Raw genomic sequence first — 72089 nt, 5'->3', positions numbered from 1 at the left:
GACCAGCACCAGCAGTGGGGAGTAAGAGCAGTTAGTCACCACCATTTGTCCCTCTCTTGTCTATATTTCCCATTCCTTCAGGGTTTTGCCACTCACATCTCCCCTGGGGACATCAAGGCAGCCCTCCTTGCATCCCAGAAGTAGAGAGCTGAACCTTCCCTGCAGGAGAAATTTCCATCCCCCGGCACCAGGCATGCTCTGGCAGCTATGGCTCCATTCCTGGGGACTGGCTTGTGGTGCCCTGTGGAAGAGACTGCTGCACAGGATCCCCGAAGCAAAGATTAATTAATGAGTGTTTGCACAGCACTTTAAAGGTGTGAAGAGCCATATAGATGCTGCTAAGTATCATTGTTAATTATGATTAGGTGTAATATTGTAATATATAAATATTGCACGGTAAATAGCATGAAGAGCATGAGAGAGGATTTCTCAGCAGTCATGGACATTTTGCCTTTATAGCTGGAGACACATCTACCCATTGGACACACACCTGGTCTGGGAATTTGAAGGGTGCCAGTAGTGAGAGGAGAATAGGCAAAAAGCTATTTTGGTGGTAGACTGTGTGGGATTTTTGTAGGGGGTGGGGAGAAGACAGAAAAAAGTGGCATTTTAAAACAAAACAATGGAAAAACTGACTATTGAATGAACATCATTTCTTCAGCCCATTTTAAAGAAACTCAAACCTCACCAGCAGCAATGTTTTTGCCAAGATGTGTTTTGTCCAAAGGCAGCTTTCTGCTGCTGAACGCTGAGAGGGGTGACTGCAGCCCGGGGACTGTCCCTGGAGTGATCCAAACAGCCACCTAGAACTTTTCCTTCCATGTTATAGGAGCTCCGGTGGTTGCTGGAGGAGTTTCATCTGCACCCGTTGGTGTCTGTGCCAAATGTTCAGGGCTCTAGGTGGGTAGGGAGATGATGCCTGTCCTCAGCTCTGTGGACTTCTCTGTGAGCATCAGCATCTGCGTGTCCACTCTCTGGTCACCCAGAGGGACTAAGGTGGTGTCATGGGTTAGCAGCATAGTCCCGGAAGTGATGGTCTTGCAAAAAGGTGCTTACAGCTACTCTATGACCTGACAGAACCTATCAGCTGGCCAGTTTGAATATTGACAATTTTTTAAGCCACTTAAAATTTTGACCACCTCTGTGGTCCACATTTAAGAATGGACAAAGCCTGGGGGAGCTCTGTCTCGTTTCTGGCGCTGGGACAGGTGGCTGCAGGACCCGTACGGGGCACGGCGGGCCCAGCCCAGGTCCTGCTCGGGCCGGGCCGGACCGGGCCACGGCCATCCTGGATCCATGCAGCCCTATTCCACCTGCAGCCCCCCCAGCTCTGCTACGTGCAGACGGCACGGCCCCCCCTCTCCAGTGAGGCCGAAGAATTCAGCTGAAGCTGCTCTGATGCCCGGCAAAGATCGTGTGAACAACAGCGATAAGCGACATTCCAGCTGCAAGGCCCGGGTGAGATTAACCCTTTCAGTGCTGTGAAGAGCTGAAAACCTGAGGGAGGAGAAAGAGGAGATGCTTAAAGCTGAAATTGCGTTGTAAAGCTATGGTGGTGATGGACTATGATATATCAGAGTACCCGTTGTAATTTCATGAAAGCATGGGGGGTGGAAAATTCAAAGTGTAGTTGTGAGCAAAAGCACCTGCGCTGGAATAAGCAAATGCTGAAGGAGCTGTAATTTGATGAGAAGTTTGAACAGGGAGAGATGGAAGTGATGAGGACTCTTGCTCCAAATCAGAAGGAGGAGACCTCTGTTTCTAGAGATACTCCCAGAGATAATCCTAGAGATGAAGATGAGGGGGACCCTTTGCTCCCAGGGAAGGAGAAGGGCCTCTGTTCTTGGAGATGAAAATACTCCCAGAGATGGGTGAAGAGAACTTTTGTTTCTGAACTGCTCAACCTTAAAATTGTACCCCAGTAGCTCAAGACTGGACCCTCGAAAACAGTTGTGGGAAAAGCTGCAAGTCGGGGGAAGGAACTCCCACATGATGCGAGCAGAGAACCAACCCAGGCAGCTGTCTCGTTGTGCTAATGTCTCCATAGCATGAGCAAGAGAGACTCTTCTTCCTAAATGAACTGAACAAGGTTATTATGGAAGTGGTAAACAGACTGAACATCTCAAGGGTTGTCTTTTTACAATGTCAGTGGGAGAAGGGAGAAAGGTGAGGGGAGGAGAAGTATTCTGAAGGTGTGGTATGATTTTTTTTTTCCCTCTTTTAGGTCTATTAATAAACTTCTTTATATTCTTTCAAGTTTTGTGCCTGCTTTGCGTTTCTCCTAATTCTTATCTCACAGAAGGTAAACCGTAATGAATATTTTGGACCAAACCACTACAGGTGGACAAAAACTGCCCTCCACATTGCCTCTGTGCTCAGACTGAGCAAAAGGGCTGTAAATCTGAGGGTTAAGCTCTTAAGCCAACACACCTGACAGACTTGCAGTTTTAAGTGAAATTCTGTTAAAGTCAAACACCTGTGTATCCCAGAGCCTGGGGCCCTAATTTCTCAGATTCTCACTTTCCTCACCTGTAATACTGAGGACAATAATTCCCTTTATGAAACAGGAGGAGATGTATGGCCAAAGGGCCTGAAGACAAGGAGAGTTAACTTTTATTAAGTGGATTCTGAAGGCCAGAAGGACCGCTTTGATCGATAGGTCTTGTCCGCATAACCTTCCTCTGCACATTCTTTGTACCAATCCTTTAGCCTCTATGTTAGCGCTGGTGTCTTGTTATTCTGTGCCTTAACTCACTCCTGAGACCTCCATCTGCCTCCCCCAGTACCACCCCAGAGAACAGATCTGGTACCTGGTGCCTTTGATACGAGGGTTGCTGTGAGGATGAAATTGCTCATATTTGTTAAAGGCTATAATTTGATGGCTGAGGGGCAGGTATATTAATCAGGGGCATATGAATGCTATTGAAACTCTAATTTGCCAGAAAGAAAGGAGAAGAAGTGAGTAGAGCAGGGAATTAGCACATGATAAATCTACTTAATATACAGAAAGAGAAACTTATAGGGAGCAAGCTGCTCTGTTTTCTCTCCTTTCTGTCATTCATGCCTTATTAATAATGCTTGTGATGTTAATTTTCATCTCACACAAATGACAAATAAAAAGGCCTGATTTATATTGTTCTTGAAATACAAAGATTCATACACAGCCTTGGAGGGAAACTCTGATCACTCATTCCCCCTGGTAAACATAAATATTCAATAATTAATATTGAATTTTCGGAAGGCTGATCTGTTCTCTTGATCTCTACAGCAACCTGTTGACCCTGTCGTGTTACAGGCAGCACCAGATTGAAAATTGAGCCTCATCTGTATCTGCATGTACCAAGTGAATCCCAGTTGAAAGCTGCTGTATTAACTGGTTTTGACCTGCCACGACTGTGTTACTGTCTTGCTGAAGAAGTAGCACCCTGAGTGCACCTTTCCTGCAAAGCTTTGGAAATTGTTATCCTGTACTCGCTCAAGGGAGTCCTTGATATCCCCCATTCCAGCTTGCAGAGAGAGCTCTGCTGCACAACAGATGGCAGGAGAGCCTGGTTTTCCCAGGATGTGCCCACTCTTACCCCAGGTGTCCTTTGAGGTGCACTGCAACCCTCTATCTTAAATTTTCTTCTATATACCATGTCAGGGAGACCTGTCTTTCTCCATCCCTCTACAGAGCACCCAGCTGTGGAGGGAAGGATATGCCTGAAGGAGAAAGAGAGGAAGCAAATGGTTCAGTCCTGCATGGAATTTGGACCTGGCTCCTTCCTTGGTGCTGGTGTATAGAGACCACCAGGAAAGAGAGCAGCGAGTCAGAATTTTTGGCTGGTAACCACTGCTTCTTTCATCTATGAAGACAGCAGTGAGGAAAAGCCTGCCCATAAATTCTCCCAGCTCAGGACAGCTCATTGCTTCTGTAATTGTAACTTTTTAGACCAGCTTTTAGACAGCACAGACCATTCTTGACAGCAGGGTACCAGCTCTTCTCGAGGCTGAGTCCACAGAGGACCATCTCTGTCAACTCCCCAAGAGCCACCGACACAGAAACCTCACGTGACCTGTTGTGTCATCTCTGAGAAGAGTCTTCAGCACTCATTCTTTTCTAGAGCATCACTGCCAAAACAGCCACAAAGGAAGAACATGGAGAAATTGAAGGAAGGAATAACTTTCAAGACATTTTATTTTGTAAATGAGCATTAAACTAAAAAAAAACCAAAAAAACAACCCAAAACCACAAAACCCAAACAACTCCAAGAACACCCTCAGCACAACAAATTCCTCTCTGGACTCCCTAGTGGTTTTATCAGAATATCTTCCTCCTTGCTTGATCTCTCACAACACCCTTGAACTATAAATAAATTTGTGATAGTTATGACACAAGCCAGGCCGCCAAAGCAGGCATGGAAAGTGGATGGAGATGCTACGAATGATCTCTACCATTTGAAGTGTTACCTTAGTGTATTTCTTCCCAGTGACCAAGGCAAGAGAAAGAAGAAAGAAAAAGAGTTGAAAAATGTTTTCTCATCTTGCACTTTCAAAATCATTCGTTTTTAAAAAAACTGCTTATAAATGTATAGGTGGATTTTTGCCCGTAAATAAATGGCTCTTTTGTGCAATAAACATGTAAATTGGACTATGAAGCATTTCAAATACACTGTGTTCCATTTTGGGTATCATAAATATCACAGTGTAACCTCTGCCTCTGTTAGTTTCTGTTTCAAGACATAGGAAGAATCATTCTCACAAAAATACCTTACTCCCTGGAATGGCTTGTTGTAGGTTACCAATGAGTCCCTTAGGAGTCCGTAGGCAGACCCTTTCTGGCTATAAATTGGTGGCACTCCAGTAAAGCCAATGGAGATTATATAAATTGAGGGTCTGAGTCTGTGTGTGTGTCTCCCACTCCCTTATTCATGGCGTGTTTTAATCAGCTGAAGCAGAGAGTTTGCCATATAACCTATTTGAGGAAGGAGAAAAAAAATAGCATTAGAGAAGTGATTTTCTTTATCTAGGGCATGGCTTTTCTGTTTGAAGCTTGGGCTTGTGGTGATAGCTGGGAAAAACCTTGTTGGTGAGAGTTTGCAGGTCTGTAGTGACTGAGAAGAGCACTATTCTTTTAAATATTCTAAAAAATTTTTCAGGAGTTTCTTGTTCATGAAGTGCACTTCTGCCAGTGGCACCTCTGACCACAGCAACATTACTTGTCTGAGGCTGCGCTCTTGAGTTCTGTTTGCTGACCCATTACTGCATCAAAACCAGAGAGATTGAATTTAGCTCCAATAAAATTGCATTAAGTTTCCAATAGACATCTTTTATTTCCAATTGGATATGGCATCTCCCTTTGAGAAAGAACCAAGTGCGGTGTTTCCAACAAAAACCTCTGCAGGTCTTATCTGTGACCTTCTCTCCAGAACTTTTAGCAAAGTCCTGCTGGATTAGGTACTTACTTTGTTAGAAAACATACCTTTGAACTGGTATTGATAAATATTTCTGGGTTGACAACACTTGAAAACTTACATTTGCCATGTAACTCATAGGACTGTCTAGAACACTCCAAGATGATCTCTTTTTGTGGAGTAAGGAGATGATGTACTGTAGAGTGGGGCATGTTTCTCTATTTCCATAAATATCTATGGAAAAGAGGGAAATTTTGAACACCATCTTGCTTTTGGCTAGACATAAACGAAATGTCTTCATGAGTATTTGCTACTCAGCACTCAATAAGTTTTTCAGACAACAATTGCCAGGTGTTTGCTTTTTAAACTGTTCATTCTGCACATCCACTACTTCCACTGGGTGACTGGCTCCCATCTGATTAAAAGTATACTCCGAAGATAATAGGATACCGAATTGTGCTTTATTGAATTCTGAGTATTATTCAGTCTGGCACAAATTTGGAAACATTCTGGGCATTGTGTTTGGTTTTTTTTGAATGCCCAAAGTCCTAGCTCTACTTGTTTACGAAGAACAAGCAAAGCAATTCCACAAAATACCAGGAATCAAATTCAAGCTGTTTTGTTTATACTCATTTACCAAATCTGTTTCCATTCTCTGACTAGCTCTCATTGTAACTAGAGTTTATCAACATTTTTCTAATGCCAACATTTCAGTGAAACAGATTTTTTTGGGGGGAGGAAGAGGAAATGCTCACTTCATTCCAAAAAAAGAAGACTACTCATGAGTCAAATTGTTCAATTTGATTTTTAAAAAGCCCTATTTTCAATTATCATTCCATGCATCTTGCAAGTTTCTCATCTGAATTAGAAAGTTTTCAAGATATTTCCAAAAGACCCCTAAAAAAGCTGCTGAATGACAATTGCAAATTTCCCTTGTTTCTACTCAGTGAGACTGATGTTTCTGAGTACCTCTATGTAGCACAAGTACTTCATTTCTTTTCCCATCTCTGGCGCTTCAAAGTTTAATTATTATAAATTATGAAATTATCTAGAGCTGCAAGTGTACATAGACACCCTGAGGGCTTTAGAGAAACAATACAGAAGGAACCAGAGCTAAGGGGGACTAAATCAATATGTTCTTGTCATTGCTTAGAAGGTGATACATCACGTTATTGGCTTCACCTCTTCTCCTGACCTGTTTCCCTACCTGATTGCAATCCCTGATATACATACTGTGAATAATCTGTGGCATAGACTTGTCTATAATTTCTCATTCTTACTTGAAACAGAAACCCCCAAAGATTGTGCACTGGCCTCAGTGAAGTGGTGCTTGAGTTAGGGCTGTGCTTACAGCAGAACTGAACCTGACATTTACGGCTGGGAGTGCTGATCTCTAACATTACTGATTACTTAATATCAAATGTTTTGTGTCTGAAATAAGTTTCCTGGTAGTTTGACTTAACAAGTACGGTTTGTACAGCCCACATACTTTTAAAATAATTATTTTCCTCCCACAGCTATTAGTGAAAGCTGTGACATCTTCCCCTTCTTCGCAGTGATATGTCATCTCTGCTTCAGCACCAGATGGTCCAGGAAAATGAGCAGGAGAAATAAGCGTGTCTATTTTCCCCTTCCTTAACATGGCAAGAAAATTAATGTGAAATAAAGAAAGTGTTACCTGTGCTAGGATAAAGCATCTGGATGTGATGGCTCTCTCTGCCAATTTCCTCCTTTGCTCTTTCCTCCCTGCCCCCTCCACCAGTGCAGTCATGGCTGGTAACTGGACATTATGGATAGACTGGTCCTTCCCTCAGACCACCCTCCTGGATCTTCAGGTGCAGGAAACACCTCAGACATCTTTTTTTGTCAAGACCTGTTGTACATCATGTATCACACCTGGCTCATCTCGTGATTAAGGCTCTCTGTTGGGATTAGGAGAACTAATGTTTGTTTCTGACTCTGCCATGGGGACCTCCAATGACCTTAAACGTCATTCATGCTTCAGGTTTCCTCAGTTGTCAGGAGGAGACAGTGACTATTGCTTTTTCTCCTCCATATTTATGGACAGGTCTTGTCTGTGGCTCCTGAGTCAGGCAATCAGAGTAGGGATTCACTCCCATGTCTAGAAAGGTGGGTCTTACTCACACCTGTGAAGTAAAACTCAGAAATGTGAACTGAGTATTATGGAGAAAAAGAATATCTATACACGTGTAGAGGCAACTGACACAATAGTTTGGAAGAACATGACAAGGGAATCATAGTCCCACTGCCAGACTCCAAAGCCACAGTGCCAAGCCATCCATGCCTTAGCTTTGACTGGAAACTGAAGATGGCAGTAAGTGCCAGCAAATATACTCTGGTTACTGGACTAATAAGAGAGGATCTTTTATTGACCCTCAGGGCCTTGCCTTGTCCAGCACTTTTGGACAAGTGTTCTCCAGGCTGGTGTCCAAGCTGTCTAAGACGGATCCCCTCTTGTGATATTCCCAATAATTTACCTTTATTCAGTCTCAGTGTTCAGAGACAAGGGAGAAAGAAAGAGGAATCAAGGATGGCCTTTCCAGTCCTCCTGCAGCCAGATTTCCTCATACACTGAGGCTGTTTCACACACATCTGTCCTACAGGTCCTTCACAGAATCACAGAATCACAAAATGGGTGAGGTTGGAAGGGACCACAGCGAGTCATCTGGTCCAACATTCCTGCTCAGTCAGGCTCTTCCTGGAGCACATTGCACAGGATTGTATCCAGACAGTTCTAGAATATCTCCAGTGAGGGAGATTCCACAATCACTCTGGGCAATCTGCTCCAGTGCACAGTCACCTGCACAGTGAAGAAGTTCTTCCTCTTCACTCAGGCTGCAGTAAGAGCAAAGGGAAGGTAATTTGGACCTAGCACTAGTCAGCATGTAGAGCTTTATCTTCCCTTTTATTTTGTGCTGGAGCTGCCAAACCAGCTTGAAATTCAAACTGTCCTACCACTGCTGCCTTTAACTGCAATGTCAGACCAGCAATCCATGCAAGGGACAGACCTTTTGCACTGGAGGCACGTTCTCCCTGCCCTATTGGAGGATCCAGTCTCACAGTCTAATCTGCTTGCATGGGAGGTACAGCGTTCATGAGAGTGTGACCATGAAATTCAGCTGTGAAATGTCTGTCCCCTCGTTTTATTTTGCTGTCTGCTCATCAAACTGTTTGTTAATCTTCAACTTCCCTTCAACTTCTGCTCCAGTGAATACATGTTTCGGAGTTTCTTAATACATGTTTCTTGTCCTTTTTCTTGAAAGCCCTGTCATTTATCAGATAATAGAAACAGTATGACTGAGATCTACCACAACCCAATAAGGATATAAAATATTCTGGGTGAGCATCTTATGAAGAAAAAGGTCTTGAACTTCCTTCTGCAATACCTTGACAAAAGCAGGAATAAAGGGTATCTTTGCAAAAGCATAGATTGGGTCATAAGTATTTTCTGGCCCAAATTACAGCTGTTTATCTCTTCTTATAGGCATCCATCAGAAATGGTTTGAGCAGTCACCCATAGTTTTCATTCTTGGCAAAATGCCATGCTTCCATTTTCTTTTCATTACTGGCTTACAATAAATTGCACTCATGTCCCAAAAGCAAAAGTCTCTCCAGTCCATTATCATTCCCCAGGGTCATTCTTTCAAATGTAGTTAAACTTGGATCTCTCTTGCCTCTGAGGCATCTCTTGTTTTTAGACCCTTTTCCATTTAGCCTGACTAAAGTTCTGAAAGGTTAAATGACTTGATCAGGGTCATACAGTGAGTCTGTGGCTGGGCAAGAGAGAGAGACCCTGCACATGACAATAACCAGCCAAGCCCCCAAGCCCCAAGCCCTCAAGCAGTATAAAAGGATTTTATAGGCAAACCAGCTCAGAAAATTGCAGACTCTTAAATAGTTGAGTTTATAATGGAAATACTAAGAGAAAACTGACTGTAGCACTGGAATAGTAGTAATGCATTACTTATTCCATTAATGGCTGTGTTCCTAATAGAAACAGGTTCATTACATGGTAAGAAGCAAAGTTTGCATTAAATAGAAACATCATTTGGTGTTTTATTGGTTAAAAGGAGATAAGATTTCCATGATGTTCTTTAGCAAATAGGATGCCTCGGAGGAAATGTATATATTTATATTATAAGCAAGAGGGTTTTATTACAGCATAATGGAAAGAAAATGTATCTCATAATGATGCTTTATATCACACAAGGGATCTGATAACTAAAAGTTTAACTCCTAACCTAGCAGTGAAGTCCAGAAAGCTGTATTCATGTATTACTGCAAAACTAACATTTTCCATTTGGAAAGTCTATTGTTCCATGCTGCAGGTGACATTGAGGTTAGAACCCTCTCTTCTCAACCAGAAGATCAAATCAAACCTGTCCCTGTGGACTACATGGTGAGGGCAAATTATTACACTGAAATCTCAGCATCAGCAGAAACATAATCATCTCCAATCAGCAAATATATGGCCCACCCTTGTTTCACTTCTCCCTGGATCCTTAATGGTATAAATATCAGCAATGCTAATTACCCACCAATGATTTCATTGCTCTCTTTCAGACACCTGTGGCTGTGAAGGTGTGCTTGTTCTAAGCTTCAGGACTGTGGGTGATGGGCTGAAATTCAGCCGTGCGAGAGCCACCTTTCCATTTACCCCACTGTTGCAGAGGAGCTGATCCCTGCTATCCCAAAATCACTACAGAAACTTTTGTTAGCAGACCAGAAATTTGTGTTAGACCAGAACCACATCAGCTCAAATAGGCGAACATCCTGATGAAGGGCAGGGTGGACTAAGGCACCTTGCAGACTGCTCTGACTTACACCTTGAACCATCCTCTGAATGCTCTGATGCATACTCCCAAGGATTGCCCTGGATTCAGGCTGATGGATTTAAAAACTAAATCTTTAAAACATGGTGTGCTGATATGAGTGTGGGGGATGTGTAGGCTGACTTAGAAGCAAGCACCTCCGTGCCCTAGTGTGTATTTCCAGTTCAAGCACAGAAGAAACATGACAAGTGAGCACTTTGTCAGGGGGAGATGAGATTTTACTGAGCACCTCAAAGTGGATGGGTTGTTTCAAATACTTCCTCAGTATGTAGCCTCTCTGAGACAATGTCCCTGGAGCAGATGTTGCCATTCATGGATCTATGGCTTGAAAAGAAACCCATCACTTTTCTATCTGCCAGGAGTCAAATCCATCAAGTCAGTCAAGAGTTAATTGAAAGGCTCCCATTAACTTCAATGGGGCCAGACTTTGCTCCTAAATAATTCTGAGGAGTTCAATTAATGTTAATGGACACCTAATGCCGGTAACTAACAATCTCCCTTTAACAACCTAATTATTTCTTGACAGATGTTGGACTAGTAAATAATCTAGTGGTCTTTGGTGGTAGCTGTTACACAGCTTTGGAAAAATGCCTCTCAAGGCAAAGTAAAAATGGTTTTCCACCAACTACCCTGCAGATGGTCAGATTTTACAACTTGGCTGTGTTTTGATGACCCTTTTTTTTTTTTTTTTTTTTTTACTATGGCTGAAATATGTATGATAGAAAGGAAATACTGTAAATGTAGCTTGGTTGACTTTACTGTTCTGCCAGAGCACAGGATTATAGTTCCTAAGTGCTTACTGGCAAGTATGACCTGATCATTTGTAGTGTAAATTTCTGTAAAATAAAATACCTGTTTCTAAACATCTGTGAAATGGGGTTGAGGACTGATGTGCCTGACTATGAGCTTTACCCAGGGAGCAGCAACAGCTCTAACCACCCTTTCACCATGTGCTGCATGTAAGGATGCAGTTGTTCAGAGATACAGCAGGTCAGGGTTTCCAGATGGGTGCTAGGGGTGAGGTGGGAAGGAAGACCATTTTAGAGGTCTCTCAAAACTTTTATTACTCAACATGACAAGCACTCTTGCTTTCAAATAGCCAAACACAAAAAAGATACTGGCAGAAGAGTAAAAACTGGAGAGACCTGTGGAAATTAATTCATCCACTGCCCTCTAAGGCCTGAGTTCCTGTTGTGTTGTCCTTTATGCTGCAAACAAGGGTTCCCAAAAGATAGCTGACATTTGTCTCACAGGATGTAATCCAGCTGGTCTGTAGGTAATGATGATAGTGATAGGAGCATGGAATAAATCAATGACAGCTTCAGGAAACACTGCAGCACCTCTAGATGAAAAACAACAAATTTCTGAAGAATTTGTGGAATATCTAAATTTCTGTTGAAAAATAAAAACTCTTCTGTAAGTGAGGATAGGGAGGCATAATTAGAGTTGAAAATTAATGTGATTCCACTCATTTTAAATAAAGAGCCATTGAGTTTGCCCCTGTAGCTCACCCAAGCTGTGAGATCAGTGCAGCATTCAGCCTCCCCTTGCATCTGCCTGCCTTTCATGTGCAACCTGTATGAAAACCTCCTTCATTCACAGAAGCCTTTTTCACCAGACTCAGAGGCCAGATCTAGAAAAGACTGTTTCTGTAACCATGTCCACCTCCTGCCTGGCAGCCTGCCTGGTGCTGCCTGGCACCAGCTTTGCCTCCTAGGCAAACAACAAAGCTCTCAATACTTATTGTTTTTATAGGAATGAGACATAACAATGATATTTATATAGTCCAGCATGTGTCTGATCAGATTAAACTGTGTGAGGACCATTTTTAAGGATATAGTTTCCTTTTGGATGGTACTGAAAGTCTTCTCAGTGTGTTTAATGGTGCTAGACCTGGACAGGAAAAAGATAAATTCGATACATCTGTGAATTCTGTGTGTTCAAGAGCCTGCTGGGGAAATGCCAAATAATTTCCCAACACAGTCCTACCTGCAGATAAAATACTAGGGTGTTTGTTACAGAGCATGCTTGAAGGCACCAATCCCATATTTCAGGGAATTTGCCTGGCCTGGGTGTTGGCACGATGGTCAGAGCAGAGACAGAGATGGGCACTGAAGGTGCCACAAATGGCTTCTTTTACAGCCAATGTAGAAATAGGTGTGATTATGTGACCCTAGAGCTGCGTGGTTTAGGATGAGGTGAACTGCACAACACAAGTGTCTGCTTCTCTGCATGGATACAGAGTCAGGTGGTTCAGCTCCAGTGGAGACATTCACAGTGCCAGTGCAAGCACTGGGTCAGCTGAATCTCTCCCACCAGGCTTTGGACACGGATCTCTCAGATGGTTCTGAAGTGATGACTGGAGCAAACAGTGTTAGCCCAGGCCAAAGGTGAAGTAAATCATCGTGATGATGTAAAAAGATGATGTAAAAGATGATGATTTGTTGCTCACTTCCTTGAGAACTGTGATCACATACTGATCTGATTCCTGTGAGTTAACTCTTTTATTTGTTGACTTCTGTACTTCAGTAACGTGCTAATAATGTGCTACTTTTGCTTCCTGTATTTCGAGGCAACATCAAGTGTGACTTGTCTCAGTGTAAGGCATTGCTGGGATCTGTGTGAATGAGGAATTTTGGATGGAATTGGTTAAGATGCAGAGAAGCAAAAAACATGGTGACTAAAGATATAATGCTTACATCTGTGCTTATAAATAAAATAGGCCAGGGCCTGTGCTCTGGTGCTAGAGCCACTGGCATCTCACAGCTCATGTCCATGCATCGGAACTCTCTTACACTCATAATTACACTAAGAAGTGCCCCAGACTAGGCTGAATGATCTACAGGCCTTGGTTTTTGATTTTTTTTGGAGATCAGGGGTGGATGTTGATCATAGGATTTACATGTGGGCATAAAGCAAACATGGAGATGTGATCTGTGAAAGTCAGGAGGAGGTAGTGGGAGGCAGGAAGGCTGTACCTCTCTTGTCGAACAGGGGAGGCTCTGCATCATTGGTGGCAGAGGAGGGACAGGAGGCCTTATGAGGTTTTGGGCATGCTGTTATCTGATTGTCCAGGCTTATGACCTGGGTGAACCTGCCACTGCTTTATCCAGGCTTTTCTTAGTAGTCATGAGCACTGGAGACTCCTCCAGGTGACAATTTTGCTGTTCTGCAAGAGTGCAGAACTTCATGGAGCTGAAATATTGTGCCAGTCTACCTCTGTGAAGCTTCACATCTGGTCACTGGCTGATAGTTTGAAAAAGATAATTTTATGGTCATGTTTATTGCTCTGCGTGGTTGTAAATGAGGATTAGTCTATTTCCAAAGTAAGAACAACACTTAAGATGATAAGCAGACATCAGAGAAGAGTATGGGGGCACCTGGAACTTGTCAGCGCTGAAAAAAGTAAGGAGAGATTGTTTGAAGAAGTGAGATTTAAAGACAGATTTGGATGTGTGAAGATAGAGGCCCAGATTCTCAACTGTTCCCAGCTGCTCTCGAAATACAACACAGCAATAAAATTAGGATTTGAAGCTCTGGGTGGCACAGAACTGGCAGATCCCTGGGGGTTTTTTGTACCATTCATTTCAGGAATTAAAATTAGGAAATCCTGCTTGTTGGAACTTTTTCTTAGGATCACATGTGTAAGTCAGAGAAACTCTACTTTTGATGGATTTGAGTTGTAGATTGAGTAACTCAAAGTCATTTATAATCTCCTCTGGTCATCCACTAGAAGTATTTCAATGAATACCAGAAGAATATGGCCCAGGGAACATCCTCTCAAAGAAGGTTGGATTCTGGAGCAAAACAAAAACAAGAATGGGAAAATGTAGCGATAGAACCAAGAAGACAAAAATAATTATGGAATAGTGTGTGAAAGGGAAAGATGAGGTCAGAGACATTACAGGAAGAACAAACTGTATTTTCCCTGTCCTCTTGAAGCATCTGCTAGCTAACACATTCTCTCTCTCCTTTTCTCACTTTCATTTTCTGCACAACTCAAAGATGAAACTGCTCATGGCTTTATTTTTGGCTTTTCAATATCTGTGTCCATATGAATTTTGCTCATCTGTATATCTCAAATAAATGAGATATGAAATGTAATTAAGCAAGTAAATTAAATTAGCATGATTTGTCCTGTCCTTGTTCCTTGCCTCAAGTCCATCTCTTACATGTTTCCATGATTTATCATTTCTGTGGGGAAGGAGATTGGAGGCCTAAAAAGAATGATGTATTGAAATTAGCATGGTGCTGATGGGGTCCTTGATTTAGTCTCGTTGTACATTAACAACATTAAAAGGTCAAGATCCATCCCCTCACACCCTTTGAGCAGTGACTGTTTCTGGGCTGTATTTACTTATGAAGCAAAGCAAATGAGGAAAGATGAAGGTACACAGTGTATCTACTCATGCTGCCACAACAGAAGCTCTCACAGTTCATCCCTGTGCTGTAACCATCAGGTGAATAATCAGGTTGAGTGTGTAAAGCAGAGGAATGCTGACCTGTGTCAAGAGACCCTGTGGGTTTTGAAGTGAGGAAAAGGAGCCTTGTGTGAATTTCACATTTTCATCACACTCTAAATAGCTTAGGTGGAAATTTTCCCTTTCATTTTCCCCCAGTACTTGGAGCTGGTGAGATGATTGCTTTATATTTTGTATTTTCCTTTATTTTAGTGTTTGTTTTCTTTGTGGAAATGCATATTGCAAATGTCAAGAGCCTCCTGTTCCCGTATCTATTTCATCTTGACATCATGCACTTCTTTGGGCTGACAGATGACTTGTCTCAGTGCTGTAACGCTGCAGCATTATGAAAACATGAACCCATAGACCAGATCTGCTTTCCAGGCTTCTTCTTAAAAGTGACACTGGGCATCTGGTTCATGGCCCCTTGTGCCTATCCCCAATGGCACTGTCTTCTCTTTTGTTATTGGGGTTTACAATGCACCATGGGGAAATTATGGTGAAGAGAGGCTCTACCAGCCTAGGACAGCAGCCAGTGGCCATCACCAGGGGATAGCTGAAGAGCCCTGTGGCAGCCAGAAGATGACTTTTCTCCTATCATGTTCACACCTCAGTTTCCTTGGTTAGACATTGCCAAGTGTCCTGACAGGTTTGTCTTTCCATTCTGCTGCACTCAGTTCCAAAATCTGTGCCTTAATTAAGTCTATGGCACATCTGGATAGTCTGAGGTCTGTTTAAATGGCTTTTCCCTTTTCTGCATCCTTCCAAGCTCTCAGCCTGGGTCAAGATGCCATCATTTCCTTGGTGCAGCACTGCTGGATTACACACGGTGCCAAGTACCATTCTCCTGCCGAATTTTGAATTTATCCTGTGAGCTATGTGATATCTGTTAAAAGTTGTGCAGCACTTGCCAACCTGCTACTGTTAAGGGAATAGTGTTACCTTAACCTAGACTGTCCAAAAGAGGAATGGAGGAGCTGTTTCTGGTTCTCCAACTCCTCCTCCTCCCAGAGCTGATTTTTATCTTTTACCCCCCCCCATTTTCCTGTTCTTTGGGGCTTGTTTTCTTCATTCCAGATGCTTTGGAAGAGACCACTCGAGCACCAATGTGAGTGGCTTGATCTTGCAGAGGGAGGTGTAACATCTTCTGGGGTTTTTCTCCTACTTTTTCCCCTGAGCATTAGGGACAATTATTTCAATGATCTAGCTTGCCTCCGGCTTATGAGATGTAATTTTCCCTTTCATCCTGCCTGCTCTCAGTGCTCCTGGCCCTGGGGCAGAGAGAGGCTTGAGGGTGCTGGAGAAGAGGACTGTTTGCTTGGCTCTAGCCACTTCTGGTAGTGGTAACTCAATGCACTGCTGCCTTTGACAAGCTCATTAACCACTTTGCATATTGGCTCATACCTCCTCCTGAAGAACTTCCCTCTAGGGCTCTCGCTGTGCATTAGCTGGAGTGCTGCTTTTGTGATGGAAATAAAGTGGCTCAGACAGAAACATGAAGTGTCCTCCTGGGGAATGCTTTAAACAAGACACAAAACCCCAGTTGTGGTTGAGATGTGGTTCCCCTTTTGTCTGACACCAGAGGGGGACAGGAGGAACGGGATAATGGCCACCATGAACACAGCCCAGGCAGTGGAGAGGGATTGACTTGCATGATTAAAGATGCACTTGGTCAAGTTGTTTGTTAAGATATGGGCAATGCCAGAACAGAGAGAAGACTCTTCCCAGCATTCTGAGCACGGTGTTATGGGGGAAACATGAGCAGGATCATTCAATACTCTGTGCAGGCAACCCCATCCTCTCCTTCATCATCCTGCCAACAGCAATGAAACCCCAGAGAACTTACCCTGGGATCTCTTGGTCGGTGCTTGTGGTCTTTGCCCACATGGTACATGTATAACTGTGGTTCAATGATGACACAGAATGCAGGGCTCTTCTCTTAGAAACACAGCCAGCAAAACTCCTTCTCAGAGGAAAATAGGACCAAGTGCCACAGAACTGGCTCCCTCAAAGCTCTGGGAGGCACTGGTGCAAGTCACCCTCTCTGCAGTGCTTTCATTGGACACAACAGCAGCAAGAAGAACCAGTCAAGTCCCCCGACAGTGAGGTTTTCCCATCTTGCCAAGGACACAGCAGTCCATTCTCTTCTCATCCCAGCTGCCTGTCAAGACTATTCACTGAGGTGGGACTGTTGTGTTACCCCATACCAGAAGGATCTGCAGGTTGGCTTTCCACCCCAAAGGAGCACAGCAGACCTTTTGTGCTGTGCTTCCACCTCCATAGCAGTTTCTCTCCTTCAACTAAATACAACAGGACTGCCTGGCTTTATGCACATGAAGCAATGAGCAGAGTAGAACTTAAGGAACACAGAGTCAAAATCTTGTCTGGATCCTTGGATGTGTCCCTGTGAGCATCCAAGATCCATATCTGGAGGGTATTCATTTACACTGCTACCAGGGAAGCCCCTACAATCCCCTGTCCAAGGACTATGCCTTGCATGAGTTGGTGCTAATGGCTGGGCAGGTTCTGGTCTCTGAGTCAATCCCAGTACAGACCTGAAAGCGGCCTCAATTCTGCGCCATCGCCAAACTGGAACCACTGGACTGAAAATTTATAATACTGGGATAGGCTGAATGCAGGAGAGACAGGACTCACCACAGAGATCTTTTATAAGAGAACACAATGTGCACAAACCTGGCCCAGGGCGCTTTGACTCCCAGTGGTCTGAGCAGGTTTGATAGTACACATAATCTGGCCCAGACACTTTACTGGAAAAAGTTGTGTCAGAGCAGCAAACTCCAGCTTGGCTTGCTTTGTGAAATGTGGATGCCTTTAAACCATGTGCTTTACAGGTCTCTCATCTCTGCATATCTCTGCTCATGGTATATGAGAGGACTGGGTTCACTCGTGAGCCTTCATTAATTGCAGATAGCACCACTGTTAAGGGAGTGGTAGATTTTGGTTTCTGGGGAGAAGTTGTGCCTTGTTTTTCACCTTCACACCACATCAATTTATCCCAATGTTCTCCTGATATCCCCCCCCTACTCCGCCTCGCTAAAATTGTTGCACAATAATTGTAAATTTTACAGCGCTCAAATTAGATTATTTCCCTTGACACAGAAACAAACAGACTGCTAGGAAATGACCATTTCAGATTACTGGAAGAGTCACACAATGCTGCCGAGCCCAGGCCAATTGCTGTTCTTGGTTGCACATGTGCAATCCCAGGGATATCATTTAGGGCTGTGCACATGAAAAGAGAGTGTACATTGTGCCCCAACACGCATAAATAGCCACGGACCCCATCCTGTGTACTACTGTCATCAAGTCCAGACCGCTGTGCTCATAAACCAAACACAGTAAATTTAATTAAAGGATGATCCCACAATGCTAATCAGATACATGTGCAGATTCCAACCGTGGGATCAGGCCCAGAGCTCTTGAGGGCTGAGCCCCATCCACTGCTGTGGACTTATTTAATGATTTGGGGGCTGATGAACCACAGGATTGGGCTTTGGGTTGTTTTGCTGATGAACCAAAGCACATGCCAAGAAATGCACCCAGAGGTTTTTGCTTCCTTCTCCATGATGTCCCTGTGGCTGGCAGAAGCAAACAAGCAGAGCTCCCTCCACCATGCAGGCAGGCAGGTTGCCCAGATCAGTGCCAGGAACAGGCTGCTTTGATCCAGCACCAGGCTATGCCCGCTGTGAATTCAGCTCAGCCCAGCTCTGGATTCACCAGGCCACACAGCAGTGAGGCTCTGTTCAGCTTCCAGCAGCTGCCAACACTTCAAAAGGAGTATCACCGTGGCATTAAACCTGCTAGATGCTGTACAGGGACATCACTGTTGTGGCTATGCTGTACCCTGAAGCCTGTAGGCACTTGGGTCTTGGCTCAGAAACTATGAAAATAAGAGCAAGTGGAGAAATTTTACCATTATTGGTTGTTAAGCATCATCCGTACAGCAACTGTGGCAGCAGGAAGGCAACATTTGCTTGTGTGTGGAGACCACAGGATCCTTTGCATGGGTTAGAAGGTGTAGGAGATGCTTGCATGGCTTTTATCTGTGCGGGGTTTGGGCTACAACCTCTGAGCTGAGAGCCTCAGCTGAAGCCCACGCTTCTCCTCTTATCCCAGTGATCTGCTCTTTGGTGGAGGAGGAAAGGAGTTCAGTCTGCTTTATTCAGCACCTTTCCTCCTCTGACAGGAGAATGAAAGGCCCTGCCCTGAGTCTCTGTTGTGCAAACAGGAGCGGGAAACCCCATTTTCCACGAGCTGCTCACCGCAATGCTGCTGTCGGCTGCTGAGAGGAGGAATCCAAGCTAATGATAGCAGTTATTCCAACAATGTTAATGATTTGTAGAAAGATGAATTAAGCAAAGAGAGAGAGCTGCACAAGTCTATTATTACCCTGTGCCTAACTCTATTAAAAAGAGCTGAGCTGTTCATCCATTTATGAGCCATTGACAGGGAGGCATATATCTCCATGAAAAAGGTCAGATTGCTCCAAAATGGTCATGGGCACATTTCTTTTCAAGGAGGAACTCTCTGTGACAGAAAGTCTGTGTTTAGCAGAGGGTTTGCAGATGCAAGGCTGTCTGAAAGACTTCTTTCCTGCCTGCTGTGTGCACAAGGACTTACCTTCAGCTTTTGAGGTGCTGATCAAGGGGACAAGAAACAAAATTCTGCCTTGACCACTTGCTTGTGCCTTGCAAATGGCAAAGGCTACAGCCCTGTGGCAGAGGAAAACTCTTCATTTCTGGGGCTGGGACAGGGACAGGTCAGCCTTGAGGAAAGTTTAATGTTTTGGATGGGTGTCATTCCTCTGCCCCACTCCAGTCTAACCCATGGGGCTTTCCCTGACTATCTGTCATGGAGTATTTTAGGAACCTGTCATTGTGGTATTGAAGTGCCACTTGTTTAGTGCAGTTGGGATGAGACGGAGCTGAAGTTCACTATTGATCTGCAGAAGAAAAATAGCCTCAGCAGCAGGGGGGATGCTATTGCTGGCAGAAGCACAGGCTGCCTGGGAGGAGGTGGGGATGCTGGGAACCTGGCTCCTCACCGCTGTGGGTACACACACATCAGACAGGACCTGGGCAAAGGGCAGGACAGATTTGAAAGAGGAATTACTGAGCTCTAAGTCTGTTTTTGTGTAGCTCTTGGTAGCACCAAGAGCAGATTAGCCATCACCACCTCAGTATGGATGCACCAGGGTCTGTAAGTCCTGCCATGCCATTCTCCCTCAGCCATCAAGCCTCTCTGGTGGTGGCAAAGTCTATTGTTGTTCAATTCACAATGGAAGTCGAGTGACAATGGCTCTTACCTACTCAGCTGGAAATGATGACCTAGAAATAAAGCTTCATATTTCCTTCTGTCTAACAACCTGATGTCTGGTGCTGTTCTCTTCCTCAGAGCAGTTTAACGATGAAGGCAAAACCCAGCCAAGCTGCAGGTTCAGCTGGTTCACCTGTTGGAAGCTGTAAAACTCCTGCAAAGTGTGATGTCCTTCGCAGGGTCTACTCCTGTCTCTCCCTGCCAACTGCAAAGAGGTTCAGGAGTGGATATGTGTATGCCTGGAATTTTTGTCATGTCTTGGTTTCAGCATGTTGTGTCACTTCTGTTAGGTCGGGCCATGGTGTATCATCCCTGATGCCATGATATTATTTGCTGACATCTAAGGAAATAAGATGGAAGCAGGGTTTCAGCTGTCAGTGCTGCTAAATATTTGCACTGTGGTCATGTCTAGACAGCTAAAGTGAGACAAGGCTCTGCAGTGATGGCAGCACAGTAAAAACAAGGTAAGAAGTAGACCATTGCCTGATGTGCTTTAAGGCGAACATGAAAGGAAGGCATTGGAGGAGGGAAATATCATGTCTGTGTTTTGCATGGCAGCCACGGAGAAAATATGTCACTGATCAAGAGCACAGAAGCCCTCAGCAGGGGAGTGCAATGGACCCTGCTCTGCCTGATCCCACTCCCACACTTTGTTAGATCTGACCATCCTTGTCTGCCATTAAAAACAGAGGCTGTACGAAAAAGGAAATCCAACACCGCACTTTACCCTCCAAACCTTTAAGAGCAGTCTGCTGTCTGGACAAGGTGCACAGTCCTGAATATTTCCTGATATTTCTTCTTATTGATAATGATGTGCAACACAAGATAAGCCCCTGCCGAAGATCAAGTGTTTTTTGTGACATGCAATCCAATTTTCCCACCTCCTGCTGCCATCCAGAGCCACGCCATTGCAGCTACTTCATGCAGGACAGGAAAGATGCTTGTGAAGCTCCTTTCAAGGGACGTTGCTTCCAAACCAAACCCAGCATGTAGGTTATGGAAGGTCGTTCCCCGAGACCAGTGATGGGTGAACAGGTTTGCATAAAATAAAAGATAGCCCCAAGTGTCTGGGGATGTTCTGACCTTTTTCTCCAGGCTTGGAAAAACTCTATTCAAAAGTTTGCACAGAAATTGTTGTTAGCCAGTGTTTTTTTAGGGTTTTTCTGGATGGGTGGGAAGGACATATCTCTCCATTGTGTTGGCTCCATCGTGTTCACTTAACAGGCTTGAAAAAGTCCTGTTAAAACCCAGCACAGCTGTGGGGAAGAGCCTAGGTTATATCCTCTAACTCCAGATCTTATCGTGGCCTTTCAGCCCTCATCAATTACTGCAATTCAGACGAATGTCTTTTTTACTAATTCAAACCAAATGACCTAGAAGACATTCAATTGACATCCTAAATAACACATGTCGTCTGTCCATTATTCAGGCAGAGTGTGGCTGTAGCTCCCCAAAATCGATGTCCCTCTGCCCCAGTGCTGCTAAAGGACTCAATTCTACCTCCACACATTTCCGAGTCTCCTTACTAAAATCACTGTGCTAGATCTCTGGAGACAACAGTGAAGGTTATGTTAACAAAAATAAAAGGCTTTAAGCAGAGATGCTTGGTGCTTTTAGTATCCAGACCTATTTCCCCTAGTTCTGTGAGCAGAAGTTCACAAAGCAGTTAAATAAAACAAAGCAACAGGTTAAGCAAAGCAACAGGCTCCCAGTTTGAGTAAAGAGTTTGCTGTGGCCTGAAAAATCCTTTGTAAAAAAAAACCAACTGGAACTGAAAACTCCTTGGACAAGTTGAAGTCCTTAAGGAAGAAAATGAGGACTGCAAGCAATATAGTGGATAGTAGGGCCACTATTTTCTTTCAGAACAGATTATAGATAAGAACCAAAAGGCACCAAGCAAATTGATTTCTGTAGCAATTAAACGTACTCACCTTTGAGAAGTTTGTTACGACCTCAGAAAAGAGGAGATAAATGCTTGGAAAAGCTGCAGAAGAAGTAATAGAGCATTGTGCACCACAGCCAAGCAATTTGGTCATCTCCTTTGAGTTTCATAGGCTGAGGAGATGATGTAGCTGAATATGTGGCAGAGCTGGAGGGGCTAATTGAATGTTGTTTGATTAGCAACCTCCTGAGGGATCTGCTGTGAGACAGATGGAATTTCATCATTACAAGTGCCATAAACCATCGCTGATTGCTGGTGGAGAAGATCTTCACCTGGCCCAGAACAGTGCTGTCAGCAGCAGCAATGGAAGAAAATGAAAGGCTGAAAAGACGAGTATTTATAAATACCCGAATCAACTGAGCTGACCAACCATAAAATGGAAAAACTCAATGAAAGAGCAGCTTGTTTTGTAGCAAAATTTGCATATGAGCTAGCTCAGAGTCATTTATGCCTCAAGATGGGATGTGCAGACAAAAAAAGCAATGGCAGCTTTCAAAAACAGCCTCTGAAATCCACTATTTCATCCAGAGGTAAAGGAAGGCAGCAGAGGGAGGGTTTTATTTTGAGGAGGCAGAAGATGCAAGAAATATCTGCTTTCTAAACGGCAGTGATGGACTTTATGGTGTAAAAGTAGAGTTGAACTGCCTGTCAGTTTCCACAGAAGCACATCCAACACCCATCAATGAATTTATACCCCAAATGGCAAAAGAGGACTGAACCCACTGCTGAGTGCCACACTGATATGTGGGCTTGCTTTGAAGGACTTCTTCTGGTGACAGACTCATGGTTTGTTTCTCCAAAACTCAAATGCAGAGATAAAATATGGATTTGTCCTAAATACCTAGGCCAAATCCAAAACCTGTCAGACAGATATTGTTTGCAAGAATTAAAAGGGGAATGTCAAATAGAGCCTGCAGATACACTATCTCTCTGTGAAAATACATGCAGGTGCAAATAAAGGGTTAGGACATCTAGAAGGGAGAATAACGGGGATTTATGGAGAGGATGGGCTCATGCCGAAATAGCTGCTGGTAGGGTTAGCTCCCCATGCCCTTGGAGGGAGGATTGAGGAGGGGTGGTGAAGGAGGGCATCATTCACAGCTGTTCTTATCTGCCTCCATTGCACTTTGAGTCTCTGTGTTTGAATCAGGAAAAAAAAAGTTTCCTCCACAGCAACTGAGCACGAAGCCACATGGGATCAAGTCTCTGGAGGAAACAAGCATCCCGTCCCTCGGACATGGGCTGTCAGGGCAGGGCAAGGGGATGGAAAGCTTAGTGGAGTGGGTGCACAGCAGCAATCTCTGCAGACAGTGATAGATGAACACGGTGAGGATCTGATTACCAGGAGAACAAAATAGGCAATGAGAAGCCTCAGAGACCATCGAAGAGCAAAAGAAGTTTCACTGAAAGGGAGCCTGTATTTTACAGCAAGGATAGGTGGTGGCCTCAAGTGCAAGAGAAGTTATCTCAGTAACTGGGGGCAGCATGACTTCATAACCAAGTGTCTGTTCTCTTGTAAAACCAGAAGTGTTGTAAGGTCCAAGGGTAGTACCTGGAGCACCTGGAGGGCAGGGAGAGGATTTACCTTGTTGTAGCGGGTTCGGTTTGTAACCGGGCAGAAACACCAATTTAGTGTAGTGGTTTGGTCCGAAATACTCATTACTGTTTATCTTCTGTGAGATAAGAATTAGGAGAAATGCAAAGCAGGCACAAAACTTGAAAGAATATAAAGAAGTTTATTAACAGACCTAAAAGAGGGGGAAAAAAATTATACCACCTTCAGAACTCTCCTCCTTCCCCCACCTTCCTCCCTTCTCCCACTGACAATGTAAAGACAACCCTTAAGATGTTCAGTCTGTTTACCACTTCCATAATAACCTTGTTCAGTCCATTTAGAAAGAGAAGTCTCTTCTTGCTTGTGCTATGAAAACATTATCACAGCAAGACAGCCACCCACTTCCAAATATTGTTCAGTCCATTTAGGAAGAGGAGTCTCTCTGCTTGCAATGTGAGTCCCTTCCCCCGACTTGCAGCTTTTCCCACAACTGCTTTCGAGGGTCCACTCTTGAAGTTTTTTTGGGGTACAATTTTAAGGCTGAGCCGTTCAGAAACAAAAAAACAGAGGCCCTTCTCCTTCCCTGGGAGCAAAGGGTCTTCCTCATCTTCATCATTAGGACTATCTCTGGGAGCATCTCTAGGAACTGAGGTTCTCTCCTTTCCCATTTGGAGCAAAAGTCCTCATCTGGTTCATCTGGTTCATCTCTCTCTCTGTCCAAACTTCTCATGAAATTACAGCTGCATCAGCATCTGCCTATCTCAGCGCAGGTGCTTCTGCTTACGAGTTGAACACTCCACCCCCCAGATCTTCATGAAATTACAACGGGATACTCTGATATATCATAGCTTCACAACAGAATTTCAGCTTTAAGCATCTCCTCTCTCTCTTCCCTCAGGTTTTCAGCTCTTCACAGCAATAAAAGGGTTAATCTCACCTCGGCATTGCAGCTTTGCAGCTGGAATGTTGAATTTTTCTTATCGCAGTGGAGATGGGGGAGAGCCGAGCCGCTCCGGCTGCCCACAGCAAGGCTGTTGGGGGGGGGTTCCACAGCTGGAATGGGGCCCACCGGCTCCAGGATGGCCGTGGCCCGGCTCGGCCTGGCCCAAGCAGGGCCTGGCTGGGCCCGCTGGCCCCCGCACGGGGCCTGCAGCCACCTGTGCCAGCGCCAGAAACGAGAGAGAGCTTGGGGGGGAGTTTGTCTATTCTTAAGTGTGGATCACAGAGGCGGTCACAACTTTAAGTGGCTTAAAGAATTGTCCATATTCAAACTGGCCAGCTGATAGGTTTGGTCAGGTCATGGGGGGAAGCTGTAAGAAGAACATCACTTCCGAGACTCAGCTTGCTAACCTATGACACTTATGGTGTTCACTTGTGGCCTTTAAATCGGCCAGCCACCTCAGAGGCAACTAACTTATGAAACACAGTTAAAAAAATGATTATGATAGTTGCTCTCAAATATTTAAATTCCTTTAGAGTCATCACATGAAAACTTGAGGTGATTTGGTACCAGTGGGAAAAGTCAGAGAGGATCATGAGAAATCTAAAAAGCCATGAGGTCATGGCAAGTGCTTTCCATTTGGACCATCTTAAAGATCATCACTGCCACATCCTGTGACATTTTGGTACATAATGTGAAGGTGACTGGAGGGTGGACAGATGGCTTCATCTTCAGGTCAGTGACTAGGGCAGAAAAGACTAAATTAGCTGATAAAAGAAAGCTAAGTTGTTGTGCTGGGAATAAAACATCTTCATCTCTGTCTAGATGGGGAGTACTTTATTTTTCTGGCAGATCATAACCTACTGAAAGGATCCTTCCATGGATAAAAGGCAGGCTGGCCAGTGCACCCCAAAAAGGAAATAGTCTGTAAGGTGAAGGCTAATGTAGACATCCTCCTTCTGCCAACAACTGCAGAGATGGAGTCACTCAAAAAAGAGAGGACATGTCCTACCCCAGCCCAGGGAAGGGGTAGCTTGGACACATCACATGCTCTGTGCACAGTGCACACTGTTTTACACTCAGAGACCAAGAATTGTATCAAATGCATTGAGTATTTTTGTCTCAAATGTTTTCAAAGCTGGTGAGGACCTGAGAAGTTCATCAGCATGGTTTCTTGCAAGGAACTTTCTCCTCCTGTCCCTCCCCAGCACCACTGGGATGCTCAGAATGTAGGATTGATCTCTTGTGATTTAAAAATTTGTGCTGTGGGACATACACACCCATAGAACAAGGATGTTCATGGTGACCTCAGTGGTCTCCACTGCTAGTGGAGTTCAGAGAGAGCAAACCAGTTGCAGCTACACAGAAACAACCAGCAGGGATTACGGAGGTTGAAAAGTAATGATTGTGGACATATTGAAGACTTTCTGAGCAAGGCCAGGTTGGTTGGGGCTTGGAGCAACCTGGTCTAGTGGAAGATGTCCCTGCCCATGGCAGGGGCTTGGAATGAGATGATCTTTTAGGTGCCTTCCAACCCAAACCATCTGATGATTCTGATTCCAAGTGGTGTCTGAGCCATATCACAACAGTGTGTCTGCCAGGTGATGTTTAAATAGTGGAGCTTTGGCCCCTCTTCCATGAAGGAGCTGAGGCCACAAGATACATGTGCACCACTTGGGCCCATAGTAAGGAACCTTCTCAATTCCTTGGCTATTAAAGGGGGACACCTCTGCCATGTGAAGGAGAGGCCATGGGGAATAGGTATGAAATAAATGACATGAAAGAGCCTCTGTTTTTTAATGCAGTGCATATGAACCCTAGTTAATCATCTTGGTTGTTATTGCAATGGAGAGATAGATGTCACACAAGTGTTAATATCTTAACCCAGGGCATTACGGAATGCAACACCCTCATTGTCTCTTTTCTGCAGCTCTGTGATAAATAAGGCAGCAGGTTCCCACCTGCAGTGCTGTGAGGAGTGTTTGGTTTTCTTCAACCAAACAGTCTCTTTGCTCAGGGAATCATTTTTTCCCCCTCCTTCATTGAAGCCTTGAAGAGCCTGATCCTTTTTGGGTAAACTTGTTCCTGGTTATATGAAGTTATTTCCTTTTACTCCCTCTTCTTTGTTTCAAGGAGAGCATATGAGAAAAGCTGGGCTAGTCTGGAAGACTTTCATCAGCTCCCTGGAGGCACATCAGTCAACAAATGTTTGCGATTGTGTGGGTGCCAGATACGTGCCTTAACCCGATCAGCCCAGGTTTGGAGCCTACAAGTGCTCTTAGAGAAGGATACAAGGACCCATGAAAGGAAAAGCTGAACTAATCTGCTGATGGAGATGGGGAGTGTAGTCTCTTCTTCCTTTCCTTCCCATGTCCACACCAGCTCCTACTGCAGAGCAGACAGGTCAGGAAGGTCATGCAGTGGAAGAGCCCAAAAGCAAACCTACATTGAACTAGTTTGTGTCTGCAGAAAAGAAATAAATAAACCCCCGTCCCAGTCGGCTGCTCAGCCGTGAGCGTGCAGCGAGGTGTGTGCCGTGCGTGGGACCGCAGACTCCTTGCCAGCACCTCTCAAAACTGAGCACAAAAGAGCATGGTTTGGCTTAGCAGCTGCTTTTTGGAGTTGTCTCTGGCTGTCATTTTTGGGAAGGGGTGGGGGCAGGGAAATTGGGTTGGGTGGCAGATGGTGTTAAACAGGAAAGGAGGCAGTGTTTGTTTGCAAACATGGCGAGGTGTCGTTCCATTATTGCCCGGCTCTCTTGACAAAATCAGTGTGGGAGCTTCCTGCCAGCTACCGCAGCCCCGCGACGCTGCGCGGCAGATGAATCGACGCCAACCCGGGAGCAGGTCCCTGCCCCAAAAGTCCCCGCTGCGAGCGCGACGAGCAGGGGCAAAAGCGGCAGAGATTCGCTGCCAGGCACGAACGAGGACGGCGGTGCCCCGCATTTCAAGGCTAGCACGGGGCACTTCAGCGTACCTTCAGCCAGCCTGCATCTCTAGCTGTTTGTTTCTCCCCCTCACCGTCCTCGGAGATGGAGAGATATCTGCAGGGAGAGGGAAGTGCCGCCCGCCGACGTTCTGGGAGGCGGCGAGCTCGTCTCGCCGTGCCCACGCGGCGGGATCCAGGCGTTTGGGACCAGCGCTCAGCCACGGTGATGCTTTCACTTCATTCCTGTGGCAGGGAACAGGGCTGGGGGAGGGTGTCACAGCCCTTCAGTGGTGGCACGAAAAGGGGCAGGCTCATGTCTGCAGCCATGGCAGGGCCCTTCCAGGAGGGAGCCCTGCTGTGGGTGCTGATAGAGACCCCGCCTGCGTGGAGAGCATCCTGCGCCCTCAGCACCTCTCTGGGCATGCAGCAGGGAAGCCTCTGCACCTTTTGCACATCGGATATAGCTGCTGACAGCTCCTACAGACCAAGGCGGGAGTCGCAGGAGTTTGGCATGTTTAGGAAAGTCAGCTATGCCATGATGGCAAGTTTACTGGTGATGGGGTTGGGAGTGGAGTCAGGGATTTTAGCCTTCCCTATAAGGCCCCGGGTCACAGTCAGCCTGGCAGGGTTTTGAGTGGCCGTCCCTGGTGCCAGATGTGGGCAGCACGAGGGACCCGGCAGTGCCCTGCTCAGCCTGCTGTAGCAGACATCTCCCTGCCTGCAGGCCCATGGCAGGGACGTGCTGGGGAGTCAATACCCTGCTAATCCTGGGGCTGCAGCCAAGGCTGCCTCCATGGGCACTGAGGGGGTTAAGGACTGAGGAAGAGATTTTATGAGAATTCCCCTAAGCCACTCCAGGCTCTCTTTTTTCTTTCATTTTTCTGGAAACATGGTGTTTTAGGACACTGCTGCTTGTGCATCTCCTTTCCTCTCCTGCTGGGAGAGCCAGGATTGATGACTCAGAAATTGCTAAAAACATCACGCTCAGCACTGCCACGATCAGGAGTCTGGCTTAAAAATCATAAGATTTCTACCAAACAGAAATCAATTCTTCTCCCTTGTCCTCTAGTGTTTTTGACGTAGAGGTCATGCTTTAGTCCTCAACTCTGAGGAATGCACTATTTTATTTGGTTTGTTTTTAAATGGAAAATAGGTGTTCCCATCTTGTGTCTGGGAGGGCTTGAGCACAGTACCAAGTTATGTGCCTGTCCCGTGAAAAATGGGAGTGCTGCCCACATTCAAGTGTAGGAAACACCAGGAAGGACAAATGCAAACACCCAATTCTGCACCATTAGCTTCGATATGAATATTAATGGCCAAGGCACCACTGCAGTGAGTCAAGATCTGGGGAGGCAGGTTGTCTCCAGATCCTGTGACCACTTGCCAACAGGAAAAATGAGTGAACTTTCACTGGCTGTTTTTCAGGGCTGGATATTCTACTTTAACGAACAATCAGAAGGCAACTAGCTGGAAAATAACAGGACCTTTAACAGCCTTGGTGCTTAATTTACCATGTACTTTTTCTTACATTCTCCCTCTCATTGCTGATATTATATCAGCATGACCGCCTCCCTGACATCAGTTTTATTCAGATACTGCTGTTTCATCTCGCCTCTGCTCCTCAGTCTGCTTCCCTGGGCCATTTCACCAGGTCTGCCTCACCTGTCAGTGCAACCCATCACTGTCTCCTCAACCACAGCCCGTTAGGAAAGGCTGCACCCTGGAAACCTCCATCTCCATGGTCCAAACACCAGCTTCTCCGTTGGATTCAGGGCTGGTTTCAGGGGTGCTGAGCTCATCCTGTTGGCGGAGGGGGCCCTGTGTGGCGGCTCTTTGGATAGAGTCATTTGAACCCGGGATTTATGTGTTCTCCACGCTTTAATTGCATCAAGGAATCTCTCATTCTGGCAGTGTGTAATCTCTCGACATTTCACATGCTCTGCCCGCGCGGTGTCAGAAGATGAATGGCCCATTCAGATGGGGAGTGCTTCACATCCAGATACACTGACTTACAATGCTGATAGACTGGAGCAAGAGATGAAGGATAGCAGCAGGGACGGGTAACTTGTTGTGCCTACCAAACCTCGTGGATTCAAAAATAAAATGCACTCTCTCTTTATCTGTAAATGATGGCATTTTCACTCGCCTGGCTTTTCCCTTGCATCTTCCAGCAGATCTCCTCCCTATTTGCTAGTCTCTAAACTATCTGCAGAGCGTATCTTTGCCCTCAGGGTTTGCAGGGTGGTGCTCCAGAGCCAGCCTTGGTAGAAAAGGCTATTGAGGAAACCTGAAAGCTCTCTTTAGAATATGTATGTGAGTATTGTTACTATTTGGCACTGAATCTGTCACCTGAAATGACTGATATTTTCTTAATGGTGAACGCACATTTGGCTGGCTCCTTTTCTCTGCTCTCCTTAAAATACTTTTGTTATTAAATACTGTGGAGCAGAAGTCCTAAATTTAATTTTTTGGCATGGTAACAAATAGGAAGAGACCACACCATACCATCAGACAGAGTGGGAGGAAAGAGGTGACTTTGTCCTCATCAGAGGAACTAACATTAAACAATTTGCCCAAGGTCATACAGAAAATCTGTATCATCAGATCAGGAAACTAAAACCAGGTCTTTTTTCAGAGTTTTGATCATAAGACAAGTTGTATCATCCCAATCTGCTATATTTTCACACTGAAATATATTACTTACCTCTAGAACAGGCAAAACTTGCTTACAAAGGATACTTGCAATGTGTTCCCATCCAGTCAGAAGATCCACTGTGGATAAATTCATATGTTCTTCTTTAATTTCTGTATTTGCACTGAAGTGTTCAGAATAGATGAAGGAGTTAATCTGTATTGAGATGTGGTGCAGCACATGCAAGAACAGTCATATGAGACAAGTTTATGTAAATAAATAGATAAATAGAAGCACGAGTCAGAAGTTGGCTGATCTGAAATCTCAATGCTTATAAGTCAGCAAATGTGAAGGTTCATCCGAGGAAGGAGTAGAAGAGAATGTGTCTCACTGAAACTGAAATGTTCTGTTTATTACAACCACCAAGATGATAGCTAGTAAATCTTATTTGCTTGCCTAATAAACATTAAGTTACTCAAGCAGAAGAGGAGCAGCTCTGGCAGAATCTGAAGCTTAGCTCAGAGCAGTCCCCACTCTGGCTGGATCTAGTTAAAGAATTCTCCTGCACAACTACTCCTCGGTGATTGAACCTCTCCATAATTTTCATTCTGGAGGCTTTCTGTCAGGCTCATATGAAAATTCTTGGAATTTTGGAAACATTTCTGAGAGAGGAAAATCAGTTTTGGCCCACATTTATTTGTCAAGTGCTAAGTCAGGGAAGAGCACAGCGATGGAATTGAAAGGGAGGGTGGTCCTTTCATTTCAGTTGCAGTCTTATGAAGCACTTACAGAGTGAAAAAGTGATGTAATTACACGTACTTGACCAGTCATACACTTGAAAAGTCAGGAAGAGAGGCCTGTCTGCCATAACCCAGGTGTGGTCCAGGGGAGGATGTGTGCATTCAGCTTTCAAAGATGCAAAGAACTCTGCCCCCTAACCCACCAGCTGCAGTTATGTTCCCAATGTTTGTTTTCTGGGTTGAAGTTTCCTGGCCATATCTTTCTCCCTGTACATGGGCTGCCTTGGAATGTTGACTCAATATAGCTTAAATTATATCTTTCTCTTCTTCTGAGAACATATGAGGAATGATATGAAAATCTGGATTTTTTTTTAACACAGAAATCACAGTTTTAAATGTCCTGTGTTTGAAAAGACCAGCAAATAACTGCCTTTAAAAGGGGGATGGGGCTTTGAAATGGATGCAACAGTAAATTTGCTTGTTTATCATTGCAGAGAGTAACATGATGAGATGCTGTCTACTTTAATTTCCACTAATTTGGCAAGTTACTGGAGTAACTCTAGGTCCAGATTTTTGGAAGATCATGGAGGCTTTTAAGCGTATCCGAAAATCTGGCTCTTATTTTAGGTGTCTAAATGGGAATCAAGCACTTGTAAAACAATCTAGCCCAGTTGTGGGTGCTGAGCACTTAGAAATATGGCCTTCAGTTGTCGAGAAAATCTGGCTGCTAACATATCTTAAGACTGAGAAAAACATGGCTGGAACATCAGGCCAAAGGAAACAATTTGTCTTGTAATGACAGGGTTGAGAGGTAGATGATATTCTTTTAAATACGTATGGTACCTAGGTCTGGATGATCTCTGCTTCCAACTAGATGAGGATATAAAGACACTGGTAATGAGATTCATTACAGCAGCTTTCTAATCTCTTTCGCTACAACATACATTACATTTGGAATTTAACTGTGTGTGCAGCACACCAGGTGGCCAAGCTGCTTTTACTGGGAGAAAATAAAGAAGCTGAAATGCACTGCTATGTAGTGCTCTTAATGCCTAATAATGTCATAGAGGAAGAAGTATGCTCCTGCTCTCTGTTGCTGATGACTGCCGAGCGAAGCACATGTTATACAAAGTCACATATGCTGGAAAATAACACTGCTGTGGGAGCCCTTAGCTCACTGGTATGTGACACTGCAATGTGATTAGGAAAGAAATTACATACTGGCAAAGAGCTTTCCCCCATTTTGAGAGCGAGAGAGAGGAATCGCCCCCTTGGAAATGTTATATCTGAGTGAATTTACTTTTCCATGGGCTGATGTTCTTCTAAGGAAGAAGGATGTTCCAGCCACTGCTCAGCAGAAAGGACATTTTTTTTTACTTTATTGGCCCTAGGTGGTCATGGGGCTGTGGAATAAATTTCACCTTGGGTGAAGCGGAGAGCATTTCTCCAGTTTCAGGGGAAATTTAGTCCGAGGTTTTGTGTTGTGCTGAATTTGAATATGGAGACTTAAAAATAGGGCTTCTAGTTCACATCCCAGTCTCTGAGGTGTTCTTGCTAACGGTGGAGGTGTGTTGACATGGCAACTCCCTAAATCTAGCCCTGAATGCTGTAAGCTTAGCTCCTGGCCTACCAGGACTCAGAACTCTTCTGACTGAAAGACTAAGTCAAGGCTTTCTGTCTGCTGAGGATGATGCTTTATCATGTAGATGAAGTTGGCCTATGGGTTTTTTTTCTCCTAATCGCATAAAATCCCTCAGAAATTTTGCATTTTAGTTAAATAAGAGCAGAGCTGGGCTGCTCACCTGTAGTATGTGGTCATGATAAAACTGTGGCAAACTCCGTTTCCTTCTATACTTCCTGAGCCTCTCGTGATGCAGAATTCCTTTACCTTTCTCTTTCTCCCCATCTTTTTTGGTTTTGATTGGAAGCTGTGTACAGGCTGTGAGGCACAGTGCACGAATTAAAAGCTATTCCCAGCTGTTTGCCATGGCTCAGATTCGCTCTTTGCCATGGGCTGGGATCCAGTTGCAGGACAGATGCTTTACAGTTTTGTTTATTGGATTTTCTACACAAAGCGTTGTGCTCAACATTGACTGGGAGCAGGTGGCTCGTAGAAAGGAAAAAGAACCCACGCCATGTTTTTGTAATTTTTTTGACTGTCTACAGATTCTTGTGACATACTGATTGCAGCTGGATGTGCAAAAAGGCAGGGCTGGAGGTATCCATGAGACTGCCATCCCATCACTCACACAAAAACACTCATGCTCCAGGACTTGTGTTTTTCCAGAGCTCAGCGTTGCTTGTGCCGTGGCCCATGGGCGAGCTTGGCCAGCTCATTTCCCTTTCCCTTCTCCCATAAGTTCTTATTACTTGGGAAAGCTGTGGACTGTGTGGGTGACTGGCAGTCTACCATGTGAGATCCCAAAAATGCTGGAGAACCACCTAAGAGTGACCGAAATGCACCCAACCCTCACCATGCAGTACCTACGTACACTCGGATGTCCGGCTGTGTAGCAGGTGTGCTCCCTCCTCTTGTCACGTACAGGATGCCTGCCTGTCATTGCAAGGATGAAACTGTCACTTTGGGGACAGTTATGTTGGATATTTCCCCAGTCTGTCTTCACTGCTGTCATGGACGTTGCTTAGAATGGATTGAGAAATGAGGCTATAGAAATATGTAGGTAAATTGGTTCGCTTGAAAAGACAGCAGGAAACTGAATAGACCACTGAAGTCCAACTTTTGGGGTTAGCCCCAAATGGACCTGAGTAGTGCCTGTGCTCCCTTCCTGACCTTCTATTTCCTCCATCATGTGAGCAGACATGAACCCTTGTGTGGGCAAAATTTAGGTGTCTCCCCATCCTTGCTGGACCATAGCAGTCATATAAAGGTGTGTGCAAGAAATTCCCCTTATGGGATGAGGGATACCTGCGTGTGGTCCATGTGAAACTCCACATCCCTGGGGCTCCAAAGGAAGAAAGAACAGCAGCAAAAAACAGACTCATTTGGGTGGCAATCCATGGAATGTCTTCACCATATAATTTAAGGTGAAATTCAGGGGGATATGGAGGAGTCTCACAAAATGATGATATGAAAGACTTGGGAGCCATTGCTGTCAGCACATGACAGCAGTGGGTTTGGATTTGGATTGCTCTGAGCAGCCTGGTCTAGTGGAAGGTGTCCCTGACCATGGCAGGGGGGTTGAAACTGAGTGATCTTTAAGGTCTCTTCCAACCCAAACCATTCTGCAATTCTGTGACTCTCAGTTTATGTAGTTAAAGGGTGGGATGAGGTGCATGGTCCCAGCAGCTTGAAGAGCAGATGAGGAGCCAGGATCCTTTTGTTCATAGCTGTGGTGATCAGTGTGTGAGCAATCCTGATGTCAGCATAGGTTTGTATAAACCAGATGAGCTAATTAAGTGTGAGTAGGTGCAGATTTGGGAAAGATCAGCATCTATTAGTGGCAAAGTCACAAAAAGGAAAAGAAGCTGACTTTCTGAGATTGCTCACAGCCAGCAGGTTGCCTGGCTCTGGGCATGACTGAAGAACTTCTGTGGAAATTTAGGAACTAAGGATAAAAATTACTTCACTTTAATATACAGGGAGGTTAACAGGAGCCTGCTGGAACCCTTTAAATTGGCGAGTAGCCCCATGGAGCCTGGGACTTGTTAAAAGATTGTCCTGGTAACTCAAAGCACAGCTAGGCTGGAAGTGTTCACCTCTATCTTGTGAATTCCTTAAATAACAAACACTGTACAAAGCTCGATAAACAACCAGATCAAATCTCGATGGAGAGGCACTGGGAAAGCAGCTCAACAGAAGCATCTCTGGAGCAGTAATGTGTAAAAAGGAGAAAATCACTCAGAGATGCAGGCTGGAGCTGATGTCTGCTCTGGAAGGATTTACTGGCAACATGGGGTGAAGTGTTTTGGGCAGGGCAGGTGCTTTTTGTTCAGTGTTTTGAAGCAGGAATTAGAAAACTTTTCCAAGGTCTGAATCAGTCTTTCAGACTTGTTTGATGGACCAGAAATGAACGTCAGTCCCTATTAATGCCAAAAATCATTGTGTTCATGAGCTGTATGAAATGGAATTGTGGCTTGTGGAAAGGCCACGAGTGCTCCATTCCCATGCCTGAATTACATGGGATTCAGTGCAACAAATCTCTTTCCTAAGCCTTCCTCGCTATCTATTTACTTCTCTTTGTTGGGGAAATGTCAGTGTCTCTAGATCCCCATAAACTCAAAGTATGTCCTCCCTAAAGCACCATTATATCTCCCTGCTGATGGAGGTAGGTTCCTAAACTCCTAGCATGAATCTATAACATGATGCCTCCAAGAAACCCCGTGGCTGGGGTGATTGTGCCAGTCAGCTTGGTCCCAGCTGAATGGCAGGGGTTAGAAGCTGGGGTAGGATGAGACCAAGGAGAGGCAGCTGGGAGGTGCCCATGGGAAGCAGCTGAGCATCCCTCTCTCCTGGTGAATCCCAGTCCAGGCCTGGTGGATGAGGTTTATGGAGAAGTATGTGGCTCAGGGAGGAGGAGGACTGTGGTGTTACACAGTTGGGTAGTCTTTTGGGGGCATGTGAGGGATGCAGACCATGGTGGGATCTATGGGATCACACACAGGAGGCACCATGCCATGCACAGGGCTGAGAGATGTGGGGAGCAAATAGGGGAGGGCTGTGGGGTTGTGTGAATGGGTCAGGGTTCTCTCACAGACACTGAGGGTGCTGATGTATCCTGGATAAATACCGCTGTGACATTACTGTCCTTGAAAAGCAAAAAAAAAATTGGTATCTCTTATTTGGCCAAAATTGAGATCTCTGAGCCTTGTGGACATAGCACCCTTGTCATGTTTACGTGTGAACTGCTGGCTTGCCTCCAGCCTACCTGCACTTTTGCCTAAGCCCTTATGCCAGGCCCCTTATCATGCCACACTTTGCTGTTTGCACCTTTCTGATGGGTTGTCAAGACAGTGCAGGGGAACGTCACCGCGCAGTTTGTCACCGTGTCATCCGAGTGGGAGAAGGCGGTGGTGACATGCAGGTCTTCTTCCCTGCCCGCCTCTTCCCTGCTCTGCTGCTCATGGCAGCACCACCACGACTTCTTCCAGCTCTTCATCACCCCTTGCAGAAGGGGGATGTGACTGGGGGCATCTCCCAGGTGCTCCAGGTCTCTCCCATGGGTTGGAGGACAGAGTTCAGCTTTTTCCTGCCATGGCACCATGATTCCCAACCCAGGGCAGTGGCACTGGAGGGTGCCTGGTCCCTGCTGTGGGTGCTAAAGGGCAGACAGCCCACCCAAACCCACTATGGATATGGACACTGATTTCTTCAGGGAAAAAAGAGGAGAAAAATCTTCTCTCACAAACTCCTTCTCTGCCACCACGTGCAAGTGCAAAAACCAGCTAAAAGAAGGAAATACAACTGCTGCCCTCATGGCAGGTCAGTATTTGGGCTTTGTAAGGTTGTTTTTTTTAAGGTGAGGAAGCAGAGAGGTGGGCCAGGTGCCAAACTGATATGATTTCATCTATTCACCAAAGAATGTCAACAAAATCCTGTTTCTCTAAATGCAGTGGGGGCAATGAACAGGCATCCACATTCACTTAAAGAGCCTTAAGTGCAAGCAGCTTGTCTTTTTGTCTCTTCTTAGGACCCTGTTCTTGTAAGACTTAATTTCACCAGCATAAATCCTTGCCTAAACATGGCCAAAAACAGGGAATTCCTCCTTTAAGAGTCTTCAGATGCAGCCTGGGGTGGGGTGAGCCCATGGGCAGCTCTACACAACGTTTATGGATCAACATGACTTGACCAAAGCCTGGCAGACTTCTTGGCTATGATGGGGTCAAACTTGATATTACATCCAAATCCTGTGAGCAAGGAGGAGATTGATGATGAGCTCTGGAAGGTGGAGCAGCAGTGAGCTCATCACTGTAGGTATTTATAGGAGGAGGAGCAGCACTCATCAAATCAGTCAGATTGCTGGTGGGTCTGGTTGTAAACAGGCTATTGCTGAATTGCCATCAAGTCTCAAAGGACAATAGTGTGACTGAAACACCAGTTTATGGTTGTGGGGGCTTTGAATGGAGTGACCCCTACCCCTGGCCTCCAGGAAATGAGGCAGAGGAAGCTGGATGGGGGCTGGATCACCCAGGTTTCAGTTATGCTCCTTGAACATAGAGCACACACCAAAATATGACACTTAAAAGGTGAAAGGGAATACTTACCATGATTTAAAACACTCTCTTGCCTGCCCCCTAAGTATTTTCAAAACTGAAGGATAATGTCAGACCTTTGTCTTGCATGAAGAATGAGTTCATTTCCTATTGAAGTATGACTAGCAGAGAATGACTAGTATGCCTGGAAGGCAGTGAGCTGTTGGTGCAGCAGTGGGTGATTTGTACACTCTGCTGCACGTAGTTTGTCCTCCAAAAACATTGGCAGAGTCTTTAGCTGATTCCCAAGTCTTGGTCCTAGGAAAACCACTGGGATCTCTCCTGCTGCATTCAAGTGGGTGAAGATTCAGGCTGAGGAACTCTTCTGCTCTGCAGAGGGTGTTTGATTATCCCATGGAAGTGAAAGAAGCATGGTCACTTGTAGGGAAGCCTCCTGGTGCCGCACCATTCTTTGGAGCTGATGCTCCTACAGAGGAAGCAAATTCCTGTGAGAAACAGGGTGGAGGATTTACACCCTTTTTACTTCAGGTGTGATTCAGCTGGCCTAGTTTATGCACCTAAAAGAGTTTTAGTTGCAAGCTCAGATAGGGTTTGAGTTTGAAGCAGTTCAGGGCATCTTTTCTAACCAAGTGAAGAAGGAAAGGGAATTCAGCTCCTCCAAGAGGTGCCCACGGAGTCCTTACATTGTTTGAACTTGTTTCACTACCACAAAGAGAAAGCTGTGGCCTAAATGTTCAATTTACAGAAGCCTAAGGAATTTGTGATCAGACCCAAATCATCTAAATCAGGTCTGCTTTCCTTTTGTCCTAATGGTACATATCTGAGGGCAAAGCAGTGTGCTGCTGCAAGAATAATGTCAGCAGGATTTCCTAATCACCTTTTTTTCCTAGCTCCAGGGGGAGACAATGACCTGCATGGGTGATGAGTCAAGGCTTCTGATGCCCCCTCCTGTGCTGGCATGGATTCTGTCAAGTGCAGGTTTAGATCAGCTTGATTAGAAGGGTGAGAGGGACCTGTTGGACCTTGCTAAACAGAATTGAATGACCCTGGAGTAAATCAGCACCTAGAAGCTTCTTCACTTTTTTTTTTTTTTTAACCTAATTCCGACCATTTGGAAACATTGATTCACTGCATTACTGCAGGTAGAGCCTGTCTCTTTCCACAGTGCAGCTCAGCTGATCCTTCTCAGAGCTCTCAGCATCTCTTGTGGGCACTGGTTGCTGGACCAATGCATTGATGTGAAATTTTGGTCTCTGTAGGATTGTGTAAATGTGTCTTTCCCAAGTTTCCCCTGAAAATTGGGCAGATCCCTGGATTCAATTTGCCTGGATCTAAGAAGACAATGGGATGACAACAGGGAGGATCTGTGGGATGTGTGTTGCATGTCTCTGGAGTCAGCATCCTCACAATAGAGGGACAAAATTTGGTCCTGGCTACAGGAAACTCGAGCTTGACACTGCCTCTCATGGCACCACCAGAGCCACACAATGTAAATGTTTATTGCCTTCTTCCCGTGGGCCTGTGGCTTGTGTTTTGAGTCCCATGCAATGCAGTGGGGAGGCCCTCCAGAGAGCAGGGTTATAAAGGAACCAGAGGCCAGATGTGTACGAGACTCCAGCCCAGAGAAAAGTCCCCGCAGTTTGACTCCGTCAGGGCTGCAGGGCATGGAGAACAAGAGAAAATTGAGTCAGCCCCGGGATGCCATCCGGTCTTTAGGGCAGACTAATGCATGTAGTCTCGGCCGGGGCTGTAAAGCTGCATTGCTAGGCTGGAGAAGAGGAATGCGCGGCCGGGGTGCTGCGATAATGGAAGGAGGGGCTCGGGAGAAAGGGGAGAGGAGCGGCGTTCGCTTTCCCTATCTGTGAACTTGATGCAGAGAGACGTTCGTAGTTTCCAATAAGCAGTTCATTTATCTTAACTTAATGCCTTTTTACTCCATCGCTAGCAGAGTGATCCCAATTAAGGCAGCGCAGCAGGGCTTCCTGTATAAACCTCCTAACACCGCCAGTTACGTTCTTTGCTACAACCAGCCAGAGTTATGATCACCAGTGAAAAATAAGCTTCCTATCTGGCAGCTGGCCAGATTCATCCCAGCAAAGCAGCGGAGTAGCAGGGCTGGGAGAGGGAATGCATTGAAATGTAAAACAGTTAACATTTCTACAATACATGTCAGCATCCACCAAGCAGTGTGGGCAATTAAGTAATGTTACATTGTACACTTCACCTTGGAAGAAAAGCTCATTTTGATAGAATAAAACACCCAAATGCCACAGTCTCAGTACTGCTGAATTCAAGCCTAAAGCAGTGTTTTCCCTTCTATGCACAACGCCTAGCACAGAAATAAGACGGGGGAATAAAGCAGCATGATTTTAGACTTAGAAGATAAGTAAAAGTGTGGGCCCTCTGCCAAGTTTCTCACCATTTAGCAGTGCTGAGATGGGATAAAGAGCAGATTTCTGACTGCTTCCCACAGCCACTTTTCTCGTTTTGCAGAGCTGTTTTATATTAGAAAATTGTTGAAAATCTTTCATTGCATCTTTCCCGTCCCCCCCTCCCCCCCCATCTCCTCCTCCCCCTGGTTTTCTGTGGAAGCAGCTCCTGTAGGGGTCCTGACATCACCCTGCATGGGAGCAGTTTACTTGTAGGAATGATAAAGCCCTTCAGTGGAGTGACCCAGGAAATTGGTTGTGGCTGCACATGTCAGTCCTGCTGCACTACTGGTTTTTAAGGTAGGGTGTCCCAAAATTTACTGTGATAGCCTTGCTGGAATCCTAAGCCTTGGAACTGGGCAAAGACTTCACTGAAAAATCAAACAATGCATGTGCATCTGGGCCATTAGTCTGAATAACTGAACTCAAGAGATGAATGGAAATTGCCTGTTGCTTGAGTTCACCAAAAGGGAAAGCCTTTCTTTACCAAAAAAAAAAAAAAAAAAAAAAAAGAGAGCGAAAGAGGAGAAAAAAAGGATATAAGCAAAAAACTGTAGTCTCTAAATTCCTGTGGGTTCTATTAAAATTCTTCCTCTGCTGGTATGTTATTGGAGAGTCTTTAGCTTTGAGAACTGATTGTCCAGTACTGCTGGCTTGTCTTTTAAAAAACCTGGATGCTGACTGGAACCAGATGAAAAATTTTAGCTGAAACATCTATTAGGAGATATTCAACAGACTTTCAGGCTCATTTCTGATACCCCCAGATACCAAAATGGTAAAGAGATACTGCACATGCTGCAGAGAAATAGAAGGAGAGGAACAGGGAAGGAGGGACCAAAAATAAAGTGGCAAAAGTGTTAGCAACACTGGGAGGTGGAACATTTTAACCAGGTCTTTTCTCTTTGCTCCAGGAATCTCATGAATGTTACTGTTAGTTTAGGCATCAAACATAATATAATTATGATATTCAAGGAATAAAGTTCCTAATTGCAGCTATGTGAAGTTTCTGAGAGGTGTTTTGAACACACCACCTGTTGTTATTGAAATGTAAAATGGCTTTTTCTGTTTTTTTTTTTTTTTTCTGAAGCTCTCTGTTTGGGGGCATTGTATGCTGGTGCTGCATCTTCCTTTGGTGTGGTATTTTGGAAATTGGGCTCAGATTCCGAAGGCAGGCTCTGCTCTTAACACTTTGAGGGTGTAGGAGGCTGGCTTTGATATTTTGCATCAGTTCTGCTGAACCTATTTCAGGCTGCAGTTTGGTGGTTTACACAAGAAAATAATCTGAAGAAAGTAACATTTAAAACCTGATTGTTCATGAGCTATCCAAGCCAGGAGAAATGGTGTATAATGGGAGAACTGGGAATCCCAACTGTGCAGAGGTTCCCTTCTGGTCAGCAATTTTATGTTTCCTAGTAGTCACTGGTTATTCGTACTATACAGGGAATAATTTGTTCAGACATCCCAGAAGAACAAAACTGGGCTGCTCAGGCAGCCAGGACTGAATTACTCCCAACAATGCTGTGTCAGATTGCAACAGAGAGTCCTCCTAGAAAGTATCCATGTGACATTAGGAACATCTGAGCCATGGGGACTCCACTGCACTGAAATGTCAAACACAAAATGTCCTTGTGCCTCTGCTCCATTATGGAGTTAAACACTTTGCTGTTGTGGACATGTGTGCAAATTGTTTTCTGGACTTTGCCTTACCATTTACCCAGGTAAGAACAAAGAACCTCCTGTTCTTTGTTTGAGGCAGAGCTCTGACACAGACAAAAAGTCCAGAAGGTCTAAGGCCCTGATCCTGCAAGGACTTCGCCCCCTGAACACATGGACTTAATTGGGACTACCTGAGCCTATTGTTAAGCATACATGCAAGCCTTTCCCAGGCTGAACCCTGGATTAGTTACCAGGACAATAAACTGCCGGTGGTGGCTTAGAATGCCAAGAAGCAGGTTTAAAATATTTAGGCTTCTGGGACCTGAACCGAAAGAAAACAGATTCTGTATTTCCATATTCTGAACTGATCTGCATGACATGGGGTTGTCTTTAATGTTCCTGCAGCACTGTGTTAATCTCTGTTCCTTGTATTAACTGGAAAATGAATGTGCTGCCAGTGGTAGTAGCCTGGTTCACATTCATGGAACGGCTCTGGTTGCATGGCAGCTCCAGCAATAGGCTAGGATGATCCATGCTTTTCCTGTGTTGTTTTCTGTTGTGTTTCCTGGTTTTCTTACTTATCTGTTTGGCCTTCTAATGATTGCAGTGGTCATGTTAGTTTGCAGCAGAATTCAAAGATCATTCTGTGTTTCCTAAAAATGTTTGGATATAAATTGTTGTAACCACTGGACTCTGCCTAGCAGGCTGCTGCTGCCTGAGAGCTCAGCGAGGGTTTCCTCGGGCCATGCCATCAGTCGCACCCCGGAGTCCATTTCGGACAGCCCTGAGATCTGGCTCCAGCACACAGCAGGGTTACAGGGCAGTGGGTGGTAAAAAAGGTAGAGAAGGGTCTCTCATGAGGGTTTGAGATGGCTTTAATCACACCTTGTCCCCACGATGTTCAGAGGTAGAGAGACCATGGGGTCTGGGTGCGGGGTGGTTTTGTCAGGGGCCCAGGGGCGGTCCCTGGGTGGGGTTGGGATACAGGAACAAATAGGGAGAAACCAAGGGAGTGGCCAAGGCTAGGAGGGGAACAGGCCACCACAATAAATCACTGCTGCAGTTGTTAATATGTCCTGTTACACCCAAATCATAAACATTAGGATTCATGTATCTTTCTTCCAAACTTCTCTTTGTCCAGTTAACACCCTTTTAATGATTGTTTAATCATCTGATACTGTTAGTGATGCAACTACAAACACCTTCTGCTGTTGTTTCCCATGTGGATTTCAAAATGGAACCCAGGAGCTTGAATGTTGTCTGACTAAGGAAAATCACTCCTACAGGTACTGGGAGCTGATCTGTGTAGGAGAAAGAGGGATGGATCAGGCCAGATGAACTAGTTACTCATATTTTTGGGCCTCTCATGACAACAAAAACATTGAGGCACTGGAGTGAGTCCAGAGAAGGGCAATGGAGCTGGGGAAGGGCCTGGAGCACAAGTCTGATGAGAAGCAACTGAGGGAGCTGGAGTTTATCCTGGAGGAGGCTCAGAGGGGACCTTATCACTCTACAACTACCTGGAAGGAGGCTGTAGCCAGGTGGGGATCAGTCTCTTCTCCCAAGGAACAAGCAGTAAGATGAGAGAGAACAGCCTCAAGTTGTGCAGGGGAGGTTTAAATTGGATATTAGGAAAAATTTATTTGCTGCAAGGTTGCAAAGCATTAGAACAGACTGCTCAGGGAAGTGGTAGAGTCATCATTCCAGGAAGTGTTCAAATAAATGCGGATTTATGAACACGGATGTGGCAGGCTAGGGGATGCATAGCCGACCCCTGCAACTGTGGTTTGTGAGGCTTTAGCCCACCCCATTAAAAGCAATTCACATGCTGTAACTTGGAAAGATTCTTGGTCTGCTCAGTAGGACAAATTCATTCTCCGCCCTATTTCAGTGAGTTTTATAGCAGCCCTGGATGTAACTCCCTGCGCTCAGCTGAGACAACTCTGGGTAAAGCCAGCAGTGGGGAGAGCTGCTCTGTCATTTGCTTAAGGATCACTGCTACAGGCACAAAGCACCATCAGCAGAATGTCCCTAAATGTGAAATCCTATCACGTGTTCTGGAGAATGATTGCAGAAAATACCCCTGTGTAAGCTGAGATACCAAGTACCCCAGGTCCAGTGCCCTGAGTTCCAGTCCCTTGTGTGGTGCCTTGGAGATATTTTAGCCCAAAATAGTCCACAATGACTTCTGTGAGCCAGGGGCTCTTCTGAGTACAAAAAGCCTGTGCTAATCTGTGATATGGAGAATAAATTCAACCCATGGCTTGAATGCACTGTGCAGTCTCTGGATTTCCTAAGCCTCTGTAAAATTGCACAAAGCAAAGCTCTGACAGCCCCAGCACACTGTGGTCAATCACCAACAAACTTATATGGACCTTGATAGGCCCACGATATGGAAAGGTCCCAATCCTTTTTGTCCCAGCTTCAGCAAGAGGAGAAATGAGGCTTAAAGGCTGCCTTTGCTCTCTTTAAATCTAGTTTTCTTGGCAAGATGGGTAAAATTCATCTCCACTATAAACATCTTCAAATATTTACATACAATAACAATTATGGGCATTTTGATTTAAATGATTAAAACACCAGGCTTGACTAGACACTAATTGCTATTGATTGTTTAATGATATTGTGGAATGGTAATGCAGGCTTCATATTGACAGTCAAAAGCAATTGACCGAAAAGTCATTATCCATTTTTAGCCTTACAAGTAAATTGCCTGAATTTTGATTGAAAAATATTGCACTAAAAGTAGAAGACCTACTAAAGAAAAAGGATGAAAACTCTAACCTCCATATTATTGAAAGCATTTAAATTACTCTCCTGATCACACAGCAGGAATACAAGAAGAAATGTAACCTTCATTTCCAGAAGGAAGCTTTGACTACAGTCAGTGGTTAGAGCACTAATCTTTTGGTTCTGGGACTGGGATTTAAGTTCCTTCTCTGATTTTTATGTGCAGTATGTTTATGGCCTCATCTCACTCCTATAATTGGCATTGCATTTCATCACAAAACCATTATACATAATTTAGCTGTGTTCTTCATAGGTCAGATCTGAGTAGAAGGTCACATTGGAGCTACCTAAACCATATGCATTCTGTGGATAAACCCTTAATCTTGATTTTCATTTTGCCGCCAACTCTTTTTTTCTTCTCCTTTATTTTTGGTTTCTTTTTTTTTTTTTTTTTATATATATAATTTTTATGGGAAAGGGGGAAGGGTGAATTCTGAAAAGTTCTTTATTTTCTCAGTAGCAGTGTACTTTTAGTGTTCTCAGTGTATGTTGTTATGCATGCAGCTTACAGCATAATATAGAAACCTAGTGGGTGAGGCTAAGGGTCCATAAGCTCACTATCTTTCTGATCATGGCCAGTATGGGAACAGTGATGTTATTATTTGAGCTAATGTTCCTCAAAGATGTATGTGAATTAAGGCAGAATCAAAGCAGAAATATGGACTCCAGGATGCTGAGCCTTTGGGAGGATCAGAGATGGACTCTGGTTAAACAGAGCTAACCAGCTCCAAACTAATCAGCCTGATGTTTGCCAAGCCCAAATTCTTCATCTCATCTCATCTCTCCCACTCGAGTAAATGCTTGTCCAGGTTTCAAACCAGATCCAATTTCAGGGACCAGATTGATTGCCCCAGAGGAGAGACTTCAGTGGATTTCAGTTCAATGGTGGATTTCTGCCCCTCCTGAAAATATAAAGTCATAGTTAGCATGTGAAACAGGAATGAACCTTGAATTAAAAGAAGGATTCAAGGAGATGAGGATTTCATTTGACCTGGTAATTGAAGAGTGGGCATCAACTAAACGATCTGAATGTCCAGAAATCTTCAGAAATTCCCCAAGGTGCTTTTCTAGATTTCTCTACAGAGTGGTCATAACAGGGCTGGCTGAATTGCAGTGGTCAGATTGTTGGGCAGAGCCATACCAAAATCCAACCATGCCTACTGCGTGGAGTCTGCCACCCACAGGGGCATATCCTGAGTATTTTTTGTCTTTGCACTGGGGTGAGCCATCTCCCATTCTTAGGCTGTCCTGGTCACATTCAATGGGGAAAACAGAATGGCTCCCAGAAAACTCAGAAGAGAGAAACACAATTTATGCACCTCAATTGGTTAAGAAAAACATGCCTTTTCTGTACCACTTATTGTGATACTCAGAAATCTCTTCCAAGAAATGAAAACAGCCACTATTCTGAGAGTACACAGAAATCTCATCTTTTCTCCTTGTTCGAAGCACAAAGCTATTTCATTACAACTCTGAGAGGATGGGCTGCTAAATAGGATTCCTCAATCAATATTAAATCACAACTTCTTCTCAGGCTCTAAGAACAAAAATACACACTTTGATAATGCTGCTGTGACCCCATTATATGACAGGTATAAACCACAGCAACTAATGAGTTGTCACGAAATAGTGTGAAAGGAACCAAATAAATTTATAAATAGCAATTTTGTTCTGAAACAGTTCAGAATGTATTTTCTTAAATTAAACAGTCAAAAATACCTTTTAAATACTGGTCCATGGCAAATGTGGAAATATTTGAATATGCTACTATTTAGAATGGAAATTGTTGTTACAAGGTATCACATGCCCACCCAGTACAAATCATGATCTTCCAATTTAGGAATGCACTGAGGTTTCTGTGTAAGACCAGTGTTTTCAAATATTTGTTTTCCCTGGCAGACGTCTAAAATCTAAACATAATTGACTAAAATTTGCCTGATTTTTATAAGACCATTGAATTTTCAATGGCTATAGAACCAGAGAACAAATTTTATTCATTTTTAAGGCCAGAAAACCTTTAGAACAGCTCATGAAAACAAAACTAAAAATCCCATTGTAACTATGCCAGTGGTATATCCAGCTAAGTATTCTCTTCCAGAAAAAATCTCATTTTGTTTGGGATAACACCATCCATGGAGAATCTTTCTTTTTTTCTTGGTATTCTGCTCAATTTTTGCATTACATGACTTTTAGGAAAGGAACATGGCCATTTTTCTGTTCAAAATGAATTGAACTTCCACAGGCTGAATCTAGCAGATAAAATTTCTTTGCTAAAAAGCCCACTAGGACCTGGTGTTCTGTCACTATCAAGATGCTTGATGGTGCATAATTACCACAGAGATTGCCCAGTTTTAGGCTGAGTTCTAAGAACTTTGGTCCTTTCATGTCACCTGGCATACATTGTTGCCCTGTTTGGGAATTAAAGGGGAAAACCAAATTCCCCTGGTGCTCAGGGGCGCTGAAATGCTGGGAGTCAGGGACTCTGCTCCCTGATTTTGAGTGATAGAAGAGATGAGCCTAATCTGGGATGACAGCTTCCCCGATGTGTGCAGTTCTCCTCTGACATCGCGTCCGTTCCCTGCGCTGTTCTTGCTTGAAGAGCACACATGAACCAGATGGGCTTCTCCTGTCCATGAGCATTGATATGAGAGTGGAGAGCCACTGGCCAAGCTTCACTGCTTGATGTTTATTATGCTGTTTCATTGGAATCCGAGGTGCCTCATCCTGGGGAAGAATGGAGGTGGTATTGCCCAATTCTCCCAAGACATCTAAGCTGTGGGTACCACTACCCAGCAGTAACACATCCAGCCAGGAGGAAGACCCTGGTTTCTAAGTTGTGCTCAGCAGGAGGGGCATGGACCCCTTTTGTCCACCCCAATCAGTGCCCAACAGTGCTGGGACAATCTCTGCCTTCCTTGCTCTCCTGGGGCTGCAGAACAGCCAGGACTGGCAGACACACAAGGCTGGCCAGAGGAGAAGGAAAAATCTAGCTTTAGCCTAACTGTAAGGACTCTGAGCTGGAGGAAATCAAAGCTGGGCTCCAGGCCTGGCTTCTGGCAATCCTGTGTCATTTTCCTTAACTCATCAAGGGAGGAACACTGGAAAGGTCTGTAGCAGGGAGCAGAAGCCCAGGTCTTTTCCCTTGACCGCCAGTCACTCCTTTACTCAGTCTTTAATTAGTCCTTGGGAAACATCCAAGACATCCCAGTGAGGATGAGCATTTAATTGCTAGAAAAATTACCATCATGTACACTGACAGAGAGAATCCACCACCCTGTACCACCATCTTTGCTGAGGCCCTGATCACGTCTTAGTACCTCTAGCAAAATAAGAGACAGCCCTTATGTATTGAATCAAGAATGTCTGGTGATAGCTGGTGACCACACCTATGAAGCCAGCAAGCTTTGAGTGCCCTTAGACAGCTCCAGGGCAAGACAGTCTTGGTGTATACATAGCCTGTTTGGGACTTTTGATGAATTTCGAGCATTTAGGTTTCATTTGAAGCAGGATTTGAGCTATCTAGATCCTTTTGTAAATAACTAAATGTGGTTTATATGTTTGTGCCTTAATATATGGTCTTTTGATAGGATTTACAAGTATTGCTTTGGAAAATGAAATACTTTTGAAATGTCTGGCTAGGAGAATGCAATGGCTTTATTTCAAGTCACAGAGACTTTTGCTGTTTACTTTAGGACACTCAGTCACCACTTCTGGTCTACCCTATGCACACTGGAATTAGAGATGGAGATAAGAGCTTTATGTGTTTCTTTCCAAGATCTATTTTTTTCTTAGGTGTTGAGTCCTCTACCCTTAAATGAAAAGTTGCATGAAAAATTAAATGAAAAGTTTCTATTTGACACTGTGAAGCTCCAGTTATGGGCAGTGCTGTCTTCTGTATTTACATTCTATCTATCTTTATATCTGACTTTTCTGGTGTTAACAAGACACTTACTAAGCTTCTATTAGGTAAAGCACTCTAAAAAAAGAGCATATAGGTGCTTATACTCCAGCTTTGTTTGTACCAGAGGTTGAATATGCTGGAATGTGATGCAGATATTAATTACAATCCCTTTTGCTATGCAATTAGAATAATATAGGAAGCACTTTCCACTCTCCTGGCAGTGGCCCTGACCCAACAAAACACTTACATGTAGGATTCCATTCAAATGGACAGGAATTTTATAGGATCAGAGTCTAAGGATATAACAAAGGGATTTTTTGTATGTATCAGAGAACATGTATGCATACACACATATATTTCAGATTAATTTTTTTTGTTGTTGTTAAATACTTAAAGAAAATTCTCTATTTTCTGCATATTGAGGTCAGCTCTAAAAGGAGGCAATTGCTGTTCTTCACTTCTCAGCATTTACTGTGAGGCATCTGTCTGTTTGATAGTACTTCTACTAACCCACATGCAGCACCATGCCAAGGTGGCCATATATGACCCCTGGAAAAGAGCTGGCTGGTGGGATGAGTGGGAAGGAGTTGTTCATCCATCCATGTAGACATGCCCTTAGTCATGCTGAGTGAATCACTTTTTAAAGAAAAAAATGAATTCCTAGATGAGAACATCCAGTTCTTTGGAACTTATGATAGTATAGTCTGAAGTTAGATCCAAAACTCATGGCTGACTCTTCCCGCCAACAATCCAAGCCAAAATTCTCGACAGGAATAAATATCCTGGAACTCTGGAGAGTTTGAGGTCCAGACCCAACTTCTGCAACTCATATTCCTCTCCAAGGGATTGCAAGGTATTTTTAAATTGAATTTTTATTTTTCTCAAGTAACATAGGTTTAGAATTTGCCCTTTCACCTCCAACTCTGTTTTGTTGCTCGTGAGCAATCCATACTAACATGTCCAGGTCAAGCATCCAAGGTTTACAAACATGGGTTTGCATAACTCTCTCTCTCTTTCCTTGTCTCAACTTGAAATAGGAATAGAAGTTCTGCTTGTTAGTAAAGTGCACATGAGATTTTCCCTTTTTTTTTCAGCTATGAATGAAAAAGTTAAAATTCTTAGTGCTTGTAACTGTTAAAGTCTGATGGGACACCACCAGCAAGGAAGGGGACCTGGTGATTAGGGGGTAAGCACTGTGGCTTCCTCCCTAGACCTCCTCTGATTAATTGTAAAGACATTTCCTTGCAGTCTTCAGCCTCAATCCTTCAAAAAATACATAGCTCTGCTTAATATTGCGCATGGAAACTTGGAGGAAATCTGCAGAGTCAGAGCCCCAATGAACAAGGCATTGACCGAGAGAAGTGCAGGGAAGGAGCAGTTTGCTCATGGTCAAAATCAGCTGGGAATAGCACCAGAAACAAAATCCTGTTCTCCTTAGCATCAGTCCACCAAACCCTCCCAAGTGGCTCCTTCAATGAAGAAGCTGTTCCTGTCCTCTCTGAAGGACACTTTGCAGTACTGCAGAAGGTGGTTTTTCACCTGGGAATGTGCAAGTACAAGCTCTGAAGAGGTAGAGGCAGATAAAGAATATCTAGAGCTCGAGAGAGACTGCAGCTGATGGAATGAGAATGCAGGAAAGCTGCCTTCTTGCTTCTCCTGAAGAAAATCCTACAAGACCAGTTGGAGTCCCCTAATTCTATAACACCTGGCAAAGAGTTAAGCACTACAAAGGCTCCAGCCTAACAGCCACACTCTTTGTGAGTAGTTAGGAGCTCTCTGGCCCATTCTTCACGCTTTAGGAGGCCCCTCTCAAAGCAAATATACGTCAATAGTTTAGAGGCAGAAACTATCAAATCATGCTGTGTTACTCAGGAACAGAGAGAAGAAACTGGTATAATGGGAAAAAGAAATTATCTCACCTGCCTGGTGGTAGAGAGGCATTTCTCACAACACTTAATCTAAGAACCAGTCTTAGCCGCTGGCCGTATCTATCATTCATCACAACTTAATGAGAGAGGGATTGTCTCACATTGGGTGCAGAGCTGTGCAACAGCAGCAACAGTAAACATTTTTGCACTTGTAGTGGAATTCTCTTACCTTTCTTTTTCTTTTTCTTTTTTTTTTTTTTTTTTTTTTTTTTTTGCTTTTGACATATTCAGCACCACGCAGCAGGGAATAGTGTGGTTTTATTTAGAGCTGTACACTCACTGTGCGCTTTGCAAAGTAATGGATTGGTGTAGTAGCAGCAATGCAATGTGCTGCTTGGACTGTCAGCTCAGCAAGGGCTCACCGATGGATGTGGAGCCTATGGAGATGGAGTGCTGGTCAGGGCATCAGAGAGATCCTCCTCCTTCAAGATTTTCAGTGGCAATTTGCCAGCAGGATAAAAATATGAATTGCAAAAATCCCACTGGACCTTTGTGATCCTTAGCATTTGAGCGCTGTTCCTGAGGCTGTGGTGCAAGGAACACATCACTGGATTTCCAACAAGGTCATTCAGATACTGGATTCATTTTAGCTGCAGTGACACCAGGATCCACACAGACCCATAACTACCTGTGGCACAGTGTCTGTGCAGGGTCCTGGTTTTTCTGCTGCCTTACTCAGGAGATGAGGTGAAATGTCATCTTTTGGCCACTTCTTGTTTTCCCTGTGCCTCCTGCTCATGTCAGGTGAACATGGATGTGTCTCCTTGTGTTTGAGTGTACTTGCCTTCCAAAATTTTCTCTCTCTCCAGCCACCATATCGTAAAGGACAACACATATTCAAGGCCAAGCCTGCTAATGTGAAAATCTGATACAGGAAAGGCAACCCTAGCCAAGTTACCATGAAAGTATAAGGAAAAGGTATCCCACTGACATCCAGAAAACAATAAATTGCTATCAAAATATGGTTTTAGATATGTTATTTAGTGATGTCAAACCCAGCTCTCTAGAGATTTTGCTTTCTGGCAGATGAGTGAAGTCAGAGGAATGACAGCCTCAGGTATTGGTAGAAAAAACACTTGGCAAAATAGTCAGAAAGTGAGTGCTTCTTAAAACATACAGCCCATGCTGGGACAGGGAGGGGATTCAGAGGACTCACAGGCTCTTTAGGAAGATGGCTTTTCTTGCCTCTGCTGTCCCTCCAGGGCATGAGGATCACAGTGTTTGCCAGCTTGGTGATCCACCTAGACCAATATAAAAGGTGACAGTTAAATGAGCAAAGTGTGAAGTAAAAAATATTCTTTCTCTCCCAAAATCTACACTCCTCTAGACAGAGATTAGAGCAACATATCAAGAAACAATAGTTCATCAAAACATCACAGCCAGTTTTGGGGTGTAAAAAATGCTGTAAAAAATGCTATAAAAAATGACACCCTTCCTCCCAAATATCAAGTCTCTCATCTGAAGGAAAAAAGTGATGGGATATTTTGGGAAAAAACAAAAAAGTAAAGTGATATTTAATATTAGTAAGCTGGACTTTCACCCACTGTTTTTCCCCAAGAGTGTTCTTAGAAAACCCTGGACTGCTTTTGATTAGATTGAAAAGAATCAACCTGAGGCAAACACTCAGTGTGGAAAACCTTCTCTTATACAGCCAAAAATTTGCAGGGTTATAGGAAATGGAAAGCAGAACATTTTAATGAAAAGCATTGGCTTGGATTAGCGATAGGCAGTATTAGCTTCTGTAAAAACAGTATTGTTTATCCATGGATGGGATTATAAATAACCACATTTCAAAGAACAAATTATGGCATGTTCATAGGAGCTACTCCAGAACCCCTTGAAGTCCATGCAAACCTTACCACCAATTTCACTGGATTTTCACTTGGATCAAGACCAAGGACCTGAATTTGTTAAAACATCTTAAGACAGGAGAGTGTTACTTTGAGCTAAAATTTGCAGCTAATTATAAAAATAGTTGGCCGTTGAAGTAATGTACAGGGAAACCACTGATTGTTAATGAGAATAGCAATGGGCTTAATATGTCTACCTAGAGGTCATAAATAAATAAATGAGTCTCAGATTTAAAGTCTGGGTAGTTACCTGAAGCCAGGGTGGAAGAAGCTCTAATATTCTTACATATGCTGTCTAATAGGCACTGAACTTGATAAGGATTTTGAAAGTTTGTCTGGAGACAATGGGGATTTAATAGTTGAGTGTTTTGTTATAAACCCTCTTACCCTAATGTTACTTTAATACATTACTGGATTACAGGCACCAGCTATAGATAGACTTGTGAACAAAATGCAGAATTTAAAAGAAGGACTTATGTCAAGATTCCAGTCCCACATCACTTGACACAAAGTGTCAAACCTCAGGTCTTTGCAAGTGTTGTTCCTATGTGTCTTGTATGTACAACCCTTTTGAACTTTCAGGTGATTTTGATGCAATTCAAATAGCTTTCTTCCTTCATTCTATAAGTTTCAGTCTGTTTGATCACACTAGTGGAATAGTACAGTTTTCCTCCAGCAGATAAAACAACTCCTTTAAATTCTTGTGGGTGTTAAATGTCTACTACCCCGGTGCTAGTTGATATAAAAACTTATTCCAAGCTATGTTCCACCTGGAAATGCTTTCATTGGAAATTTATTCAAGTCTTTTTACAGTGAGCAGGTTATTTTAGAGTTTTTCCTTTTCATTGCCCGTATAAATTCATAGACTGTGAATCTAATTCCTGTCTGAAGGCAGGTACAGGTCTTACTCTGAAGGTGTCTGGAACTGATTCTGTAGAGCATCAGCTAAGTCTTGGTACTGGGGTTACCAGGGGAAATTCTACACCATAACCAATGCATAGTCTGCCTTCTCCTGTCCATTCTTGTAGAGTTTGTAAAACATAGAGTTAAAAATAGAACAGCCAGAATATTGAGCAGATCTGGGTAACAGTTCAGTGCACTGCAGATAACAGTTCATGGACACAGGTGAGAACCCGATCTGCTTGTGTGAGTTAAGCTGCATGAAGGTTGGGGTGGAGAACAGAGGTCCACAGTTCAGTGCAGGTGTACCTGGGGTAGTCACTCAGGTGGCTGGATGCAGCACCCATGGCATCCCTGGCTCTCTCTTTGCTTGCCAGGCACAGCTGAAGAGAGTCTTTTTGGAACATCCCACCACTGCCATCGTGGTTGGGATTTATAGTGTCACTGGTTCTTGGTCTCTGCTGTGTGAGGGCAAGCAAGGCTGCTTGGAGCTAAGAGAGAGCACAGAAGGGACTCAGGACAGCCTGTTTTTCTGGAGAGCCAAGGGAAGCTCTGTGTATCCAACAGATGCTGCAGCCCTTTTCATGAACAGGAGATTAATTGAGATCTGCTTGGCCTCAGCTGAACCTGAAAGCAACCCTCCTTCCTTCTCCTCTGCCAGCCTTGGCCCAAAACCAGCAGAATACTTGTGCCTTAGAGTTGTCCTTTCCATTTGTGAGCCTTACACACAAACTCCCACAGGCAGAAGCACAGAGACTACTAAATCAGGAATGTTCTCTCTTTGTAGGTGGGAGAAAGAAATGGGAAGGAAGAAGATGTACCTGGAGACAGAGTGGGGAAAAGCTACAGGGCTAATTTAGGAAAGATGGCTTACTTAACACAACATACAAACACTCAAAGGGACAGTGTGCAGAAACACCCACCATCCTGGGGTGGAAGAGAGAACTCACACAAAAGAGCATTTGCAGAGCAGGACTGTGAGTGAAGATGTGGAGATGTCCTTCTTCCTCCGCCCCCAGAGTAGTTCCCTCGCTTTCATCTTCCACCTTCTCCTCCACTGCAGTTTTTTGAGAGTAATAGTTAAGGTGGGGCAGGAAAAAAAGCAGATGCAGCAGTTATAATGGCTCAGGCAGGTAAAATATCTCCCTTCTCTTCAGAGCAATGAGTCAACCTGGACAGGGTTGAGGCTGATGGTGGAAAAGGGATGAAATTTCTACATCTGCCCTAGGCCAGGAAGATGGGATGTGAGGGTCATTGGGAGGGATCTTCAGGCAGTCTGGGGCACAACTGATGAGAGGTGAAATAGAATTTAGTTGTAGGGGGTGACAGCAGGTCAGGTGAGGTCCAGCTGCTGGGTTAGGAGACAGGCAAAATTGTGGGCACACAGAAGGATGGGAAGAATGGGCTTTCCATGGCTTCCCAGATGACTGAAGGTACACACATTAAGACTTGCTTATTAGAGGTGACAGACTGACCTTTGCAGCTCAGCCAGTCTTTCCCATCCAAACTGGCCCATCCCACGGCATATATAGGATATTTTAATGGAAATAGGTAAAATCCACAGCTGTTGAGAGGCTCTTGGCACAGCATAGTGAGCAGCAGAACCACAGCAAGGGCAGCCTTGGAGCTTGTTGTGACCCTTCTTCCAAAGGAGCATGCTGCTGCTGAAACATCTGCAGCCTCTCAGATGGGCAGTTGTTGGGCAAACAGCAAGGAAGTGAGTGACTCTGAGATTTGAAGAAAGAGAAATGGGGAGAGAGATGTATTAGGAGGATGGATCTGATCTGAATATTGTTGAGTGCAGAGGCACCAGCATAAACAGAGGATCTTTGAAGACCCAGCTTTCCTTTCCTCCTGCAAGCTACAAGAGCATGGCTCACATGTGGAGCAGAGAGGAAGCTCTTCCTGCTCCTGGTCTTGTTCACAGCAAAAGAGAAATAATTTTGGCTTTCACTTAATATAAAATCCTCAGACTTCTTGAAAAAATATTAAAGACCCTCTTGTAGCTGAGAAATGTGGGAACAAACTCCTAGTCTTTCTGTTGTTTCAGTTTTCTTCATTAAAAAGTAAAAATACTAATGGCCTAAAAGCATTTGTCATGGTGGTGGGTTGTGTCATTTTGCTCCATCATCTCACTGAGGCTAAAAGGACACAATAAGGGACAGTGACGCCGTACAGCACCCAGCACACTCTGGTATTATTAATATTGCATTGTGAAAGCCCTTTATCAGCTAGATTGCAACAGCAGTGGTGATAACACAAGGAAATTCCTGTGCATTATCAGTACAATAATAATTATATAATTGTGCCCCAGAACTACACTGTCATTAAAGAGGGCTCCAAGATATAAAAAAATTCAGCGACTGAATTCAAAAGAAATTCATTTGGCCAAAGTCCCTCTCACCAGTAACCTATTTTTCTGCCTATTGAGGAAAGAGGCTGATGATCTGCCTGCTCTGCTTGTTTAAGGATCACCTCCAAAATGATGCCCTTTATGAAAAATTTCAATCAGGTTTCAGACCTTATCATATTGTGGAGGCAGCTCTTCTCAGGGTCAGCGACGATTTACATATGTATGGTTCGCAACTTACTGTCAGCTGTTTTATTTTTGGATTTCTCATCTACTTTTCACAGGACAGACCACACAGTCTTGAGCTCAGCCTGGGGAAAAGTGACTGTATGATTTCCAGCATGGCTTTCGGTGAGTTCAGTCCCTACGTTACCACATCCACCAACTGATTTAGCAAACAAGATGGGATTTTTTTTTTTTAATCCTCCCACAGCTTTGCCTACCAGTTTCCTGAAAATCAGAGCCTTGGGTTCATGCTTCAGTGGAGATTATATCTTTTGTATTGGCAATTAAGCAGCATTAAAACTTGCCCTGTGTGTGTCTCACTGACACCAGGACTAATCTGTCACTGAAATCCTCCCCTAACAAAAAAAAAGCAACATATTCCTTAAATTTTCCACAGAACTGCCGAGAAATGGGTCTGAACTTTCCTTTTTACTTCATCACTATTATATTGCTTCTCTCCTTTTCCTCCTTTTGCACTATTCAGCTGGAAAAATAGAGTCATACCACTGAAGCTTGGGTTTGTGTTCAAGGGAGTCATTGTGTGTTTTTAAAAAATACCATTAAATATCAACTTCATAATCAGGACTGAAAGCAGGATAGGGCCCCAAAACACCCTACCCTTTCCTGAGTATCCAAAACAGGCTGCAGAACAAGGATTTTTTTTTGGACTCATGGAACTTATATTCCTGAAAAGTGGCCAATTTCAAGCCATTTATCTGGGACATGTGAATTCGTGTATTTCAGCACTTCAGGTAGGGAAGGCTCCTCTTAAGGGTCTTAACCCCATTGCTGTCACCAAGACAAAATAGTTATAAACTGCCTTATTTTTGAGAAGCTGTGTCTTGTTGAAGTGAATTAGGACTACTCAAGCCTACGAACCAGGGCCAGGTACATACCCAGCAGTATGCCCAGAGCAGTCTTGATGGCATCAGTGGGGTTGGGACAGGCATCTGATATTGAAATGTCTTTTCTGAGTCTGGTCTTTGTTTTTGTTTGCTTCATTTGCCCTTCTTAAAAGGGAAATAATGACTGTGAAAGGCACTTCAGGGTCCGAGCAAGTCAAGAGCAATTTTATTTCCTCTTCACTTAGAGGAAAAGAAACCTGATGGAGGATGGAAGTGTTTTCCCTCAGAAAGGCTCATGTTTGTGACACTTTACAGTGATATCAAGCAAGACATGTACAAGCATACAAGACCTCTGATTAATCCCATTAACTTCAGGATCCTGCTCACGTGCTTAAATCAAACCACGTGTCTAAGCGTTGTGCTAAACTGGGATCGTGGTGCTCTGCTTCTCTGCTCATGAAGACAAATTGGTTTAATGCAAAGTTCAGCTGAGCTTCTTGAATCCGTTTGGAAAGCAGCAGCCTACTCTGGAGTACTTTGCTTTTTGTTTCCTGTATTTCTTTGAGCCAGGTAAGGATACAGGCAACAGAGAATTAGTGACCATGCAGCATCCAAGTGCAGCACGCCAGACACTTTAACAGTGTAACCGAACAAAAGACTTCATGAACCCGGTTTGTCTGGTTTTTATTTTCTCTTCTTAAACCCCACTTTTCCTCCTGCTCCTTCTGGTGTCTCATGACAGCACCTCAGGGCTTCAGCCATGACAGATGTCTCTCCTGCTTATAGAAATGCTAAGAGAGGATTCCTGCCTTGAAGAGATTGTGATCTAATAGAAGATAATGCAGCAGAGAAAGAAGGAAAGGGAAAGAAGCAACACTGAAAGCATGAGAAGAGCACTTGGTGGCTTAGTTGGATGATTAGATGCTTTAAAAAGGCCGTAACCCACATGTATAGAGAGTGTAAGAGCTAATAGGTCTGTTACAGCTTTTTCATTTCTTTCAATATTTGTTCCCTTCAAAAGATATTGAAGCCAAGTTTGGAGGATGTAATACCCTAAGTTTTGTAATTTTTTTGAAGAGAAGAACGTTGTTCTTTTTTTTTACCCCTTCCTCTTTTTAACACCCCTCCGTGTGTCTAGAAATTCTGAAAAAAATGAGTCAGTAGGACAGCAAATTCATCAGTGAAGCTCCCTTTGATCCCCTCGGAATAGATGTCTGAAGATATTCCCTCAAGTCCCCTGTCCACTTCTTATTGACAGATTTGACTGCAACTAAACAGTAGGAGGCCAGAAACAATCTGTCAAAAATCCTTTTTATTTTTAATGTTTCAGTAAACACAGCTCTTTAGGGATAACATCTGCTTCCTGAAGAAGACTTCCACTTCGGCAGAAAGGACTGTCATTTACACACAAATTTCCTTTCTCTTCCTTTTTCCTCCCTTGCCCTGCCTTGGCTTGTCTTCCCTTTAGGAATTTTTCTCTTGATATCCTCCTCAATTTGATGTTGTTGTCTCATTACCTATCAAGGCCAGGTTGGATGGGGCTTTGAGAAACCTGGGCTAGTGGAAGATGTCCCTGCCCATGGCAGGGGATATGGGACCAGGTGATCTTTAAGGTCCCCTCCAGCCCAAGCCACTCTACTCTTCTCCAGTTCTATAACTCCATCCTTACACAAGTGTTACTTGCTAAGTGAAGCAATTCAGAGGAGGCTACATCTCCAGCTGCTCTGAGTAGAATGCAATAAGAAGGAGTGGAAGATGAAGTTGACAGTCCATCAAATAGATAAATAAGCAAAGTCTGGGGGTTATGACTCTTCCCTTATTTTAAAATTGGCAAAACTTGCATTAATTCTAAAAAGTATGTTTATAAGGTGGGCTATTACACCTTATGTACATCAGACTAGCTGCCTGAATCTTGGCTGGTCACCCTCAGCTCCCTTTCTAGTCAGTGGAGGTCTAGTCCAGGGAACCAATGATTCATTTCATCCTAAATTAGGTACTTAAAATGGATGAGAGAATCCTGCCTTGGGTACTTGTTTGTCTCCACTGACTGTGAGGGAATGATTTTCTGAGTGACCAACTCACCTGGGACATCTCCTTACAGGCACCTGGAGGTTGCCAAGGCAGACTCTGCCTTCTCAGGCGGATTCCTCAAGTTTCATTTCAATCTATCTGGTTTTGTGCCACATCCTTCTTTGTTAGCTAATGAACCTAAATTCTGTCTTCAGATGCTGTGAGATGGGCATGGAGGACTGGGTTTAATTATCACAAAAGTTGCAAATATTTACATTTCTACTGTTGTATACTGGCAGGTGTGCCTTTTCTCGTGGAAATACATCTCTGCGTTTGTTTGATACAGACATCAGAAAATCTGTTTTGTATCCAAGTGGGTTTATTTACACCAACTATTGAGAAAATAATCATTTACTGGAGAAATATTTTCTATTAATATTCATTATCATATGCCTTGAAAACCCGTACACAAATTGTAATCATAGCCTGTATTAGTTCTATAATTTGTGCACTTGATATGCAATTGTTTAAGATAAACTCTCCCTTTGCAACATTCCATAGTATCCAGATGGGAAAGAAGGAATGATGAAAAGATGTGTGTTATTTCAATTGCAGTCCAAAAGAGTCGGCCAGGTTGAGCTCTCTGTAAAAACGGAGAGTTTTAAAACCTTAACATAAAAGTTGGAGAGGAAGAAGGTCCTGGTGCACTGCTGAGGTGTGTATATACTGAAGGGCTTTGCTCAAACTGAGGAAAGGTTGGAAGATTTTGAGCTTGACTTCAGCTTGAAAGTTGAATTAGAGAAATAAACATCAAAATGTTTTTATCGTGGTTCAGTTTGAGATGGAGGAAAAGTGAAGTAAAACCTAACTCGAGCAACTGATTTAGTGCTTTAGCACGTTGGAAACTCAGCAGCAGACACAAAAAAGAGGAACAAGACTTAGGGGTGAGATTCATCTCTCCTAACTTCAGGGATAGGATCCATCTCACAGAAATGTGGGTGTATAGAGAGTGATTCACTGACCAGACGTAGGAGTCTGCTTTACAGTGAGACAAATCGCTTCCTAGGCTCCGCCGACCACGTTAACCAGATCCCCGGAGCTGGCAGTGGGAGTGCAGACTTCCAGCTCACATGTAGACTCTTGCATTACACCATCCCACACTCCCTCCTACCAGACTGGCTTTGGGGATGGGATTTACTTCGTCTAATTTCAGACATCTCCACAGCGCACATCTACATCGAGCTGGTCACCCTGGGCTCCCTGCACAGTCAATGGAGAGATGCAGATATTTTTAGGGAATGAGTCACACCAATGCAGATCTGTCCCTCCCAACTGTTGGGCTACAAAGCCAAAGCCCCTCTTGCTTGATCCTGCGATTCCTGTACGCTCGTCTATATTTAAAAGAAGGAAAAGGAGAGGCTGTCACCCCAGACTTGTTGTAACCTGAAGAACAGGGAGCTGCAGGCTCAGTTTTGCAGAAGGCTTGGAAGACAGGTTTTCCCTTCCCCATCTGCAGATACTCTTCAGCTCAGTCCCTGTGCCGACAGGCAGCTCCAGGCCTTCAGTCCAGGGGGTGGCACTGCTGTCACCTTGTCCATGGCCCTGATTGAGGCATCAACATCTGCAGCCCAGTGCAACTCCAGACCTGGAGTGCCCCAATCTGTGGGTTCAGAGCCTGATGTACCTTCAGGTTCTTCCTAAGTTATGTTGAAGCCCAGCTCTCTGCTGTGGCTTCTACTCTACAGCCAGGTAGCCTGAGGTGTCACCATCACCTCAGTCATGAGCACATCCACTAACACTATTATTTCAGCAAGGCATTTGCCAGGGGAAATTGGTTATGGCAAGCTTCATTGTGATTTTTCCTTTCTTTTCAGAGAGTTTTGAACTCAAGGAAAGGCTGCTTTACCTCTTTTTGGCTTCTAAGATCTTGTGCTGCCAGTGCTCCCAGTTGCAAGACCAATAACAAAGGAAACAAACCCCATCACTTTCACGTTGCTTGTCTCCTTTGCCCAATTCCTAGGGTCCCAAGATACCTTTCAAACTGCACAGAGGGGACTTGTAGTCGTGATTCAAAGGACAGTGAGTGTCCAGCAGCCAGCTGGGCTGTTCAACTGATGCTTTGGACAGGAAGGAAAGAAAATTGCTAAATGCCAGGGAAAATGGAGGAAGACATTTAGATAAGTGGGAATTACCTGAGCTGCGACAGAGCCAGGACATTGAAGCAAAATATCTTCATTGTTTGGGTTCCCCAGTGCCATCAAATCTTCCTGGATCAGAACTTTGGTCTCTTACTATGCATGGAAGGGGTCAGTTTTCCCTGAGCGATTGCACTGTTGGTGGGCTACAGTCTGAGCCAACAGTCTCAAAATGTTTCCCTGTAGGACTTTGCCACTTCCAAATTTACTTAGTTCCAAGAGATGTCCGGAATCACTTCTTTTGAACAGGCAACTGTTGATTTAGTACCGAGCCACAGTTTTTCCAAGCGCAAAACACAAAATGCAACGAGCTGCACATCTGTCTCTGCATGGAGAGCTACAGTCCAAATCCACTGGAGACAGGAAGTGCTAATTCAGCACTCTTGCTGAGCTCCATTAATCCACATATTTAATACAAACACAACATTAGAACTAATTCAGGCTCTGATGTAGAAAGCAGATGTAAAGGGTGCATGTGTGTCAGAAAATCCAGCTTTTTAGATTACCCATCATTTGTGGTTTGGATGTTAATGTGGTAGTCAAACCTCTTAGGATTATCTACCTGTCAAGAAGAGAAAAGTAGTAGTATTTTCTGCTAGGCAAATGTTAAACCACATAAATGAAGTTAGTCCATTGCCAGCTGCCTTAGAGGATTGTCTAAGGATCCACTGTGGTTATCCTGTTTCAGAACTAAAACTTGTTTATCTAGCTAAGTGAATTTAATTATTTGGATTATGTATGGAGGGCAAGACCATCAAGGATAACTCCATTTTCTCTGCTTCAGTGTCTAGGTGCTTAGCAAGGTTACACCAGAGGCCAAAATTTGGAGACTGCAGCACACCCAGGAGCTCTGCCCTGCTGGCCTCTCTACAGGCTCAAATGTTCATTCAGGTATCAAAAAAAAAAAAAAAAATTCTTTTCCTGAGCCAAAGGCACGCAGAAATATGTAGGGCAGAGACTAGCAGTTAACACCTATAAATTTCTTTCCCATCCTGGAGGATCTGACCTCCTGAATTCCCTTTGTGTCTCACCTGCCAGGTCCTTACTGTGGCATATTCCAGTTTGCTCTTGAAAGGGAGGTGTCTGCTGGGGGCAAAGCTGGGGCTGGTGCGAGCAGCAGTAGAGGAGATGAGACAAAAAGTGTTCAAGGTTGGCCACTGTGAATTTTCCTGAAAATTCAGTGGAAAAAATTTCCTTTCCCCTGGACAAAATCTATGAAGCCCTCCTCGTGCAGAGGCAGCCACCAGCACAGAGCCTGGCTGGGGCAATAGAGGTGTCCCCGTGCTCGTGGGAAAGGCAGGGAAAACAAAGAGCAACATTACCATAAGGTAAAAACTCTTCGGTGGGGGAGGGATATTTAGTGCTGGTTCTTGTGATCTTTACCATCTGTAGAACAGATGGAGCTTCATTATGAGGAAGGGAACACCTTGAGAAGCATTATAATCTCACACCGGCCCGGAGAGAAGCAAAACCTGACTGCAGTTGAGATCTCTCTCAGGGAGGATTTTGGCTTGTGTATGTGGAGGTTTAGGGAGCAGAGAAAAGAGGCTAATGAGTGATTGGCTCAAAAAAACCACTGCCATTAATTTTGTTAGCATGTGAGATGAGAAGAGCAGGAGTGGCTTTATTTAATTCTCTGTCTCAAATAGCAGAGTGTATAATCCTGGGAAGCAAGCCTCATGCTTGCACCTCAGAGCTGAAGTTAGCTGGGTGGTTTTTGCTCACAGGGTTTGGTGCAAACTCTTTTATTTTTGCTTGTTTAACCTTTGTGCCTTAACCCTCTGTTTGTCATTAGAGCGTCTCTGAATCTGGCATTCTTGCAAATCCCAAACTCTCAGCAGCAAATCTCAGCCTTACCCTCTGTGTTTTTTCTGCATTGGCATGCAAATACCAGGAAACTGTGAGATTCATCCAGCTTATGAGAGGTGGATGCAGCACAGATTCCCATGAGACTGCGCAGGCATTCCTGCCTCACATGACCAGGGGAGAGCCAGCTGCAGGGAGCCCTGGACTGGGGGGAAAGCAGACCTGAAGCCCCTGGCAAGTCTGCACCTGGCTTCTGCACCTCGGAGCCATAAATCAGCATCAGCAGCCCCCGGGTTCCACCACCATCCTGAGAAAACACAGCTGAGCTTCAAGTGTGAAATGAAATCCAGGTGAGTTAGAGAGCAGCAGAAACAACACCACAAAGCTTCAGATCCCTAAGGGTGAAGAAGTGCAGCTTTGGGACAACAGCGTTTGATGATGTCCTATAATTTCCCTCTGCAAGTTCTCATGGTCAGATATTCCTCATTTCAAAAACTGTAGCCATTAAGATAACTTGTAATGTTCTTACCACCCTTGCAATGACTGTGTTTGCCTGCTACAGGTCTGAGAAGCTTTTTGATGAAACATCCAGTCCACTGGCTGCAGAGCACAGGGCTGGGCAGCAAGACCCCAGCTACAGTCTTTCTCCAGCTTCTCCATACAGCTTTTTTCCATAGCTGCCTTGTCTCTTCCCTGTGTTTATGCAGTGCCTGGCACTCTGGCACTGGGGGCTCAGCTTGCCTGCGGCAAGCAGCCCCATCACACAATAAAGACATGCTTCTTTAGAAACTCTACCACCTTCCGTGAATAGCTGCAAGTTTGGTTCTGATCCAAGCAACCTTATCCACAAAGTACAGAGAGAACCTGTCATGGTGTGAAATACTGAACTCTGCCTCTATTTGGAGGAAAGCCATGATTTATCAAGCTGAACACCACAAGGAGCAGATCCGTCTGCCTACCTAAATCTTCCTTGCTAGTTAACAGCTAGGCAGGGAGTTTTGTCTTAAACACTTTTTCTTCTTTTTTTTTGTTATTTTTTAAAACTCAGATCATTTATTCAAAGTGTAACGACGGCAGTAGATGGGACTCATAACAGCTTCAAAATTAACATAATGATATTTGATAATAATCATAACATTTCATAATATTGATTGCTGGAGAGAACTGACAGCAAAAGAACGTACCAGCTGTCTGTACGTGTAACATCTCCCAGCTTTTTAACTTTTTGTCTCCTGATGGAAAGTATCAAACAGAGGCTTCATTAATTTGTTTATTTATTTATTTGGGTCATGTTCCTTCATAGAGAGGGAAAAGAGAGACAACAGAAACATGAACATTAAAGTCTCTTCTGAGGAAGGTAAAGACCTAAAATTCTTGATCTGGGCCCAGATGTATTTTCTGACCTCAACACCTCTTTCTTGGCCACTCTGACCTCACCACCTCTTGCTTGGCCATGCTTGAACATTCCAAAGAGAACATCCTGATCCATCACCTCTGGATGCCCACTGAGACTCCCTGGGCTCCAGGGGCCCATGCCCAAGCCTGTGGATGGTGGCTGTGGCTGAAGCTGGTAACAAGAAGGGTCTGCTCCCTCACTGGAAGCCAGGAGAAGTAACACACTTTATACCTGAATTGCTAAACCCTTTTTCCCTCTTTTCTCCTTCACAGTCTCAGAGTGGCTGTGTCCAGATTGCTTCCTGTCCATGGCCAGGTGCACAAACCCCTGACAGGGACAGGGACAGAGAGCATGAGCCAAAAAACACCCCAGGGACAGTGCAGCCACGTGGGTCACTGCAGGCCAGGCCAGGACATGAAGCTGTGCTTTTATTTATGGGTACACATTGAGCCTGGATGCTTTGTGGGTCCTAATTCAATGGCACATTTAATCCTTTACTGGGCAGAGCTGCTCTGGTGCTGGTGTGGCATCTCCAATGGCCAGATGCTTTGAACTTCTTCATTTTTACCCTAGTGGATGCCTGCAGCTGCCAGGCAGGGATTTAACTTTCCAGGTGCTTAGCAATCTCTAAAAAGCTGTGTATGTCAAGAGGAACATTCAAAATCACGAGTCACATCAGCCAGCATTGTCTGGGGAAGTGAAGTGTTTTTCGAGAATATGCAAGTTTGAAGAAGAGAAATCAACCTACCTCTCTCAAGCCTTATTCCAGCTCTTTAATTATAAAATCCTACGTTTGCTGAGCTTCTTTTGACCACTCAAAGGAGAATGAATTGCTAAATTTGTGCTGTGGGGAATTTGTATTGTGGGAAATTATTACCACTCCTACCACAACTTAGGGGTATAAACACTTCTCCGTGCTAAGGAACAGCTCAGAGGGTCTGTGCACAGGGATATTTTTGTGTCTGAGCATTCTTGAGCTCCCATCCCCCTGCTTTAACTCCTCTCCTGCATTATGGGATAAGTTATAATGCAACCCTGGAAAATTTTGGTGAGGAATTTGTTATGTGCATGCAATATAACGAAGTGGAGGCAACATCTGTAGCTGGCATTTTCCACCATGCCATGGAGTTTAACAGTGAAATCAGGGCTGAGATGCATTATCTGAGAGAGGAGAGAAGGAGTGAGGGAGAGTCTGTTGACTTAAGAATCCCTCCAAAGAGCATGGGATAAGAAAATAAGGAGACTAGTGGAACAGTCAGTCCTTGTTTGGCTGGCTGACTGCAGATTGAACAGATCAAATATTTACTGGTGCTCCCAGTGCAGAAGAATAGCTGGATCTCTGGGTGATTGGAAGCAAAGTGATCCTGAGCCCTGTTAAAACATCGTAATGCCTAATGCATAATGCAATTTTTCAGCCTCTACGCTGCTTTTGAGCTATACCCCTGCTTGGGAAATCTGTTCATCACTGCAATAATTTTCCTCTTAGAGGAAGGTGAGCTGGGGAAGAAAAGACACATTAGGATTGGGGAGATGAGCAATTTTGTGAAGGGAAAAAGGTGGCACTGATGTGAGTGGAAAGAATCCCTCCAAGGGAAGAATTCTTCTGTTGCTGGCAATTCAGTGGGCAGGAGAGGATGGAGAGACCTATCTCTTCCCAGCCCTCATTGCAATTCCAGCAGCTCTAGGGCTGCTCCTTTGCTCCTCCCTGAGACACAGGCACCAGGCACAGGACCAGCCTACATGGAAACCAGCTTTTGGCAGGTGGCACTGGAGAATTTTGACCTGGCTTTTGTTGATGAGCTGTCCAAGCCCATGAAAGCAAAGGGTTTGTGGGTGAGAGCACACCCCAAACAATTGCACTGGCTTTAAGGACACGTGGTTTAGGATGGCAGCAGTGCCCAGGTCCCAGTCTGTGTGCTGGGAGATGTGCATAAGGCAGCAGATGCTACAAGTCTGAAGATCCCCTTTATAGCAATCAGGGAAGCAAAAGGAAGGAAGACACACCCCGAGTTTCAGAATTGCTGAGATCCTTCAGTCTAATGACTTCAGCTGGATTTACAAACACTTGGCACCTCTACAAGCTTTTCATCTTGGAACAGTGGATGTAAAATGAGGATGACTGCATTAAGTGTGGTAGGTGAAAGGAGAATGAGGCTGAAAAGACACATGTGCTTTAGCTTGGTACTTTCCAGCCTTTTAAAGCCTCGGTAAAATCCTGAAGCTTTTACCTAATGTTGATTCATCCTTGCTCAAGGAAAACATTCTCTTGTTGCAGCGGATAAGTCGCCAGAGGAAATTCTTAAGGATTTGTCTGATAATGAAAAGATGATCGGAATGGCTGAGTAAAAAGCATAAAATGGTGAGAAAGTAGCAGCAGAGTGGTTTGAAAATAACACGTTCACTTGTCTGTGTGTATAGCTCCACTGAATCTTTTGTGTAAACTCTCAGAATTCCTGGAAAAGAAAAATATCAACCAAAGGTGGTATTTTCCAGGAAACTCTTTTAAAAGAATCATCCTCATATTCATTCAGTAGACACTGCCAATACACTTGTGTATGAAATTGTAAAGCCTTTTGAGAGAGCAGTTGAATTAAAGTTTGCAGTTGTTGGTTTGCGAGACAGAGGATTTTCCCAAATATATTGTGCTATAACCCCTTCTTCCCATTTTTCTGTTGGTGCAAAAGTCAGTCATTTTAAGTAATTGGTTTGCCCAATACAATTTTTTCTAGGAATAAGAATTGAACCACTTCCTAAACATAAAAAATTGAAACTTTTGGAGTAGAAGTTTTAAAATGTTCAGCGATCATAAATAAAGTTTAATGCGGTGATTCTTTCTGGTGCTGAAAGGTGAAAATCAGTTTATTAAACATTTTCTGTGGTTATTTATCTGTGGTTCTAGGGATCTAATAATTGACTTGAGGGTGGTAGAACATGAAAATGAAGGATTCAGGAGTGAGAATTAGTAGAAAGTGAGCAGACTCCTCCATGCTTAAATTCTTGCAGCAAGTCATTTAGTCATGATCTCTGATAATGAGCTACAGCCCACAGTTTTTATCCAGTGTGCTTTTAATTCCCACATGTTTCTCTTCTCTGGAGGGACTATGAAAGAGCCAGGTGAGAAGTCCTTCTGCCATCCAGCCTGCATGCAGCTGCAGACTTCAGTCTGAATTGACCCATGCAGGAGACACTGATTTACTGAAGAGGATTGAACACATTAGAGATGGTCTGCTGAAGAGGAAAGAATGTATTGAAACACTAAAAGAATCTTCAGGGTCAGCCAGATTCAAAATGGAAATCACAGCTGATATTAGTTAATAAACTACTGGGAGAATGGCAGGAGAAAAGATGATTTTTGATCTTGCCAAGCATGTCAACTTGTTGGTAGGATTGCTGAAGTGCCTTAGATGTTCTCCATAAATGTCAGAGAGAAAAATACACCTGCTGGGGAAAAATTTGAGGTGTGTGAGATCTGAATGCCTCACTGGGGAGTCCTGGCTACCTCCGTTACAGAAGCAGCCCAAAGAGATTAAATTTCCAGCTTAGATTCCTTAATGAGCTGCTCTGTGGGGAATCCTGAAATTGCCACATCCCAGAGCTGGTTCCTAGGAGGGTGAATTTGGATCTCTGCTTTTCCATGCAGCGAAGGATGGCTTCCCAGGAGAAGGAGGAGAAAGACTAAAGCCATACAAAGGAGAGGGAGGTTTAGAGCTCCTGAATGCATCCTGGTCTCTGCTTCTCATGCTAAGAAGCAATTGAATTATTAAAGGTAATAAAACGTGATTTAGTTCGTGCTGTGAACTTCAGTTATTTACTTCAGTTCACGCTTTGCATTTTATCTGCTGGGCCTCAGACTGTCTATGCTGATAAATCACCATGTTCCAAGTACAGAAGGGGGAAAGAACACTTTATTTCATAACTGTTCAATTATGAAAGCAGGGGAGGAGGGAATAATGCATGGATCAATATCACTTTTTCCAGAGTTATCAATATCTCTAGTGTCATCATTATTTCACCCTTTCTTAGCCAGGGATCCTCACCTCCATTTTAAAGGTGGGAATAGCCACTTGTCCAAGAAGCCAGGGATAAAAATGAAGTTTCAAACTGAGGTTAGCTTCTTCCACTCTACAGAACTGCAGAGTAGCACAGTGCTATGAATAAAAAACCATTTCCTCCATCCAGGGAGCTGCTGGACCCAAATCTTCCATGCAGATACCACATAGCATGTGGAGGTTGTCAACAGCAGCAAGTGATGCTCAGAGAGGAATTGTTGTTGCAGCTTTAGGGGCCTACCCGTAAAATGATGAATTGTGACACTAATTGACAGAGTCTCCCATAATTAAATGGAAGATTGGAAATTATTTCCTTTGTTTCTCCTTGCATTTCTATCCTTTTGCCACTCCCAACAAAGGACAAAATATCAGTCATAACGTCAGCCCAGCAGAGCTTTGTCACTTTATCTCAGTTTTAAATGTTATTTGAATGTTAGCTCTTTACATTAGCTTTTCTTTATTTGATAGAAAAGGCAAACCGATCACAATAGGCATAAAACCATCATGAGAAGGTCATAAAATGCATATTGCTCACTGAAATGAACAGGGCATCTCCCATCCTATCTATCTGGTAAATAAATGCTGAAGGAAGTTTCTCTATCTTGCTGTTGTTTATACATTTTTAAGTGTACCCCGAGCTGGTATAAAGTGCCAGATTGACAACTCTGCTTGTTGCCAGAATAGTGACAGAATAGACTCCAGGCAGGGTGAGACATCATCATGCTAATGTGTTCCAAGCCTGTTTTGGACCAGACTGGGATGAAAGAAAATATGAGGGGTGAAAGATCCAGTGTGTGGCCCATATAACCTTTTGTCTCTATAGTCTAACATAGATGGTGGTTGCATGTGTCAGAATAAAGAAGAAAAAAAAAAAGAGAAAAAAAAAGAAAACAGCATTAAAATATTTACTAAGCAAAGACTTGGCCAAGATTTACAAATACAGTGATTTCAGTGGGGTTGGATGCCATTATTTGTGTGTGCACATTAAAACCCCTTAGAGAGGTGATTTTCAGAAATCTTAGAGCACTCCTCTGTGAAAACTGTGCTTTTAAAACAGCACACCTCTCCCTCAAAACCTAAACAATACTTCTGAGTATCCAGCTGACATATAAACAGAACATGAAAATGCCAATAGCTCGTAGCAAGTAGGAAGTTTCACTCTGTAAATTGCCTTTGAATTCTACCCAACCAAACATTCATTAAAATGGAAAGAAATCCCCAGGCCCACAGGTTGCTAGGAAGTCCTTTAGAAACTTGGATAATTACCTGGGACTTGTTCATATTCCCAGCCCAGGAATCAAATAGGTGCTTTTCTTGATGCTCCTGGTTTTGTCAGTGGGGGGATGCAAAACCATCCAGACCCTCATCAGCTCTTGCTGATCCATTGTGCAACTGGCACAAAAATCAGGTCATGTCCACCCTGCTGAAGCTGAAAGTCACAGAGCAAAGTACATGTATGCATCTATAAAATATATATATCTCCACATTATATCTATCAATGGAAACAGAAGAAAAATTTCCTTAACCTCCATCCTCATTTGGGGAAGAAAAAGGACAAAAAATACTTTTTTGAACCAGAGAGGTAACATGGCTCATAGGAAAATTGTTGTTTAGAGGTTTGATGAGGATATCCTCTTTAAATATAGAGTGGGGTAAGATAAACCAATACTTCCATGTTTAAACCTGAGGGTGACACATCTGATGGACAAAGCAACAACGTGGGTATTTTTCACCTTACCATTCACAGGCCAGGAGTTATCATGTCAGCTTTTGGAGGAGTTTTTCTGTAAACTCCAATCTGTGGCTGAAAAACCTGCAATCCTTCCATTTATTGCTTCCACAAGAGCTGCTGCCAGGGCAGAGACACCTCAGAGAGGTTGGTGTAGCCCAGAGGCTGGTGCTGGTGTAAACACCAACGGGGAGGTGAACCCAACTGCATCGCTTCATCAGCTCTTGCAATTAATTGCATGTAATAGCAGGGCCAAACAATAGCAATTGATGAATTAATGAGTTAGCAAGAGATGATTAGGAGAACATAATGTGGCTTTCAGAGCCTTATGACTGGCTTTGTGATGTTAAAGGGAGGAAAAGCAGGAAAGAACAAATATTTCCATCCACCCATCTTACCTTCCTGTCCTCAGGAATGGGAAAGCCTCGTGGGCAAAGAGCTCCTGCAAGAGCTAAGGCTCATCATAGGAAACAAACCTTGCACTGAAGAACCTGCAGTAGGTAAAGGAGCAGGGATGGATGGGATGGGAGAAGTGCAGAATCATTTTCCCCAGAGCACTCTAAATCTCCAGTTGGATGAATGAATTACGACTTCTTTGTGCAGGAGACACATGGCAGAGCCTTGGACCAAACCCACAGCTCTGCATTTAGGACAACTTGTACACAAATGTTTAACTTTACATTTGGGCTAAAGTTCCCTCCAAAATGGTCAAGAGCTATCCAAGAACTCAGAAACAGCAAATGCATTTCTCTGCCTTTTAAAGGGTCACACCTCTTTTAGAAACTGGTTTCAAGCCATTTTCAGCCCACTGGGTATTTTGCTTAAGTCATTTCTTGGCTACTACTGACTGGGTGCTTTTATATCAGGAATTTTCTCCAGCTTACCCTGGACAGCAACACTGCCCTGAACTGGGATCTTGTGATCTTTATGATAAAATCTGATTCATTTTTGTCCTTTTCTTCTACATATTACTCTTATTTCCCTTATTGTTAAGCTTACAGTGCTGGGAAGCACTCTGGCCTGGGACACTGGACACATTCATATTGTGTTATACATCTCCTTCCCTCCTCATGATGGAAAGGAGTCAGGGAAATTTGTGTCCATGACCGAGCCTGAAGTGAAAAGCAACTCATTGCCACTTCAGTTTGGATGAGGAGCTGTAGGCAAAATTCTACCCTTTGAAGAGCTATGAGTTTTTGAAACCCCACGAGGCTTTCCATCTTACAAACCACATGCTTTTTGGGGAAAGGAAAGTTTGGGTGCCTTTCCTGGCACGTGTCTGCGTGATTCCAGTTCAGATGTTGCATTCGTACCCGATGGACACTTAGCCAGGTTCAGCAAGCCAAGGAAGTGCTTGGCTGAGCAAAAGAGTTATTTGGGACTTGAGTCATGGTGGAAATGAGCCTCCCTGAACATTGAGGCCCCAGCCAGGATTGTGAAATCACTGTGTGTCTGGAGATCACTCCTCTTCTGTGAATAACAGCTTTGCTCAGTTGACTTTTAGAATCTCTTTTTTTTTGGTCCTAATACTTCTACAACAACATCTTGGGGGAATTTATCTTAATCCACAACATGCTTATGTTTCTGTTCGTCATAGTCTAAATTTAGGCAAAGAGAAAACTACAGTCCACTTACTCTCCCTGCTGAAAAAAGAGGCTAAGAGGGAGCTTTTACACTTTGCACAAGCTAATGGAGATACATGTCCTAATTCCCCCTTTGTCTTGAGTAGATTTGAAGCTGCTTCTTCCTTGCTGTTAGGGCTGGTAACTGATAATAAAGGTAGTGATTATTTTTGCATTGCAGGATGCTCAGTGCAGAGGCTATGCAGGAGTGCCATTACTAAACAGTATTCGATATTTATTCATGTATGTAAATTCCACTGGTTGAAATCTTGACACATTCACAGCATCACATATTTCATTCAGTTTATCCTCTGTAATTGTTCCCAACTGCTCAACAGCTCTGAACGATGAGTCCCATTGAGAGCAGGAGGTACAATGAGTGTAGTGGCTGTTGCTTCATAAATAATCTCAGAACCCTGAGGACTGCAAATGACCTTCTTGCATTCGAGATTGGAAAAAGGAGTTCACTGCTTAAAAGCTGTTTGGTGGGTTTGACTTTTACAGTCTGGGTCACAGACGTGCTTCCCTACTTCGTCCTCTTGAGGAGAAGGTGGATGGCACAAAGGGGTATAAGGAACACGGGCTGTAAGAGGTGTGTAAGGGTCATCACTATAAACAAAGTTGATATTTTTACTCTGTTTTGCTTTTTTTCTTCTAATATTTATTATACAGAATCATATTGTGCAATTGACAGGAGCTTCTCATAACGTGGAAGCATTTTAGGAACAAAAATTGTAAAGTGGATGTATGTAAAAAGGGGTGTAGATTGAAGAGCAGTAGATTAGCATGCTACAGCTTTTATTTAAAATTTTTCTCCTGATTCCTCATCTCTGTCTGGAAAGCATTTTGGCATGACTACATTCAAAAGGATTAGTTCAGTGGAACTTCTGAGCCTGACATGGTGGGCATATGCAACTCCCAGATTTTTCTCTAAAACTCTGCTCACGTTGATGGCCCTGGCATCATTGGAAATGCTTGGGAACTCTTCCTGAACTGCCTGGCATTTATACTGCAGAATTAGAAGTGCTTTGCAGTGGTCCAGCCAAAGATAAACCCACGAAAATGGAGTTCTGACATGTTATTTGGGCACTGTTTTGTTTACTTACTTCTTAGATACATCAATGCTGAAATTTCACTCTCTCCTCGCTGCTATGCCCCAGGGTGCTGCCTGCCTCTGAAAGCATCAACTAGTTCAGCTGAGGAAAAGAGACCCCTCTGAGAGGTCTGAGCTTTAATAAGACAGAGATTATGCCTTTCACCTTCACACAGGGCAATTTGGAAGACACTGCTAAACATGTTGAAAGACAAAATCAGGAGGCGAATATTTTCACAGGGTAAATCAACACCAGCACAGAGAAAAGAGAACAAAACATCCAAGATTTTTTAACATATTTGCATGTTGTTTATTGCTTTAAGCAACACTTGAGCATTGAAATGAAGCCCAGAGAGGAGGTAGA

Source organism: Aphelocoma coerulescens, chromosome 2 (assembly GCF_041296385.1).
Source record: "Aphelocoma coerulescens isolate FSJ_1873_10779 chromosome 2, UR_Acoe_1.0, whole genome shotgun sequence".
In the NCBI taxonomy this organism is placed as follows: domain Eukaryota; kingdom Metazoa; phylum Chordata; class Aves; order Passeriformes; family Corvidae; genus Aphelocoma; species Aphelocoma coerulescens.
This window is presented reverse-complemented; position numbering follows the sequence as displayed.